The following is a 72,089-nucleotide window of genomic DNA, read 5'->3' as shown; positions in this document are numbered from 1 at the left end:
TTATTCTTTATTTTTTGTTTTATTTATTGATTTATTTATTGATTTATTTAAACGTGTTCCTTTATTTTTTATTTATTTTTTAAATATTTTGCATTTTTATTTTATTTTTGGTTAAAGTTTTAGTCATTTTGTGTTTTGACATCTTTGTTTTGTCTATGTAATTTTTTATTAATTTTAGGTTTAGATATTTGAATGCATAGTTAATGTTGATGTAAATGGCAACTAACTGAAATTAAATATTTTCTATATTTTGAATTTTATTTCTGTTAATATTTATTTTCATTCAAGTAATGTAATAAACCTGGCCTACTTGTCCAACAATAACCACAAGGGGGCGTCTGTGGCTCTCTCTTTCTATGCAGGCACACGTGTTTACTGCCAAGCAATGGCTGAACGGAAGGAATACATCATTACCAGACTCCTTTTGTTTGGATCCCTCACAGTTATTGAGACTGTATTGTTTAATAAAGAGGAACATGTTTGATAACCATTTGGATACAAAGAGGTAGGCCTACTTGTAGGGCAAGCCAAATTTTGACTGTCTGATTGCAGTGACTTATGGGAAATATGTAAAGTTGATCAGAACTAGGCATCTTACAAGGCAGCATAAAGTCACTGCTCACCCTTGAACATTTTTTATTTGACAGAATTGCATTACATTACTTGGGACATGGGATATGTTTCCATTCTGGATTCCTGTAGTGCCAAGGTCATGGGTTTGGTTCCCATGCAGGGAATGCATGAACTGATAAACTGTGTGCCTTCAGTGCAGTGTTGTTTCTTTGGATAAAAGCGTTTGCTAAATGCATAAATGTTTGATGCAATCCAGCCTTGAACCAGGATTCATGCTTAGCAGTGTGCCATGTCTTCAGCTAATGCATTGAAATGGAAAATGATAATGTATTTTAACTTTAAGAAAATATTACAGTGTGATGTTGCTGGCTACCAAACATGCTTTGCAGCTGGGGTCAAATAGATGTTTTCTATTTTTGTATTTTCCATGTTTATTTTAATTTTAGCTAAAGTTTACTAATGTATTTTGTTTATTTTTTAAATTGTCATTTTTTAATTAATTTTGTTTTTAGTTTTTTGTATTACGTTTTGTCATTTTTTTTTCTTTATTTAATTTTTTTAATGGTTTTTGTTTTTATATATTTCAGTTTTTATTTTAGTTATTTTAATACATCAATTTAAACTAAATGATAATGAGGATTTTTTTTTTCTTGGCAGCTTGCTGAAATAAGATAAGTTTCAGGTTTCTGTTACGTTTTTTAAATGACTGATGGTGTGATTTTTAAAAAAAAAATGTTTTATAACAGCAATCAGACCTGACTTTTCCCAGATTGTCTCCATCAGTTATGCAACCTTTCTGGTTCTCTGTGAGCATGTGAAATGCCAAGCGTGTGTTAGCCTCAGCAGTGGTGTGCAAGGTGCAGGTCCCCAATCCTTCACAATGGCTTCAACTCTATCAGACCTCCCCAGACATCAGCTCGTGGATCTCACCTTCCAGTCTGACCCGGGCCTGACATTTTGATGAGGCATTCAGGCAGTGCTAATGAGCCGTCAGCAATGTTTCTCTGCAGATTTGGCATCTCCCTGCCACCCTTCGCTCGGTGCTGTTTTTATCCAAGACATTCCAAGCAGTTCCACTGACCTTTCCAACGCCAAGCCCTTGGAAAGCCATGATTAGCTGTGCTTTTCTTAAAGAAGAATGGTCAGGATAACTGAGATTACATAAGGCAAGTGGCTCAGCCAGAATTTAACTAACTTGCTCTAGATTTTCTTAAAGGGTTACTCCACCCCAAAATGAAAATTTAGACATGAATCACTTACCCCCATGTCGTTCCAAACCCGTAAAAGCTTCGGTCGTCTTCGGAACACAATTTAAGATAATTTAGATGAAAACCGGGAGGCTTGTGACTGTGCCATTGACTGCCAAGTAACTCTCACTGTCAAGGCACAGAAAAGTATGAAAAGCATCGTCAGGATAGTCCATCTGCCATCAGTGGCTTAATCTGAATTTTATGATACGACGAGAATACTTTTTGTACGCAAAGAAAATAAAAATACTGACTTTTTTTTCAACAATTCGTCTCCTCTCTGTCTCTCCGCATCAGCGTAGTGCCATCCTTGTGTTGCGGCTGATACAGAAGAGCGTAGTGCTGAAAAAAGTGGAAGCGGCAAAAGAGGAAGGGATAAGAGCTTGAAGTAAGCAGTTTTATGTTTTAGCACCATGTCGCGCTGATTGCAAATCATATTTTTATTGGCTGGTCAGAAAACGTGGGTCAGCAAACACAATGTGCGATGATCATGCTGAATTTCTGACACTGTCATAAAATGATCGTAGGCTATCTTTGGTCACAAGACCGTGACAACGGCCGTCTTTGAACCTCTCACACTGTACGTCATAGGATCACCAATTAGGAGCCACGATCACAGAAATAGCCACTATTGTTTCATGGTGCCAATCTTTCTTCTGGGACAGCCGAAAATCATGCAGTGTGTTTAGGTCTTAAGTGAAAATAGTTTGACAGTACATCCTACTAGTTAGCAAAATAATCTCTGGTCAATTCGATTCAGTGTATGTAGTTACTAGCATAGATTAGGATAAGGCAATCAGGTAACGATTTCAGTTTGGGGGTGCATAATCTTGCAGGGGTGCAGAATTCGGCACAACACCAGTAACTGTCCGACACTGCCGCAGTCCCTCTGAAATCAGCCTGTCACTAATGTGCACAGCGCGAGAGTACACCATTTCTTAGTGTAATTGCAAACACCCCCAATTATCTCTAGAACTTTTGCTTTTGTTGCAGTCAGAGTTTTTGAAATAGCATCAAACATGAGGTGGATATAAAGGAAAACAATGAAAACGGGAAAAGGAATCACTTCTGACTAAAAATAAATTCGCTACGTGGAGATGCCTAATCCAACATTTCTTCCAGGCTGCATTCTTCCTTGTATTGAGTGGGGTAAAAACAAAGTGAAAGGGAATGAGTCATCACTGCATACCCTCCCTAGTCTGAGTAAAAATACACACACATACACGTTCTCAGGAGCATATGGTCTCTACGCGCCACTGGTATTACCTAACTCCAGGAGTGGGGGTGGCAGTCATCGCCATGTTTAATTCATCAACACTGAAATAAATCAAGCGAAAAACTTTGAAAAACGTTATTACACCTTCTCTTCTCTGCACTTTCGTCTCATTTCTTTGCCAGGTTTTGTCTGCTATACAGGTTCTCAATAAAGAATGAATCATACGTCTCATCAGTTATCAACAAAAGAGAATCAAGTTCGGTGACACTGCGAGCAAACTTTCAAAAATGTATTTATTTCAGCTACAACAGATTTTGCACGGAATTAAATCAGTGGTTCTTGACTGGCTTTACCTCAAGATGCACATCTTATATTGGGCATCAAATGGTGGCCAAAATTTGTTATCTTAAAGTATTAAATTTCAATGGTAGCCAATAAATCATTGGCAAGATACAAATTTGCAACTGTGATAAATTTGCACCAAAATAATGTTGGATTGGATGCACAAGCTGAGACCACAACAACAACAAATTTATGCTAGCATAAATATTGGATTGTAAGGAATGAGTAAATAGGAATTGCTTTGGATGAAAAGCAAGAATAGCTCAAGCTGTTCACTAGGTATTGTACTGTTTTGCTTTAAAGACAGACCTTAGAGACCATTAATGTACATGATGCAAGTATCTAAAACAGGGCTGTAATCTCATGTGACTCATTACACAAGCAGAGCCTTCAGGTTTGTGGGATAAAAACAAACGTTTTCTGCTTACAGCACACAGGAGGCGCCAGAGCACAGACTGGAGATCTAAAAATGTAAGAGTCAGTTCTGTCATAATTCACTCGCTCTCATTTAGTTTCCAACATAAATGCTGTTATTTTAGTTTTATTGAACAAAGGCAATCTTCACAACTTTTTCGAACAACAACAGCTGAATCTCAGAGCGAAGAAAGAAGATTATGAGCGAGCAGCAACTTATATTTGGGTTTGTTTCTCACACAAAACATTCACATGCCTCAAAAAGAAGCACATAATCCATGTGGACTGCTTTTAAAATATAATTGTATGATATTATGTGTTATTTTTTGAAGACTTTTTAAAAATGTTATATGTGGAGAAGGTTCTTTGTGCTCCACAGAAAAACTTGTTCACTTCAGATCAAAACCAAATTACCAAATAAACATAGTTTCAATTTTATGACAATCTGAGATGGTTTCTGTTTTGGAGTTTCAATTTTATGATTATCTGATGACTTTGGTTTCTCTTTCGTATCATGACAAGATGAAGGTTTTATCAATAAATCAAGATATCAGTTTACGAGATGTAACATTCTTCTTTTTGACGTTGTATAGTATGCAGGTAAGATACAAAGAATATATGAACATAACACTTAACACAAATATATAAACATATTTTAAACAATACTGACCCAATTTTACTCAATATGTCATTTCCTTTCTTCTCTCTCCCATTAGCTTTTGAGACTCCAGAATTTTCCTGCTCAGCGGTCCAGCACCCTTATCGATTGGTGTTGTGCTTCCAATGGGGGCGTTTCACAGACAGTTACCCAGAGATGATGCCCTTTCTGCAGGTATGTGGCAGCGCTTTGGTCCCTTGAGCTGAGGAGCTAGAGGAGGATTATTAAACATAGCTGATCTATGATCCCGCAGAAGTCTCCCCCGAGCAACGGGATTCACCCACTAAACCAAGGATGGGTAATGTTCTGTTACCAGGGTTTCGGCACGAATCCAGATCTGTTCGGATGATTTAAGAGAATAAAATTAATATTAGCTAAACTGATTGCTTCATGGGTTGTTTTGAATTGAAGCAATATTAAGGACGTTTTGCTCAAGAGAGACTTGGATTACGTTTAAAGACATGCTGTGGGTTTTATCATCAGCATCAAAGGCATGCTGCCAGTTACCACAGTCAATCATTTCAACTCCTTCTTCAGTCTGCAAAACAAACAAGAATCTCATTTACAGTAATGCAATTGCAATGGAAGTTTACCTTAGAGAAAAACTTTTCACTGGAATAAATGTTCAAAGAGACATAGCGTAACACATTTAACATCATTTTAGTAAATATATGAGCTTACGACTTCTGATTTTTAAACCCGCCAGAATGCATTAGTCCAATGTCTCGATGATTTAAGACTTGTGGATTATTGTGATGTTTTTATCAGCTCTTTTGACTTTCATTCTGACGGCACCCATTCACTGCAGATGATCTATTGGTGAGCAAGTGATGTAATGTTAAATTACTCAAAATCTATTCCTATGACAAAACAAACTTATCTACACCTGAGGGTGTGTACATTTTCAGCAAATTGTCTTTTAAGCGCATTACTGTAAACATGCTTTTGCATGTTTTTACAAACTTAGGCCACAGATGCTGTCCACAGAGTTCAACTTGTTTTGGAACAATTCATTTGATTGTGGCTGGAATTTTGCAAGCCACAAACCTGAATCAAACTGAAATGTGGAGTGATTTGATTTATATTAATTTGGGAGTGACTGGAAAAGCTCAGGCTGATATTTTCCTCACTCTCTGAGTTATCTGTACAGGTCTTTATTTAGCATGTTCCGTTGGGACATCACCTCAACCAACAATCTTCCTGCTGGTTCTTCTGGAAAATTTGACGGTGTTCTGTATTTGGTAAGGACAAGATTGTTTAAATGTTGTATCTGAATTGTCTTAAAATGGACATATGAAAAAGTCATGGCCATGATTTGGAACCATAAAGAAACGTTTTTTTTTTTTTAAACTTAAGTTTTCTTCTAATGCCGTTCTAGTCACTTACAGGAAAGGAATATCTTTTTTTTGTCCTTAGATTCATTTGGTGAGATTTTTTTGCCAGGACATTTAGGCTAAATATGTTTCATCCTGCCATGCTGGATGGACATTTCCATTGGTATCCATAGGAACGCAGATCCTAAGTACTTCAACAGTGACAACAGATTTAGTCCATTTTGTGTTTAAACTTTAAATCATATTAAATTGCTCTTCCACTCCACTTCCACTTCCAACTCTAGAACAACTTTTATTACCTTTACAGAAATAATGATTAGGTCTTAATGGGCAGAAGATGAATTCATGAAGTTTTTTGGACATTGTTCCTTGACCTAAGTTTTTTTTTTCTCAATATGTTAAGCATTTACATATATTCCATCTATCTGTTAGTATAGAGGGTACGTTTTGTTCGTTTTAAACTCGATCAAGTATTATAGCTTTAATTTCCAACCTGCCACAATAGGTGAACGAACCAATGGTGGCATACTTGTTGTACTATATTCCTCATTTTGTAAGTCACTTTGGGTAAAGGTGTCTGCTAAATAGAAAAATATAAATGTAATAAATGAGTTACCGTAATAAAATGCGGCCACAGTCACATTCATCTGATTTGGAGATCATGAAGTCACTTATAGCGTCACTCTGGGTTGCCAAGTCTGTGGTTTTTCCTGTGGAATTGAGCTACTTTTAAACTGCTTCTGTGGGTTGATTTTTTTCCTTGCTGGTTAAAGGTTTGATATATTGCACAAATTGTATTTGACTGAAATGCTTGTACTGAAATATTTTACCCATTTCATATTGGAAGCAGTGACAAAACTGTGCTAGTTGATAAGTTTTGTGACAGAGGGGCACCGGGAGGATTTGAGCTCCTTTATGAAGACAGAATATGTTTTACGTCATTTTATGATTTCAAACATATTTGTCAAAATACTAGTGTTTTTAAGGCCTTTATTTTAAAGCCAAATGTGAGTACATTTTAAATACTTTCTCATCACAAACATACAGGAAATATATGTAGGCCTGTATTTTATATATCTCCAACCTGAAGACTTATGAACTGCAAACATCTCATACCAGTGGGCCATGAGTCATTGCCTGAATCATATCGGCAGAGCCACCTGTGGGCTTCCTCTGCAAACACTATAAAACAAGTCCGCTCAAAAGACATGAAAAACCACGGAACGATTTCCGTAAAGGTGAAGCGAGAGGAATCAAGGCCATTTAAAAAAAAAAGGTAAAGAAATAAATCAAGAGAGGCAGATTAAATGGAACTTAATTGATTGAGTCCATATGGGAAGCAGCATGCATCAGGAACACCTGCACTGATGTCCGGAGTGAAATCACACATAATGCAACAGTCTACCAGATGGCTGGAACAGAGGTCAAATGCCAGATGAATGAAGTACGGAGGAAATACTGCTGTCTGAAAAAGCACTTAGCACTGTTGCTTTAGGTCAGATCACAGAACGAAGACAGATGAGGAAGGCCCCAGAGAGGACAAGACAGAAAAGTGAAGGGAACTGGAAAGTAAATGACCTTGGTGCAGTAATAATGAGCATCACACAGCTACGAGCTCGTAAAAATATTCCCAATGTTGCTATTGATATCACTCGTGTGTGTACCGAGAACGGCTATGCTTTTCTCATTAGGACTGTTTGGGATACTCCGAGGTTTTCCAAAATACAAAAGTGTTGCTTGTTGATCCCACAACCATATTTGCATGATTAAATTTCACGGCACTGAAATGTAAGCAGATTTTAACAGCAGGAATATAATGGCAATATTGTGGTCTTGGTTGCCAATAATTCACTTCAAAAATTGCTATTAAATTTACCAAAAAAGTTTCAAAGAAATGGCAAGTAACACTGATTTAAAATCAGTTTTCAAGGAGAAAAACTGAAATTGTGTTTTCATGTAAAATGTACTCCAGTAATCATTGAGAACTTTGAAGAAATATTTTTACAGTGTACAATATCACGGTGTTCAATCACTCTACCATCATGTAAGAAAAACACATTCTAGAAGAACGGATCACCAATATCCAGAGCCTGAAATTGAGTTTAGATGTCTTAGATGCGGGGCAACTGAGTGTCGACCCTTTTGTTTGAATGTGGCGTGGGGCGGAGGGACATTTGAAGCGGGAGGAGGAGGAGCGGGACATGGGAGTCAGGCAGTTGCCGTGGCAACAGCCTCTGTTATGCAACATCATATGGTGGTGTGTAAACAAAGAAGTGAGTGCAGTGATGAGAGGTCTGCAGAGCCCGCCGGACAGTTAAACACTTGACTACAGATTGTGGTCAGTCAGATCAACGCTAACTGACCATTTAAAAATAGTATGCATATGAAAACTGACATAGTTTCAGTGCTGATAACAGAATGATAAATGGTTCAGATGTAACTGATTCTGATTTGATAGGGAAAAGCATCTTCAGATTTGCTTGAGAATTGCTCTTTAAATATATTTTGGCAGTTTAAGAAGGAAAGAATGAGAAGAAAGCAAGGAAAAAGAAAAATGTGAGAATGATCGAAAGAAAATGTGAAGGAATAAAAAGAGTGACACTGAAAAAAGTTTAAAAATGGACAATGACAATGGCAGTCAATGGGACCCGAAACCGTTTGGTTACCAACATTCTTCAAAATGTCTTCTCTTGTCTTCTGCTTGTTTAATTTAGTAGCTTATATGCGCAACATTTCTTGAATGAATACTTTTTGACCATTAGCTGGAACTGGGCAAACCATTTCTATTTCCCAGCATGGGAGTGGATTGGGAGAGTAAATGTTGAAAAAAAGTGTTATTTTATGTTTTCGGAGAAGGTTTAGAAACAAAGAAGAATTGTTAGCGGTCAATGTTCTGGTATTTGGAGGATTTAGATGTGTTTCTGTTATGTTTAGGAGGGCTTGTCCTGTTTTCCAGTACAAATTAGTTACTTTGTGCGCCAGAGTTTCTTCAATTTAGGGTCACTGAACTTTTTTTTAATGTTCAAAAAAGGCACTAGAATGAAGTCTTGCACATGCAAAATAAATACATATTTCAATGATTTGGGAATTGTAAATGGGAATTACATCAGTTTCAGCACCTTGTCCTTAATAGAGGTTTTAACATGTATGAACTACACACAGAATATACAGCAGTGTTAAAAAATGTAGCTCTGCTAGGCTCTTATGCTAACAGCTAATTTGTTTATCTTGAAATAGCCTCTAATTAGAGAGTGAATGTAAAGGAGGTACAAAGCTGACATTCAATAATATGTTCAGTGAGCATTCGAAGGCTTCAACGGCGTGTAAGATGACACTGATTTCTATCTGCACTGGATGAAGTGCTAGCTAGGGTATGCAAATAGCTTATTATTTTTTATGTGGCGCGGCAGAAACACGATTGCTCCCAAAGGACGTCTGTTCAGACTCCAGAATGCACTTAGGATCAGACTGCATGTCAAGAAAGCGGCGGCGCACACGTCTCATGCATCTTTCATGGGATGATGCAACACGCCTCATTCATTGAATGTTGACAAACTATAACTAGAATTACATGCAATTACAGATATCCATATGTTGATGTGACAGGAGGTTGTGTATTACAGTGATTTTGAACGTTACACGCTGCATTTTAGCTGTTTTTAATGAAATGGCAACAGCAACCATGTTTAAAATCACCATTTTTATAATACATGCTTATTCAGCAGATTCAATTTTATGTATCATGAACAAAGGTAGTAAAACAGTTATTTGAAGGGACCCCCAAAATGAAAATTCTTTAAGAATTTACTCCCGTCTCAAACTCAAGACTTTCTTTTTCTGTGGAACACAAAAAAAGATATTTTGAAGAACGTTGGTAATCAAATGATCCCTTTGACTTTCATAGTATGGACACAAATACAATGGAAGTCAATGGGCACCAAAACCCTTTGGTTACCAGCATTCTTCAAAATATATATTTTTGAGTTCCACAGAGGAAATGAAGTCATATGGGTATAAAAAGGATATTTTGGTAACCACTGACTTTGACTTTGTATGGGAGGTACTATGGAAGTCAGTGGGACCTGAAGCCAGAAATGGCTTTCTTCAAAATATTTTTGGTGTTCAATAGAAAAAAGAAAGTCATAGAGGTATTTAAATAAGGATATTTTAAAGAATGTTGTAAACTAATGGTTTCAGGTCCCAGTATAGACAAAATAGAATGGACGTCAGTGGGAACCAAAACCATTTGGTTACCAACATTCTTTAATATTTCGTTTTGTGCTTCCAGAAAAAAAAGTCATGCAGGTTTAGGACGTCATGAAGATGAGTAAATGTTGAAAGAATGTTCAATTTTAAGTAGAATATCCCTTTCATGGCTCGTTTGGTATTGGTTAATATTTATTAGCTTTACATGAAAATTAAAGTTGATTCAGAGGCAGAGCAAGTCATTTCATTGTATTTTGATGAAATATTATGAAGACAAACACTTTTCTCTGGAATAATGTGCACTGATGAAGCATTTACAGTAAAACCAGGAGCATCTATTAAAAATGAAATGAAAACATAAATAGGAATGCCATGTTTGCTTTAATTATTCATGCAAAAGCTATAGACTAAAACAACAAATTCTAACCAGCTCAGCTAACTAATATCACTCGTATAATTGAACAAAAGTCTGTAAACATTTTCAAGCAAACTTAAGAAAGAAACAGCAGAGGCATAAAATGCCGGATGCCATTTTGTAATCGGTGGTGGCTGAAAGCAAGTGAGTCACCGTGTCAGAATATGGAGAGTGTGCAGGCGGCTGGTTGTCACCGAGGCATCTTTGAATGGAACATCATCACCCCCTCAAACTCAGACGGGTGCTCTGCACAGGGACCTCAAGACTACGTGTGATATGACGTGCTCCTGCTCTGCGACAATAGTTTGTGTGTGTGTGTGTGTGTGTGGGAGGGGGGGGGGGTGTTCTATGCACCAACTGAAATTAAAAACATGCAGTTGGGTCCAAAAGTCTGAGAAAATGCAGTTTGTTATTGTTATTTGTTATTATTGGCATGACAATTTATTTGAAAAATTGAATGAAAAATATAAATATGATTTTCAAAATGTTTGAATATTAGACTTGTGTGACAACATGCAGAACAAAACTGCTAACTAAACTCTCCGAATACTGGATACATTAACATGCGACTCAATATGACTTGAGATATTAAGTCTTGTTTTCTGTAAAATGTATCAAAATTAAGTATTTATGCATAAAACAAGTCCCAAAAAAATTATACTAAAAATCTGGGTAAGAAAAAAAATATATAATTTTTGGTAACACTTATAATAACTGCAAGCTATGAATCAGTAGTTAAGCATTAGTAAATTGTCAATTCATCCTTTATAAAGCATTGCCCCAACATTAATAGGTATTAGTAAGCAGTTTATAAATACAGCTGTAAATGCCTTGTTCTCGAGCATATCTATAATGTTTAATAATTGTATTTTCATAACTTGGGACCTACCTAAGGCTTACCTAATGACTCATAGCCTGCAGTTATTATAAAGTGTTACCTATTTTTTTTTCTTTCAGTTATGTTTGTTTTTCTATCCCCACTGGCAGAATTTTTAACTAAAACTCACTTAATTTTGATAATTTTCTCTGAAACAAGACTTAATATCCCATATTGCTTGTATCTTGATTTAATAAAGTTTAGATATTTGGACTGGAAAACAAGTCAATTTTTTTCAGTATAAAATAAGCTTCCATGTGTTAATATTAGTTAACTATTATATTACTTTATATAACATATAATAATATAACATTAATATTAGCTAATTACATTATCATGAACTAACAATGAAATATTTTAACGGCTAAAAACATTATTCAATGGACCCGTGTTAGCACTGACCAAAAATGAACATTAACAAAGATTATCATTAACAATCATTAACAAAGATTAATAAATACTTTAACAAATGCATTGCTTATTGTTAGTTAATGTAAGTTATTGCATTAACAGATGTGAACTAATTGTATTCAAACAAAAGTGGATAATCAAGATCTCCAAGATCAATATCTTGAACTTAAATGGAAGCTGGAAAATCTGGAGTCCCTTGAGCAATGTCTGATTAGTGAATTAGAAATAGTGCAGAATCCTAAAACCTTTTAGATGAAAAGATCCCAGATTTTCAGTGTGCCAGTGATCCCACTGTATGTGTGTGCTTGTTTGGGCATTTAAATATAGCACATGAAGAGGGGGAGAACACACATATATCTAGCGTGATGCTGTTCGCCCCCTATTCTTCGTCACCAGCACACGTATGTATGAGTCCCTGTGGGCTTGTTGCTGGAGGAAGGATAGAACGGATAGTCACCTCTTCCACCTTCATTAAAGAGCTATTTATATTCTCAAGGCTGAAATACTCTGACCTTTCTCATTAAGCGATGTGTCATTTGTGAACACAAACACCCGTGGACATATTGTGAGACGCTTTGGATGTGGGTTAAAAATAGCCGAGCTGCATTATTTGTGCTATCTGGTGATGTCTCAGGATGGCTTAGCATGGTTTTTTGGCGGATATGTGGTGTCCTGTGGTTCTGCACACACGTCTGATTCTTGAGGTCAGCATTCAGTGAATCGCTTACACTGCAGCATGAGGCAATTGTTTACATATTCAAAGAAAATAATGACATCATTATTGTGAGAACAAGCAAAGCATCCATCAATAAATCAGTTTTAGGTTTTAAGCACCGTCACTGTGGGTCTGGTTTTAGAAATGTTTTGGAATGTATTGATTAGTTGATTTGCCATGGACTGTGATTGTCACTCACTCTGAACAAGGGTCATTGCCGACAACCAGATAGTTATGACAGACTGAACTGCAAATATAAATGACAAAGCAAACATTTCTTCTTGCATTTGGGTCTATCTTCTAAAATGCAGTTGTTTCTTTGAAATGCGATTCTTATGTTAAGATATCACCACTGTAGGTCATCAGGCATTCTGTAAAGCTGCTTTGCAATTATCTTTATTGTGAAAAAGGCTATATATTCATCAAAATCTAGTAGATTTTCTTTGAAAGCATAAACCATCATGATTATAACATTACATTAGTTTTATGAGATGTTTCATTTTATCACCTTGATTTGTCATTGGCGTTGTATAAACTGTAGATGACCTACAATTTGTAGTTTGTTACTAATTACAGATTACATGACGAAAATTGTAGTTACGTAATCTAGGTTTCTCGTTTTGGGTAATGTATTCTGACTGCTTTGTAGATTACTTTTAGGTTGCTTATTACCTAACTTGTTTTAATTTACCATTAAATGTACCACATTAATATAAAAAAAGCTGAAAGAAACTATATTTCATTCTTTGAAATGCATTAAACATTACATAACTCCATGGTTTTCCAAAAACGCTTCTCTTACACCGATTGTTAAAACAGTCCAAATAAAGTTGATTTCCTCCTAAGCTCCTCCTTTCTCTGTACCTTCGCATACAGCAACAAACCGCAACGAACTATTAAAGGAATAATAGAAAACCTAAAAGTGCATAACTCTATTTATGTTCATTTTAAATGCACATAAATTCAAAAACTTAACGCTGGCTGTAACATAAGTGCATCTTTTTCTTTGAAACATCAGTCCTAAAACGAGCATACTCAGTGCTTTCAGTTTTGCATGACTGTAAAACATTACAGTTGAAGCGTTTACATTTCCGTTATGATTTTGCGTATAATTACAGCACAATCACACTCTGTGCTGCATTCTCCATTGTTTGCCTGGATCTGTGCGGGAAAGCCCAGCGCTGGTTGAGGGGTACAACGTGACCTAACAAACAAGGAACCTCCGGGAACACCGTCAGTCCTGAACTATGCGCACATGGGGCCTATCTGAGGGGCACCGCGAGAAACGACGCTTTACAAATGACTCTTAAAATGCGCTTTTGCAAATGCGGCTCTGTAAAGCGCATTCATTTCGCGTCCATACTATGTTTATGAGGAAAGTTTTCAATAGTAGTCACTCAGATTGTGCTTAACGCGTTTTTTTCCCGTTCTCCATCGGCCGTCAGGACACTCCCTGAGCGCGTTTGCTTCGCTTGGGAGGCGGAGACGGGACCCCCGTTGACGTCAGTGGGCCTGTCGGTTTCCTGCAATAGAAAGTGAGAGAAGATAGAGCGAGAGAGGGGAAAAAACAGACCTCTGACCGTTGAAACCCTTGACAACAGTTCAGACTGCACCTGTAAGTACCGAAAGTTAAGAAATACACGCGACTTAATAAGCGTTTGGACGCATGGTCCAGTGCGTAGCGAACGCATGCGGTGCGTAAACGCACCTCCAAGAGCTGTTGTTTTGGAACACAATGTTTCCAAAAAGACTGTATGGGTTGTTTAAACTTGTGAGCATGTTTGTGTGAGTTTTACTCTGATTTTGCCTGGTGTCGGTCGGTCTGTACCGAGCCGGCCCGTGTTTTGTATCTCGCCAAGAGCGCACGTCTCCAGAATCCTAATACGCGGGGTGTAAATGTTTATCAAGCCCGCAACGCTGCTGGAGAGAGTCTCCGAAGCAGCGACCGCAGGTAAGCGCCAAAACACCTTCCCTTGACCATGGGATGCAAATGAAAGCGTTTCGAATGCGCTTTGCACGTCTTCGGCTGGTTCAAAGGGCATTTTGTTGTCGAATTAGGGAAGTGTTTCTTGTTCATGTCCTGTTGCAGAGGGGTTTTCCCCGGCTCCGCCCTCTTCATGTGTTTCTTGAAGGCAGTAATGCGCCATTCATCCAGTGCGCACCTGGATTTGGCACTGAACTGTGGCATGTAAGCGTAGTGGCTTTTATTGAAAAACCTGGTGGTTTTGTGTCAGGCTTGGACACATGGTGACTCATCGCATGCGGGTCTTATAGGCTGTGAGCATGTCAGTTTGTCACTGGCACGGTTTGCCTTACAGGAGCAACCTCTGTTTAAGTGCCATCTTTTTTTGCCATTGCATGCATGCCAAGTAGGCTATGTATGTGTCCCATGTGCAGCAGTTTCTGTTGGCTCTGTTAAGACAGGTTTCAGGGTGTTTCCTAATAGCTCGATTGATAAATTCTTTTAACATTTTGCATTCATGCATTTAGCAGATGCATGGTGAATTTTATTAGTATGTGTTTTCTTTGGGAATCAAACCCCCTGACCTTGGCGTTGCTAGTCCAGTTACATTAATTCTGAAATAGCATAGTAAATTCTGCAGTAATATTGAAACATTCTAATTGTGAAGTAAGCAATATTAAAATTATGCTATAACATTCCAAGTCTGCAATCATTTCTTATTCAAATTCTGCAGTAACATTGTAAAATTTCAGTTCTGCAATGTCCTGTTCAAATTCTGCAGCAACATTTCGAAGCGACAAAATATTTCAGTTCTCCAGTAACATTGTAACATTCCAATTCCAAAATGATATAATATTCAAATTCTTCGGTAACATTGCACAATTCCAATTTTGAAATTATGAATGTTGGAATGTTACATTGTTAGTGAAGAATTTAAATATTAATTATTTACTAACATTGTAACATTACAATTCTTAAATGATGTAATATTCAAATTATTCAGTAACACTGGGACATTCCAGTTCTGAAATAATATCATATTCGAATTCTGCAGTAACACTGTAACATTCCAACTCTGAAATGAAGTCAATTCAAATTCTACAGTAACATTGTAACATTTTAGCTCTGAAATAACAAAATAACAAAAAGCAGTTCTGCAGGGTCATGTTCAAATTCTGTAGTAGCATTCCAATTCTGAAATAGCGAAATATTTCCATTCTGTAGTAACATTGTAACATTTCAGTTTTGCAGCGTCGTATTCAAATTCTGCAGTAACGTTGTATTAAAGTGTGTGCATAAATGTATCTTTCCAATTCTGCTATGGGTATTTGAGATTAAATACTTTTGAAAAGTAGACATGCAACGTAACATGCATAAGCATAATTTTGTTGATTGTTACTTATTATAATTCAGTATACATGCTAAATTTCTACTTTTAAATTACAGTCGTCACATTACAGAAAGTTTAAAATAAGTGTGGGAAAAAAATATGTTAAAAAGACAACCAGTTACAAGACCAAAGGTACAAGTTTACACTTTAACAATATATATTCTTATATAAGTATTTGTTGATTAAAGGAAAAGAAAAAACTCGGCAGGCACATTATGCATCAATTTATATGGGGGGATTTTATTTTAACATACACTGATTGTCCTATGACAGTATTTCTCAATCCTGGTCCTGAAAAAAAAAAAAGACTCTCTAATCAAACGCACCTAACTCCATGTCCTGAGATGGACACTTCAAATAATCCAAAATGTGCAGTGCAGGAGGGCTTCTTGGACCAGGAGTGAGAAACACTATAGAGTGTGTGTGTGTGTGTGTGTGTGTGTGTGTTTATGTGGTTTATGAGGACACAAATTTGTATAATGACATGGGTATGACAGAGGTATTACAATATGAAGGTGGTTTATGAGGACACTGCCTATGTCCCCGTAATTCAAAAGGCTTAAAAAATATACTAAATGGTGTTTTTTTGAAAATCTAAAAATGCACAAAGTCTCCTGTGAGGGCTAAGTTTAGGTGTAGGGTTGGTGTAGGGCAATAGCACACACAGTTTGTTCAGTATAAAAACCATTACGCCTATGGAGAGTCCCCATAAACCACAAAAACCAGCATGTGTGTGTGTGAGAGAGAGAGTGAAACCTGGTGCATGCGCTGTGTGTGTGTGCTCAAATCCTCTGGGAGGTGATGTCATTGCCGTAGAACTGCACACGGAGAGAAATCATACACACTCGTAGTAAGCGTTATGTAATGTGGTGAGACGGAACATTCGCGTGGAATCTGGCACACACCGTGACGGGATGCATGCGGGAATGCATGGGTGAGGCATGTCAGATGTTTGCGTCATGCTACAATGGAGCTGAGGAACATATAGAAACAAAAACCTCCTAAACATTGAAACAAAGAGGATCTTGTGTAGAAAGTGGGGCGTATTTGCATCTATTCCTGCAGAGCCAAAACAATGCCTTTGCCATTTTGAGAGCTGCAGTTTTAAAATGTTTTGAAGACTGGTGATTTTCATCATAAACAACCTGTCAGCATTATTGTAGAAGATATATAACAACCAGGCTGATTAATTGTCTGTAATGCACATTTTCAATGTATATAGTTGAATTATCTTCTATCTTCTATATATATATATATATATATATATATATAATTGTTTTGAAGACTGTTATATATATATATATCAGTTGACAACAAATTGATGTCCTCATTTATGGTTTTTAATGCTTTTTTATGGTGTTTGGGAGCATTTTGTTTTATACAAATTCATTCGAACTGTGTGTTTTCATGTTTAGGTGATGTTTGATTTCTATTTAAATTAATAAAATATATTTTTTAATACTAAATATCGTTGTATCTTCTATTTAGCAAATGAAATGTATTTTTCATAGTGATTTAAAACATTTTGTGGGCCTTTTTTATTGTGCAGTTTGGCTATATATGATTAATGGCTGTAAATCGACCTGACAGTGTTTTAATACTTATATCTAATAATGAAATTACTGTGAAATTTTGCTTGCGATGGAGACCTGAATAGCACTTTTAAAATTCCCCGGAGAGTTTGCAGCACGGCAGAGATGACAGTGTTATTTCTCTGTATTTGATGTCAGATAGAAGTAGGTGTGTGTAGAAGTGCAGTTAGTCAATGCATCGAGGGCAACAGAAATCTGATTACTGCTCACACTTCTATATCTGTGTCAGTCCAGCTAAAACATCAGTTCTTACTGAAAACACTAGTGTTCTGTCACAGTAGCTGGAGATAGAGAAAGAGGAAGCCATGCTAGAGTTGTTTCCAGCTGCAAGAGTGTGTGTTTGTGGCCTGTTTTGTTTTTGCTTCAGTTGACTTGTCTCTCATTTGTCCCAGATGTGCAGAGGGTGTCTTTCTTGTACGGAATAGGGGCTTGTCTTTCCTCCCTGTGACCGGCCGCATTCCATCCAGCATCTTTCCATACGATGTGTCACTGAGCCAGCGGAAAAACCCTGAAAATGCCACGTACAAAGCAAAACAACCCCAAAAACCTGAAAGGTAAGTGTTGTTTTCCATTTGACCAGATTTCTGGTTGCTTAGGTTGTTTTTGTTGGGTCGTGCCTTTTACTTTCACAGGTGTAAGGAGGTCTCTATGCGGTTAAAATGTCTGTGAAGATTTTTCATAGAAGGGAAATATTTGGCTAGTTAATAGAAAAGCGTAGGTTTCCCAGTCAAACTAGTACTTTTATTTACGTGGCTTGGGCTATTTTTGTATATTTTTGTTCTGTGTTTAATGGCATGTTTATTTACCACAAATTAGTTAGTCATTAGGAGACTTGTGTGAGTGAAAACTGTATGGTTTCAGTTCTATGTGTTTCAAAAAGTGTATCTAATAATCCTATTTTGATGATTCTGTGAAGTCAATTGACTGGCACAGTTTTTTTTTCTGTGTTGATGTATTTCCTCTTAAAACAGGAAGTAGTTGCTGGCAGGTGGTGTTTGAGGGAGGCACGTCCTTTTTCTATAAATTGTTTTTGTGGATCAATATTTATTGACATATTCCGGAAGAGAGATATCTTCTTACTGTGATTTGTAGTCAATGTTTAAGAGTACACTAGTATGTAGACAGCATCTGTTTGTTTAATTACAGTTAGCGGTATTTTATATTAGAATTCATCTGTTTGTTTTAATGAATGTCATTTTCATAGAATTAAAGATATACCCGCTGTAGCAGAGTGTGTAGCAACCCAGATTTTGGAGTGTTTAGATAGTTATTGCTTTGAGCTTGGCCAAACAACATGAATAATTTAGTTTGATTACTGAACAGCATCCACCAGAGACGGCTGTGACTTTTCCCAATGTTAGTATTATTAAGTGAAGAGAGGAACCAAAAAAAAAAAAGAAAACCCCACAAACGTCCTTTTTTTGCTTTTATAATAAAGACCACAGAAATGACCATGGTGATTGTTTCTTGATTAAAAGCAAGTTTATGATTTTAGAAGGTTATGAAGGTGTCATTACATATTAACGTTAAAGCTCTAGATTTTATTAACACTTTGGTCTTGTAAAAAATTATTGATTTTTAAAATCCTAAATGATAAACAGATTTTAAATAGTGCCCAGGGTCATACACACAATGAGAACCATCAGGGAAACACACATGAAACTAATCCAGTAAACATTACCTAAATAACATAAAATGTAACATAAAACACCCTAATGTAATTACTGATAACAAAACTGAGAAAAAAACAACAAAATTCTTTATATTAAATATAATTGTTTTGGATGTCACACAGAAACGTTCACTGTAAATGATTCAATAATTCATATTTTTTACTTGCAAAAACCATACATTTGACACTATTTTATTTTATATGTTAAGGCAGCTTACACACTGAAAAACATGGAATAATAGAAGCAATTTTCCCACAGAAATTGCTAGTGAATTTCACAAATAGTTACAAAGTAGTGACGTGACAAGTAACACATTGAATTAAGCATAAAATTATAAAAACTGCAGTATTTTTTAAAAGTAGTATTTTATTGTTAAATGGACTCAAATCTGTTTTGCTACAGGGAATTTATCTAGTTACTTTAGCATTTTTTTCTGTAAAAATTAGATTTTCTTTTACAGTGCGTTAATAACAGGTACCAAGCAGTTTAGGAGACAGTCAAATACTTTATTAACTTTAATCTTCTCCAGAACAAATAAGATTTGGTTACATATTTCTCAAAGCCAAGGTTGCTTTAAATGTTTCTGTGATGGCAGCAAGGAAATGCACCAAGCATGTCGGGACACGCTGAAATTGTGCTTCCATGCATGACGTTTCTGTGGAATCCCAGACATTTCCTTTTTACCAAGAAATCCCCCACCTCAAAGTCTAGCCACAATTCATGCCATTTCATGTTCAAAAGCGAAGTTCCTTGTTGTTTATGATATCCAAACTCAATATTTTGTATAGAATCCAAGTGCAATTAGAATGTTGAAATGCAATAAAAGTTACATTTAAACATATAGTTTATTTTGGACTCAGTAATAGTATTGAATAGTGTGGCATCGGGCGTGCGAATGAAAACGGCTGTGCAGCAATGTTTTGAAAGAACATGAAGTATGAAAGAGAAAAATAGAGTGTTATTGGTGTCATGGATACAGAGGTGACCTCTGTCTATCAGCAGAACACACCCATTCTAAAGCGTGTCATAATCAAAACAGATGATCAAAGCTTAAAAGCATAAAGCTTTCATTGTTCTTTGAGGTTGCTGTGCTTTACTGTTAGGTAGCATATTGAAATCTTAGCTAGGCGCAGACTTGGCCAACATGTCAGTCTGTGTTTTGTGCGTCTCGTGACTTCAGAGCAGAGCAGGAATGCTTCAGTGACGCAGTTTGTGGGTAAACTGTCAGGAAGTAAGGAACCTCTTCCCCTCCATTGGACTCAGTGTGTTTACTTTTCTGAAACAGCTGGTCTCCAAGCACACAGGCGCTCGTGCTGCCGCTCACATTATGTCGTTGTCAACCCTAAAGTCACCTGTTTTTTTATTTACTAAATTCTAAAACATTGAGGGACAGTGTTTAAACTTTTTTAACAGTATTTTACCCTGAAGGAATAGTTCACTTATTTGTTGACTCACCCTCAAGTTGTTCCAAACCCATATGACTTTCTTTCTGCAGTCGAACAAAACAAAGGACTTTTTAAATAACACTTCACGTTAACCAACGTTTTTAGCTCCAAAACAGGCTTTTTTTGACTCACTATTAGTGAATTATTTCCTCACTGAAAGCTATCTTACTGCAGAAGACTTGAATTGTGCCATAGTAGTCATTTAGACTGCTTTATTGTGTTTATTTGAAGCTTATCAGGTGTAGCTGTTGTTATGTAGTGAAAAGCTATGTGAAGATTCTTCAAAAATTCCCTTTTGTGTCTCATGGGGAAAAAAATTACAATGTGCAGGTTTGGATTGGCATGAGGGTGAATAAATAATCACTCAGTTTTCATTCTTGGGTGAACGATTGCTTTAAAAAGTGAATTTATAAATGTTAAAAGCAGCCTTCTTTTTGTTAGAATGTTGTTCCTTTTTATGAGTGTTTTGTTAAAAATAATAGAAGGGTCAGAGCTCTTGAAAAATCCGTGCAGTAGTGAGTTTTCCACTAGTAAACGTACCGTGAAAGGAGCACAAGGTGTTGAAAAGCTGGAAAAAGCATTTCTGGTGGAAAGTCTTGAAGTCATGAAATTCCAAAGGCAGTTTATTGTTAATTTAGCATGACTGAGTGCATGACTTTATATACATGTACTGTTTAAAATGCTGGGGACATAAATACAGTAAAAGCAGTAATAATGTTCAATTTTATTGCAATTTAAAATAACCGTTTTCTATATTTAAAAAAAACTAAATTCCTCATGCAAAGCTGAATTTTTAGCGTCATTACTCCAGTCTTCAGTGTCACATGGTCCTTCACAAACCATTCTAATTTGCTGATGTCCTATTATTAATAATGCTGAAAACTTGATATTTTAGTGGAATAAAGCACATTTGTTTGAAATACAAGTCTGCTGAATATTATGAATTTACTGTCCTTACTGTTTACCGTCCTTGCTTTTTTTAACAGTTCGTAGAAGTCCAATTTGTATGTGTGCAAATCATGTTGTTGGAATTGCCTAGGAAAAAACTAAATTGTGGTTACCAAAACAATGCAAATAGTCACGTCCTGGTGTCTGCTTTCTTTAAACATGTTATGTTTTTCTGCAGAATACATCAGTTGTTTATTTGCATGCAAAAAGACCGTAAAGTACGCGCTTTAGAAATGTGGGAGTATGTTGAATGTTGGCTTTAACCTTTCCATAACATTTTAGATTTAGTGGTATTGTTGGCACAGTGACTGTAGGTGGGAAAATTGCGGCATGCCAATGCATGAAGTTTCTCCAGCGGGCCTTCCTTTACTTCCCATTACTAAAGCGCCCATTTAAACACGTTCTCTGTCTTAGACATTGAATCAACCTGCTCTCGGTCTAACACACTTCGCCCACACACAGGTGGTGCGGCTCGCAGACTGTTGCAGCTTGTGTTGGTGGTAGATGACCGCAGAACGCTGAAATGGAAAAGCCCTATTTAGTGCAGCACACGCTCAGTTGTAGTACGAGACAGACAATGCTGTTGTAATGTGGAACGTCCCTTTGAAGCTGCAGGGGTAAATGTTTATTCTCAGAATGCCCGTCTTGACTGTGTGACCCAGCAAACCTGTTAATAATCGACTCTCGGGTTAGTTCGCTGACCTGTGTGGAGTCCAGGCGTGCGTGGGGTGTGATTGTGTATCCTGGACCGGCGCTCATAATCTCACATGTCACGTGCATTGGGCTTCTCACGGGCGTGATGGATAGGTCCACAGATTCAGAGTTGTCACTTTAAATTGTTTTTGTGGCAGATGCCACTATTTCAGTCTCAATTCAGTCTGACTTCTCTGTTGGCGCAGGATGAGACTAACCTCCTTTAGGAATAACGCGGAGGAGAGACACGCATAGTAGCGCTGTCGAGTGTTTCTCATGGTTTATGAGGTGGGGGAGGTTGATTCCATGTCCCCCTGCATGGCTGAGCCAAGTTTGACGACAAAAAAAAACTCTCTGTAGGAGTCTATAGGTGCACAGTATATGATTTTGGGTTTAACATTTCAGGTGGGCTCAAAAGAAAACTTTTTATTCCCTCCTAGATCCACCTACACAGGCTGCTTTTGTTGACGCATTTAAACACCCTCTTTACATATGTAATGATTAACAGCAATTTGTTACACTCGTGTACGGTTTGCTGGTTTGCTGTCAGGTTTATTGTAATCGTGTATTTGGCAAAATTAAATTGTGGTTGTTCTTTATTATTAATTATTTGTTCTAGGATCAAATTTGCCAATAAATGATCATTCCCATTGTACTCAGAGGAAGAAAATACACCCTTTGCAGAAAATTGGCAACAAAATCGCCATTGTGGGATTTAAGATGTAATGTTAGTTGATGATATTACTCTCATCGGATAAGATTTTCTTCTCTGGGAAAATTAAGCCACATGACTTGTTGAGGCATGCATCTAGGAAAATCTGATTACGTGGTAATTTGTGTATGCCTTTTTACCAAATTAAAAATGTCAAGTTATTGGATAAATATTTTGAATTGGAGATTTTTTTAAATATTTTATACATATCTCAAAAAATGCTTAAACACACTCCTGTTAAAAAATTAAGGGTCATTAAGATTTTACCATGTTTTTGATAGAAGTATCTTATGATCACCAGGGCTGCATTTATTTGATAAAAAGTACAGTAAAAACAGTAATATTGAGAACATTTTATCATTTCAAATAACTGCATTCTGTTTAAAATGTAATTTATTCCTGCAAAGCTGAATTTCCATTCTAATATTCTGATATTCAGAAACATTTCTTGTGATCAATGTTGTAAACAGTTGTTGCTTAATATTATTTTTTTGAGTAAACCATGATACATTTGATTTTCAGGATTCTTTGATGAATTGAAAGATCAAAAGATCAGTTTTTATTTGAAATGGAAATATTTTGTGAGATTATAGATGTCGTTACTGTCTTCAGTCAGTTCAGTGCATCCTTACTGAAAAGAAGTGTTAAGTCTTACTGACCTCAAACGTTGAGCGCTGATTTGCAGTTTTCAATTTGGGAGTACATTTCTGAAAGTTTAATAGTACAATGAACTGTTTTATTTCAAAAGGTCAAAAACATAAATTCTCATATTGCGACCTGTTGAATGAGCCTCAGTATGATGAATATTTATCCTGTAATTCACATTAGTTGTACATTTCGGTTTAGATGAGGAGATGAAGCGATAGAGAGGCATTCTGAATGCTGAGTGTTGTTTTTCTCATGCATTACCCCAGGGCACACATTTGTTTCAGTGCTGTAGCCGTCTGACCCTTCTTTCTCCCCCTAAGCATCAGAGGTCAAGAGGTCAGGCTTGGGGTTAAGAAGGGGTCTTGAACTCAATGTAGGGCCTGAATTCTAGTCTGTCTAATCCCAGAGATAGACCCCATGAATATCCCGGAGTTGTTTCTGTCTAAAGTTGAATGGTTCTGGCATCTCTGTTCTTTTTATAGCATTTCAAACATAAAGCTGCAGCGGCAGCTGATGTGAAATCAGCATAGTTAGACTGTCCTTTCACAGTGATATATAAATCAGTCAGTTATTTCATGAGAATAAGGGTCTTGTTTTTCATGTCATGTTTGAAGGTCTGATCTCAAACAAAGAAAGTGAATATTTCTGAGCAAAACGTGATGTCGAAATCAAAGCAGAGCATTCCTAAAGATGTTCACACCAACATTTATTAGATAACAGAACAAGGGGTTTCCCTTTTTTCTTCTGCTTCCTCCTTGTTGTTTTCAGTTGTTTTGCTAACCACTGGTCACACTTTAGAATAGGTAACACTTGTTAACTATTAACTACGACTTTTCCATCAATAAATTCTTAATTTGCTGCTTATTAATAGTTGGTTGGTAAGTTTAGGTATTGGGTAGGATTAGGGATGTAGAATAAGGCATTAATATGTGCTTAATTAGCACTAATACATGGCTAGTATTCTAGTAATGCATGTTAATAAGCAAATAATAGATGTAACTGTAAAATAAAGTGTTACCTATGCATTTAAATATTTATTTTAATGATTTTTATTACTGTACTACATTCATTTTAGGGTTGAATGTGATTTTATGAACGAAACCTTTACATGAGAGATTCATGAGTAGACTCAGACCCTGATGATGTAGATGAACTCTGGTAACCGTTTGAGATAATCTCAATAGAGATGCTGTGATGGAGTTTTGCCGCGGCTTCAGATGGCTGGATTTTTACCTGTTGTGTCATGCTTATGAGGGCAAACCTGTATTTCTGCACTTTACTGTACGGTTTGAGTAAGTGAAACCCATGCTGTTCTCTCTCTTTTTCTCGCGCTCCTTGTTCCCTGCGGCTGGGATCACCCTCCGTTTTAGCAACAGTAACTAAAACAGATGCGCAGCAACAGGTTTGGCCATGTCTGTTTGGCTCCCTGCAAACCTTACAGAGAAATTTAAGAGTGTGTGAGAGAACAAAAACTGAATGTGAGAGACTGTTTTTCATAGTGACATATGGATAAATTGTGCATGTGTGTGTTATCAAAACCAGTTTTCCTCTGGTCAGCAAAGATTTTTAAACAGCTTCAGAACGTGTACGTATAATGAGGGGAAAAGATATAATTCTGCTTTTTATTTCTTCAAGGAATAATTATTTTTCCCCTATCCACAGAAACACTGACTCTTTCCAGTAATTAAGCTATAAATTTAACAGCTTAGCCTTTAAAAAGTATATTTTTACTGCTCGAAAAGAAACTGGGTCCAGCACGTTTTGGTTTTGCAGTCATACACCATGTTTCTTTGTTTGCTCATCATGGGCTTTTCCTGGTATCAGGGGAGAAATGCAGGCCATTACTTTAGGGTCATAGCTCAGAAACCTTGCAGGAGTTACACTTGTCTACTATAGTGAGAAAATAAATGGTTTCCATTCCAATCAGTGAGATGTTGCACACTTGCAGTGAAAAAAAAAAAAAAAAAGAAAGAAAAAAGACACTTAGTTGCATATTAAAAGTACGTATTTCACAGTTGATGTGGACATTATACTTTGGCATAGTATTTTTAACACACTATGGGTCTCACTCATGAATAATGTGCAGGAATTTATGTTTAAATAGTTTGTATTAGTGCATTGTTTTTGAAAGAAATCGCTTATGCTTACCAAGGGTATATTTATATTAATCAAAAACACAATAAAACAAATTTAAATTATTACAATGTAAAATAACTGTTTTCTATTTGAGTATGCTATAAAATGTAATTTATTCCTGTGATGCAATGCTGATTTTTCAGTAGCCATTAGTTTTCAGTGTCACATGGTCCTTCAGAAATCATTCTAATTTGCTGATTTGCTGTTTTATGAAACGTTTCTTATTATTATCAGTGTTGAAAACAGTTATGCTGCTTAATATTTTTTTTCTGAAAACTGAGAACAATTTTCCCAGGCTTCTTTGATGGATAGAAAGTTCTAAAGAACAGCATTTATTTAAAATAGAATTGTTTTGTAACATTTTAAATGTCTTAGATGCCACTTTTGGTCAATTTAATGTTTTTATGAACAATTTATATGAAATTTAATATACTTTTTGAACCGTTCACAGAAGAATTGTTCATACTTTGTAAACTGTTCATAAAAAGGATTGTTAATGATTTTACAATTTACACATAAAATCATTCTGCTTTATGAGTGAGACTATGATTTGTATGCACTAGTTCTGATTCTCACATATTATTTAGAGGGACAGTGTGTTAATCGGGATGCTGTCTTTCTGCTATGTGATGTTCGTTTGGTCATAAAAAGTATTTTAAATACATGACAATGCACATGACAAACTGGTTCAAATCTGTTACAAAAGCAAGGTGTCATGTTTCAGTTTGTGATTTGCTTTTGTGTAACAAGCGAAGTCTGTTGCCAAGGTAGTGTCTAAATATATTTACACCGTTCTTTGAATTGTTCCTGTTATAAAAGATACCCTTACAAAAAATATACCATGGTAACAGTAGTTCTTGCTAAAAGCTACAACAAAAAAGACTGCGGTAACTCGATATCAGCCTCCGTTGTCTTCGCTTTTGGCTTTTACAGTAGCAACAGTAACTGTAGTATCAGTGTTTTGGTGGAAACTATGGTTACCATGGTAAAAAATTACCCTCGCTCTTAAGTATTTGTCCTCTTCTGTGAGGCTTTTAGATGTCCTGCAATCCCTCAAATTGCTTCCTCTTAGGGTTTACAATACAGCTAGAGTAAAATTGCAGCTCACTGCTTCCCTCTTACTGCACACAAGGTCTTTTTTGGCTATTGTTCGTTCTTGAATTTTTTTTTTTTCGTTCATTCCACCCCCTCACCGTGCCTGAACACCATTCAGACTTTCATTCTGAATGTCTGTCAAGCTCTGACTGTGTATCGGACCGAAGTGACTAATGCTGGACCGACGCCACCCACCTGCTATAAACTGAAAAGGTTGTGCGAGTGTGTGTTCTCTCACACTCCAGGCCTGTGTGTTGCCTTATTTTCTCCTCAGAGCTGATTCACAGAGGTATTTCTGTGTGAGCGCTGCATGTCGGTTTAATGTTTAGAAGAGATTGTGTATTTACATGCACATTTTCAGGGGATATGCCCACATACGCCTGTATACAGGAGTTTAGGCCTTCGGGTTTTGTGTTTAAAACAGCTCTGTTTGGCATGACAGATTAAGATGTGTTTTTGTTTTCACGCAGTCAGTGCACCACATGCTCATTGCCGCCGTGTCTGTCAGCATGCTGTAATGCTCTTTTTGTGTCTCTGTTTAAACGCATTGCAGTTCAAACACTACGTCACACTAGTGGACAGAATATACCAGTGTGCCACAAAAACCACTGCTTGTGAATGAAAAAAGCCAAACTTGTTAAATTTTACTATGTAGCTTTCAAGTTCGTAGAACGGCACGGATTAATTAAATCCCACAAGTAAATCCCAGAAATGTATCCCAGATCCAGTGAACATTCTTGCAGGTCTTATTTGTGTAACCCTGCAGCGTTTACACAAACAGAGTCTTGCGGGCTTCTGTTCTAAAAGTCATAAAACGGCATTTGTGACCCATTTTGCTTTTCACAATATGATTTTATTTCTAAGTGAAACAATGTTCAACAAGAAAAAAAAAATGAAGGCAAAATTGATTCATCATGTAAAGTGTGTTTCATAAAAGAATAAAATCAGATCTGAATGTGAGCTTGCTGTGCACTCAACAGTGTTATATTAGTTTTATTTAGGCTATATTCTTTTATATTATCTTTTGATCAGTTTTGAAGCATTTTAATTTTTAGTTTTTTTATTGTATTTTAAATTTGTATTTAACTTTATTTTATTTTAATTGTAGCCTTAGTATACTTTCTAAAGAAAATAAATAAACCTTTTGAAATATACAGTAAAAAAGACAGCTGTGCCACTTTTTTCCAATATTGAAACAATATTTTAGTGTCATGCACATAAATACAAAACACACTTGACAGTAAAATAATGCAATAAACATGAATTATTATAATAATTGAATATAATAATAATTCAACTAATATGAAACAAAATGATTTAAACAACATCTAATGTCTTATGCAGAGGATTGTAGGAGTGCCAGTTTACAGTTTTTCACTGTAAATAATTTGCTTTTACTTTGAAAGTCTGTACATTTTACAGTATTTTTCTGTAAAATTATTCAAAAAGTTACCTTTTCATTGTATAAGGAAACGTGCCCATTGACCATTTAACATGTTTTTACAACACTTTTACAGCAACTTACAGTTAATATTACAAACATATTTTACTGTGTATTTTTGTACTTCAGTTTATTTTATTTATTTGCCAAGGCAACATTTCTAATTTCCGTTTAAGTTTCTATTTATATATTAAATATTTAGAATATATTTTATTTTCATTTCAGCTTTTAGGTAATGAAAACGGTTTTAATAGGTTTAGATTTAAAAACATAACCAGCAAACACTGTTGTGGGCAGAACGTGGAGGCTGAAGGTCAAGTTCACCTTCCATCTCCACGTATCCCAATGGTAATGCTTCTTTTTTAAATTTATTGTTATTAATTTATTGCCATAACGTTTACTGCATTAATGTTAAATGACATTAAATTATTGGGATTAACTGTTTAACTGTTTTAGAAAGGCTGCATTACTTACAACAGTAGCCTAAAACATTATTCAAGCGTTGCATTTCCTAACAGGTGACATCAGTCAAAATGGAAAGTTATTTTTCAAGCTGATAACATATAGCAAACTTTGAGTGTCATGCATTGATGGATTGTGCACAATAAGTCTAAAGCAAATAGGCACAATTTTGATTTCATTTCGATTTTAAAGCGAAGACGTCATCTAAAGTTGCTCACTTCATTTTTTTTGAATGGGGCTTTGTTTGAAAGCAGAATTGCTCTAAAGATATCAAACCCTGACTGCAGACCACCGGAAACCCTTATAAGGGTGTTGTGTGGGGCTTGCCTGTGTGTGTGTGTGTGCGTGAGTGCGAGACAACACTGGCAAAGCCTAACGGTTTACACAAGCGAAGCTCGATCTAGCTGTTGCTAGGGCAACAGGAGCAGCATGAGTGTGTGTGTGCAGGTGCCGTTCCTGCGTCTGACTGCGGGAGGAAGCAGAGAGAGAAAGAGAGTTTTTTTTTTTTTAAGGAAGGAGGATTGACTGGGTGAACGATTGATTATCTGTGGAAGAGACCCCAACGGGAATGGGAGGATGACGAAAGAGGAGAAGAAAGGATTGAGAGAGAAAGATATGTAGTTTTATAGAGAGGCAATCCTGAACGGGAGCCCAAGGACCCAACGGGAGTCCGGTAACCCGAGTGACTTTCATACAGAGGAAAGGAAGGAAAAAAAAAGATGTAATAATGCAGTAAATTCAGACATATCAACTAATAGATTGATGCTGTCGAGCTCCAAAAGTAAAAAAAAAACACCATGAAAGACTTACATGCTTTATTTCGGGTCCATTCACGGTTTTTGGGAGGTTTTTATATTTTGGGTGAACTATTCCTTTAAGGACTTATTTATGTGTGTGTGTGTACTTAGATCTCACAGCCAGAAAAATCTGCTGCCTGCAATGCGCTCTCTCTTGTGTGTGTTGTTTGTGCGTTTTTAGAGGCGCACAAAAGCAGATTTCCCCAGCACACAATGCCAGATTCACCCGGTCCGTTCTGGAAATTCCTCCAGTTCTGACGGGGAATCTGGGCTTCTCCAGCAGCTGTGCCGAACGCTTTCCTCCTCCATTCACACATCTCCAATCCCTCGTGTCTTTTCTGAGGTCACAGTCATAACAGACAGTACAGAGACTCTGTATCATGAGACTGAAAACAATGCGAGCAAGTGTTTGTGGTAGATATCATAGAGTTGGTTGAAGATGAGGTTTTTAAGCCCAGCTGATGCAGGATCAATGATAGCAATGATAGTAAAAATGAGATGTAAATAATTTTAGCAATTTTTTGTGCATTTATTTAAAAAGAATCCTGAATAAAATGCATTACAGTCTCCACAAAATTATTTAGCAGCACAACTGTTTTTAACATTGATAATAAATTATCATAATTTTAAATTAATTATAAATAATATAATACAAAAAAGTTTCTTCCTCACCACATCCACAAATCTGTTATCAAAGGTATTACATTTTGAAATATATTAAATAAAAAAAATAAAAAATGGTAATAATTCTTCAAAAATGTACTCTTTTACTGTAGGTCTATATTTGATCAAGTAAAAAAATGCCATGGTGAGCATAAGACACTTCTTTCAAATACATTAAACTAATTTTACCAATCCCAAGCTTTTGAAAGGTAGATACTGTCTAAATAATAAAATGTAGCAATGTAGAAATAAGGCAGATAATCTAATAATTATGAAATAAAAATATTGTTGCGGTGTGTCTCAAACATGCAGGTGAAATCACTCCATCATGTGGCCAAAACCTGAGAAAATGTAAGATTCTTTTGCAGTGCATTCTAAACAGTCATGTTTTCATTAACCAATGAGAATTTCACACAAGTAACCAGCTTTTGAAAATTCAATTTACAATATTCCTGCTTGATTTGGACACTTTTAAAATAGATATTGTGCATTCCCATCTGCCAAACGTTTTGAAAAATCTCTAAGATGGTCAGGAACGGTTTCAGAGATTACCTACTGTTCATCACAAGTGTTGTCGTCACACCCTTTCTCTTGCCCTTTGACCTTATGTTGCAGTTTGTCCCTTAAAGGAAATGTTTGTGTGTTTGTACAAGTGTAAGTGTGTAAAATACGACTGTTCCCCTTTAAAACTGATTCATACCCTCAGTGGAAGAGAGCCAGAGTGAGTTTTGACCCTCGCCACAATCTGTCCACCAGCAGGACAGCTTCTCTCTCTCTCTCTGCTTTCAACCTTGGCTTTGTCCTTGTCCTTCAAGTGAATTTTGTTATTTTCAGCTCAGATTGTCTTCGAAAAGTCACAAAATATCACATACAAATAACTGATTCAGAAACATCCAGCGCTCTCCAGCTTTAATATTAAGTGCCATCGAATGGTGTTGCCATTCCTTTGTAATTAATTGACATTTTCTAGCAATTTCTGAGTTAAATTAGTTTCTACACCTATTGCAGTTTTAGATGTTAAAATGTATTATTTGTCATTAATGAATGAATTTTACATGACAAGCTAGTACATGGTAATATCAATTTTCTCTCACACTTGCATTTTTTTTTTTTTTGTTGTAGTATTATTGCAGTTTGATTCCAAAATATCTCTTGCAGCATATTAACACCTGATTTCAGGTCAGTGCGATCACTTTAGATCCACCTGATGGTTTAGGCAGGAGAAATCACAGAACAGTTAGAGTTAGAGCTCGGAAAGGCAAATAACCATACGAGCAAGTGCTGAATGAACCATTGCGTTTGTGAAGTGCTTTTCAGACAAGTGAAGTGTTTTACATGCAAATGAGATATAGCAGATTATTATGAAAGTGAAGCACCTTGTGGATGAAGTGAGGCTGCCAGCCAGATCTTGTCCAATCAAATGGCGTCAGCGGAGACGATGGATGTCGGTCCACTGATGGTGTGTTCACTGCAGGGTCAGGAGTTTAAGGGGGTGATGCTAGTATTGATTGTGTAGGCAGATATACTGTTATGTTTTATTTATTTTTCTCCATTTATTTTCAGTTAGGGCTGTGCGATATGACGATATATATTGTATGGACGAAATAAAAAGTCTGTCGTTTCATATTATGCTCTATCGTTTATTTCGTGGTGTCGCAAAATACATTGTTTACTGTAATACTTGAAGGGGAGACAGAACCAGGTGGAGAACGACCAGCCAGGACAAAATGAGGAGCTCGCTCCTAAACGAGGGACTACATCTGTAGCACGGACACGTGCTTTTAAGCACTGCAGTTTTAAAACAACCGATTTTAAGCTGTTGAAACAAACAACAGAGCTGTATGCATGCGCCGTCTCTGTTTCTGCGTGAGAGGAGCGCACATTTTTTGGCCGCTTTACTGGCTTTGAACCATGAACGATTACATAAACACACTTCTATGCGTCAGAATTCCCTTCTTTGCAAGTATCCTCATAAACACAGTGATTTAGGTCATAAGAGAGAGTAAATAGCTGTAAAACAAAACGCATATGTAACAGTAGGCTATATTGGATCCGGACTTCAGTCTTAAAGGGGAAGCTGTCCAATGTTCGTCCTGTCTGCCAATCATATTAATCAAACAATAGTGAGAGAAAATCTCTCACTGCTCTTGACTAAACCACTTTTGTAACTTTAATAAGAAGAAATTAAAAAATGATGATAATGATATATTTATATATATGTATAGACAGTGTTGGGGAGTAGTTAACTACAAGTAGCGACGCTACTAACTTAACTACATTTTTCAGTAGCTTGGCAGTAGCTCAGTTGCTTTTTAAACAGTGTAGCTTTTCCAGTAGCTAACTACTTTTTGCAGCAAGTAGCGGTGTAGCGCGAGCAAAAGCTACATTGCGTTTTGTCGAGCCTGCGCGAATCAGCGCGATGCAAGGATATTCTTCTTGTTTGATTACAAACTCATTTTTTGCCATTACCGCCACCTGTTGTTTAATCACGCATCTTGCGGCTAACAGTTCACTGACGTACAGAAGTGGGTTGACACACCCATATTATCCATGATGGAGCAAGACGTGGCGGCAGATTTGGAGGATGGAGAAACAACTAACATTAATTACCCATGGCCTTATTTGTCCAAGTTCATGTCTCTCAAAGAAACGACAAGTAAAGGTTACACTTTTTGTAACAGTCTGAGATATTTGAGTGTTGTGTGTAATAAAACAATACTCTTTGAAATCATAATTGTATTGCATTGTTTTAAACACTAAATATTTTACTTAAACCATTCCTCAGACACTTATTCAGTTATTTATAATATACGTTGTTCAAAAAAATCTAAAGTAGTTTCAATGTAGCTAGCTACTTTTTGATAGTAACTTGTAGTGTAGCTAACTACTTTTCCAAAAGGGTAGCTTGACTGTAGTTTAACTACTTTAACTTACGAGTAGCTTGTAGCTTGTCAAACTACAGTTTCAGAGTAGCTTCCCCAACACTGTGTATAGAATCTATACATAATATACATGTTAATTCTATCTAAGATAGATATAATTAACACAGTGAAGACTAATTAATTTACACAATGTATGTAGCGTTTCTTGTTTATTGTAGTTTGTTGTCCTATTGCTTGCAATTAGTTTCTTCAGTGAGCTTGTGGTGTTCATTTTTGTCTCTGTTTAGGCTTGTATTAATTTGATATTGACATTGGTGACAAGGATTATGGAAATTCTATGGTATCAAATATTTAATTTATAAAAAAAAATATCTTTTTTAAAAGAATAAATATTTTCCCTTCATAAAAAAACCCCTTCATTTAAAAACTGCATGTTGTGTTTACTTGTGTTATCTTTGATTAATATTTAAATTTGTTTGATGATCTGAAACATTAAAGTGTGACAAACATGCAATAAAATAAAAAATCAGGAAGGGGGCCAAGACTTTTTCACACCACTGTATGTTCGTTAGTGCATCCCAAAACACACTTGAAAAGCCTCCTTGGCGCTGACATTGTGAATCTCCAGCAGCTACATCAAGTAATCAGTAATGGCGGAGGCAGACCACAGCTTCTCACTCAGGGCTGTCTCTATGCTTATAGGGCAGCGTCACAAATGGGCGGGTGACTTTTTCCCCTCTGTGACGTGAACAGAGGGAGAATCTGAAACAGCTCGACCTGAGAGACTGTTTATGATTTTTTTTTAGATTATAAAAAATTGAGTTGGTGGATTTTTACCATTATAAGCTGTAGGGGTGGGAGAAAAAAATCGATCCATCGATGCATCGCGATTCTCTCTCCAACGATTCTGGATCGATTCGGAGAATTTCTGAATGATTCTGAGCTTAGTTTTCAACCAGATGTGCGATGATGCTGAGTTTGCTTTAGAAACACCCGTATTCTTCTTGCTTCCAATTCCTCACACACATACACCACTCGAACTTTCCGTAAAATAATCTTTCTTAAAGTTCGGAAAGGTTGAAGCGAATTACAACGACATTCACAGGCTTCATTGCACAGCTTCATTGCTTTGTTTGATGATACACTTGAAGTGTGCGGTCTCGCCCGTCGGTATTGTCCTTACAAATGCTCTACGAAGTCTTCATTTATGTGGTTTGTAATGCAGTGGACTTATATATTTAAAATATGAACCTCACTAACAGAAGGCTGCGTTCAATTTCAAATGTTGTCTCCGTGGTTTAATGTACTTGAGTCTCAAAATGGTTTTATGACGCAAAATTAATGTAAACACAGACAGTTAGGCCTATGTCTTAAGGGATTAAACGAACAGGACAAACCACATTACTCATTATATTTCAAAAGAGATCCGTGTGTCAATGCAGCTTAATAGATGTCCCGCTGTCTATGATGTCATAGTAAAAAAACAACAGTAAAGATGAAGAAAAATCACTCACAGTTCTTGAATGGAAAACGTTCAGATAATCTTAAATACTGAAAACACTCTTTGTTTGTTGTTTGTCATATGTTTATATGCTCCTCTTTATTATTTGCTACTTGCTTGTATGTTTTGAAGTTATATTAGTTTAAAAATGTTAACATATACAACTGTTTTAATATTTTTTTAAAATTCATAATTATTTTAAAAAGTACTTAATTACTTATGTAAGGATATGTAAATGTAAGGATTTAAAAATTCTCAAGTCGGTAAACGAATTAATTAATAAGGAAAAGTAGATCAAGAATCGTTCTGGAATTAGATTGTGACTCCGAGAATCGGATCGGATCGGATCATGAGGTGACTAAAGATTCCCACCCCTAATAGGCTGGTTGTTTTCACACACCTGTGTTCAAACACCTTATAAAAGGGATTTTTGCATAATAGGTCCCCTTTAATTTTTTATATAATATATATATACATACATATGTATGTATGTAATATCTTCATGCCCTAGTCACATTTAACAATTTGATATGTTATTTCAGCTTAATTTTACTTTAAAAGTGTATTTTTAATTTTAGTTTCTTCATGATAATAATAACAACTCTGCATTTAAAGTCAATGCAAATCCCAACTAATTGACTTATTTCAGATATACAGAGGAAATGACTGTAGGGTTTTTTATTATTATCCATAAAATGTGTTGTTCAAAAGGTGTAGGAACTCTGATGTTCCTTTTAACCCAGAATAGAGAGGAAAATCCACTGAAAGCCTGAAGAAGAGTAGGCTATGTGATGACATCATAATTATATTTCTGGTTTATAATGATAAAGGGAGTGAACTAAATGATTTGAGAGGCTCAGATGATTTAAATCGAAGAGGTTGTGAAATATAATAATGCTCAGTATTGATTTCTGCAGAGAAATGACTGTCAGGGCGTGCTTGGGAATAAGTTGCGCTCACAGAAAGAGCCGAGATTGATTGCTGAATGAGAGCTAAAGAGGCACGTGAAAATATGAATGCAAAAACCAGATGAATGGGGAGAGATTATGAGCTGGAAAGGGTTAAACCATTCTGCCGTGAACATACGGAGAGAGCGAGCTGGGATGAATGGATGTATGAAAAAAACGAAAGTCAGACGAAGGAAATGATTGGCAGAGAGGGATGAATGGGGAAGAGGTGGATTGATGTGAAGTAGGAGATGGTTGTGGTTCATGCGTGCTCTCATTTGCCCTCTGGCAGAGCTCATCTTGTTGCATAACGGGGGCGTTCCTTCAGCAGCTGTCGCCATGGGAATTCTGCAAATGGGGGGGTTCGAGCATTCCTGTGAATCTCCTCTGAGTCTTCCCTCTTCTTTCCCTTTCATAGATCCACAAATTAGAAACAAATTATTTGGAAACCATGCATTTCCTGTTGGGAGAACAAACGGGCGGCACCCAGACAGATCTGTGAGCGACTGACAGAATGAAATAAAGATTTTGGCTGTTTGCAATGGAATACTAGAGTATCGTGCAATTTATGTTGTACGCTTTTTACGTACCGCCATTCAAAAATTTGGGCTTGGTCAGAATTCTGAAAGAAATGTTTCACGCTTTGCTCAAAAATGTTAAGCAGCACAGCTGTGTTCAACATTGATAATAATAAGAACTTTCTCTTGAGCAGCAAATCAGCATATTAGAATGATTTCTGAAGGATCTCACGTCACTGAAGTCTGGAGTAATGATGCTGAAAATTCAACAGGAACGAATTACATTTTAAAATATATTCAGATTGAAACCCGTTACTCTAAATCTTAAAATATTTCACAATATGCCTGTTTTTACTGTATTTTTTTTTATTAAATATAGCCTTGTTGAGCATAAAGGCTTCCTTTGAAACTAGAAATTTGAATGAAGCGTTATGCAAAGATAAAATTTTAAACCTACTGTAAGTCACATGACCTCTTTATTTGCATGTTTAATTTAGCCCTTCTGTTATCATCTAACAAATAAACAATGTTGTGTAAAAATGTCTGGTCACATGAGTAAAAATTGTTTAATATTGTTTACAGTTAATTGACGGTCAGGTCTAGTGCATTGCATTGTGGGTTTAGTGGATATGCTGTTCTGCACAAAATGTATTGTGATTTGCATAATGCATACTTGCATACTACAAAAACCAGACAAGCAGTGTGATGGGTGCTATTCACAGTCTAGCCTTTGTTTTTATTTGTAGCTTTCAGTCAGCATTTTAGGGTTTTTAGTATTTATGAGTCTGTTTGTGAATGTATGAGGGCTTGTTTATAGGATATAGGTTGTGAAAGTGTGTGTGCTCTGAGCGTGAGAACTGCTGGGCTCTGACTAAACTGCCTGAGGTGTGTAAGTGTGTTTAAGTCTAGGTGTATGATGATTAACTCTATGTCCATGTGTGTGTCTGTATGAGTGTGAGAATAGAGCTCATCCACCCATAACATGCAGATCTAGCAGGTGTTAACCAGAGATTCACAGACAGCTGTGTAGGTAAGCATGAGTTTGTGTGTGTTTGCACGCTTTCCGGTGTGTTAGTATCTAGTACACAGGTGTGGGACCGCGGTCCTCTATTTCTATATGTGTGTGTGGGTGTAGATTACCGCAGCAGATGACAGGAACATATCATGATTATGACCGGACATGTTTTTTAATTTTTTATTTTGCATAGCCTTTATAGAGGCATTTGTGTGTTGTGATACTTAAGAGTTGTGGTTAACAATATGAGTTTCTCATTGCCCAACACTGGTATATAACTCACATTTTTCATATAACAGCATCACTATCAGTTTATGGTAAAGTGTGATAATCTAATTATATGGTTATTGGCTGATGTTGATGAGCTAAAAAGATAATGTTATATAAATATGATTGTTAATTGGAAAATTATTCATCAAACAGCTTATGCTGATCATAAAAAAAAATTATAGCAAATATGTCAGTAATCTGAGAATATTGTTCGATTAATTGGTTATCAACCTGTAACATTTTAATATTGCAAGTTGCAACTCAATATTGTAGTGTAACCTTAATCAGTATACATTTTACAATATCGGCTGATTTTGCGGTAATTGGCCAGTGTTGATAATCTTAAGGCATTGCAACATTATATACATTTTGTTGTCCAAAATATTGACATTTTAATTTCGTAATGAAGCATAAATCTTGATACAGTTCTCAGAAAACTGTCCGACTTTTTGGTAATCCACCAGTGTTGACAATCTAAAATTGTACTATTATATGAATGTTAATGCACATTTCAAAATATTTGCAAATTTTTGCTGATAATATCGAAATGTTGTATTGATCTATATACTGGCATCAAATGACAACTGGATAATCAGCCTCCAAATAATATCCAAATGTTGTAATTGTACATTACGATTCGTAATATTACAATTTAGTTGTGAAAATCTTGACTGTAAATCTCAAAATACTGGCTAATTGCTGTAATTGGCCTGGCAGATTCAAATGTTTTTATGTGTGCATCTGTGCACGTCTCTGAGCATGTTTATGTTTTATGTTTTGTTTTTTTTTGTTTTTGAGTGGGCGGCCATGCCGTGTGGAGTGTGTGGGCCCGAGTCGTGTATTAATAGGAGTGTGTGGCGGTAACGTGGGCGGCGACTCTCCGCAAGTGGGTTAGAAGCTAATCTGATGTTGACAAACTCTCAGCTTCAACCGTTGTGTACGTGGCTCGAAGCGTTCAGCCGAAGGAATTAGGCAGCCAGCTTTTTGTAGACCTTCCGTTCTGCTTTGTGTCTCTCTCTCCCTTTCTCTCTTTCTTATTCACTGAGAGAAGAAGTCAGCGTGGTGGTAGTCAGGGCATTCCCTGATTTAGCGTAGGGATTAAAAACAGTGAAAAAAATAGTTGGCAAAAAAAGAGCGCAGGAGGAGGAGACACAGATACAGGGAAGGAGGGAACAAGGGAGGGTTGGAAAACGGTAGCTAGTGAGTGAGTGAGTGAGCTATCAACACCCAGCCGGCTTTTCAGACGAAAGCGAAAGATACAGAAAGAGAGAGTTTCTAGGCGAGGTCTGTCCGCTGTGTTGTGGTTGGAGGTGGTTATGCGGCGTGTGTGTGTGTGTGTTTAAGAGAGAGGACACACTCTGAGGGGAGGTCCAGGTGTTCCCCAGTGGCGTTCCGCTGCGATTCAGGGAAATCCAGCTTGTCCTGATACAGACACACTTTCACTGGGAGACAAGAAACTGAAGCAGCCCTGCCATCAGTATATCAGCACTGCTCAGGTACTCGATGTGGAGGTGTGCAATCATATGTTGACTTCTTCTTTTTCTAGTCTTGTTGACTAGTTGTGTTTTAAATGTTGCATGATTGGCTGTATATCTGTCTTGCATGATTGGCCACATTTGCATTAGTTTTTCTGAAAGTCTTTCACAATTGACCAGCTTAATGCTTGCATTTTTTTTTTTGTTTGTCTTTGTTTTTTTAATATTGCATGATTTGTCCACTTTATAGCCTATTTGCATTTTCTGAAAGGGTTGGGTAGTTGGTCAGCTTTACATTTGTATTAATTTTTTGTTTGTTTAAAATTTAGCTTGATAGGTCAGTTTAAAATTAGTATTTTCTAATTGTTGCTGAATTGTTTCTAATTGTTAATTTTTGTAAAAGCTTTATTTGAGTGTTTTTTTTATTAATTAATTTAATCATTTATTTTAATAATATTTTGGTCAGCTTTGTGGTTGTAATGTTGAAAGTGTGCAATCTGCCAGGTGTTTTTTGTTTGTGTGTTTGTTTTTAAATAACTGTTTCAAGATTTGCCAGCTTTTTTAGAGTGTTGCATGATTGGTCAGCTTTGAATATATATATATATATATATATATATATATATATATATATATATATATATATATATATATATATATATATATTCATGATATATATACATGATCAGTGCCCTCCAAAAGTATTGGAACAGTAAAGACAAAATTGCTCTGTTGCCTGCAGAGTCAAGACATTTGCAAATTAAAAGATGAATTAAAGATGAATATGAGACAAGACTACAGAATGTCACATTTTATTATTAGCTGTTTCAACATATGTTTTACCAAATAAAAAGAACAGCACTTTTAGAGTTCATCCCACTCATTGATGTGAGCATAAGTATTGGGACAGTTGAACATAAGGCAGATATAAAAGATGAAAAGCTATTATTTAGTTGCAGATCCCTTGCACACAATCACAGCAGTGAGTCTGTGACCCATAGACATCACCAGACTCTTGGTCTCATCCTTTGAAATACTTTTCTCAGCCTTTAATGCAGCCAATTCCAATTGTTCCTTGTTTTGGGGAGTTTCTGCCTTTACTCTCCTCTCCAGCTGGTGAAATTCATCTTCAATCAGATTTAAATTTGGAGATTGACTTGGGCAATCTAAGACTTTCCATTTCTTTGCCCTTATAAATTCCTTGACTGAACTGGCAGGGTGTTTTGGGTCATTGTCCTGATGCAATATGAAGCACTTCCCAATGAATCTGGTGGCATTTTCTTGAATATTGGTAGGCAAGATGGTTTTGTACCCTTCCAAATTCATTCTGAGAGGGCCACAACAACACCTCCACCATGCTTTACAGATGAGGCTGTATGCTTGCGATCATTTGCAGTTCCCTTTTTCTTCTCCACATTTTTGTTTTCCCATCACTTAGATAAATGTTCATCTTTGTCTCATTGGTCCATAAACACAGTTCCAAAACTTTTCTGGCTCATCTTTGTGCTTTGTTGCAAACTCTAATCTTGCCTTTCTATTTTTGGTGCTGGTCAGAGGTTTGCATCTTGCTGTGTAGCATCTGTAATTCTGTGTCAAAGTCTCCTGAGGACAGTAGATTGTCAGAGCATCACCCCAGCTTTCTGGAAGCTTTTATGATTTGTCTATCATCAACTACTGTTGTTTTCTCAGCCGATCAGCCGTTGGTTTCTGGTGTCGCTGGTGGTTTCCAAACTCTTCATTTCTCCATGCCCTTTGTTTTTGCTAGAGCTCTAATTGACTTCCTCTTTTCTTTTAGCATCCGAATTGCTTGCTTTTCTCTCAAAGTCAGCTCCCTCATCTTCATCCTGGTTTGTGTGTGTCATCATCGAATGCTAGATTCAGAATACAGAAGTAATGGATATAACTGATACGACACATTCCCTGCTTTTAATACCTTAAGAATTAATGCAACAGGACACAGCTGATCACTTAGAAAGACTTGTGAGGCAACTGTTCCAATACTTATGCTCACATCAGATAGAGGGATGAAACTCTAAAAGTGCTGAACTTCGTAGCTGGTAAAACATCTATGAGTTGAATCACCCAATAATAAAATGTGACATTCTGTAGTTTTGTCTCATATCCATCTTTTAATCATAATTGTAAATGTCTCTATATTGACTCCACAACCAACAGAGCAATTTTGTCTTTACTGTTCCAATACTTTTGGAGGGCACTGTATATATATATATATATATATATATATACTGCAACATGTTGCAGTTTTAAGTGTGAAAATTGGCCAGATTTGTGTCCATCCATTTTTTATAAACTGCTGCATGATTGGCCAGTCTAACGCTTGTGATGTTGGAGTGTTGCATGATTGGTCAGCCTAATATTTGTATCTTATGAGCATGTTGTACATTTGATCAGCCTTGCAGTTGTTCTATTAATTTATTTGTTGTTTCATAGGTCAACTTACATTTGTATTTTTGTATTTATACCCAATTTGACAGAAATGCAATAGTATTTATTTGACTGTTGCTTGATATTTATTTGTTTGTTTGCTCTTTGTTTGTTATTTAAATGTTTTCCTTATTTTTCAACTTTCACTTGTTTGTCTAATAGTTCCATTTTTTTGGTCTCTTTTGAAATTTTAAGTGCTTTTAAGAGTTTGATTTGACCTGTTTTATTTTTATATTTGTTTTTTTTATTATTTGTTTGTTTTTTGTCATGTTTCCTTTTATGATAATTTTATTATTATTATTATTATTTTGTACCTTTTTTTTCTTGTAAATGTCAGTTGGCATGTCAAGATTACTGTAGGTCAGGGGTTCCCAACCCTGTTCCTGGCGATCGACTGTCCTGCAAAGTTTAGCTCCAACTCTAATCAAGCACAACTGAAGCAACTAATTAAGGTCTTCAGGATCTCGTGAAAATGAAAAGGTGTGTTTGATTAGAGTTGGAGCTAAACTTTGCAGGACAGTCGATCGCCAGGAACAGGGTTGGGCACCCCTGCTGTAGGTAATCTTATGGTCGATTAGTGCAGCAAGGTCATGAAACTCTCCTGTCTGGTCCTAGGGTTAATAGTATTAAAAAGGCGGTCTAACACTTTAACACTGACCATTGCCAGAACAACATTATACATGCTCTTCATTTAATTTTTTTTTGCGGGACTTTTTAAAAAAAATATTTTATCAGAGATTCCTGCTAACCTTTAGGAGTCGCGATTGAGTGATTGGGTGGAGAGGATGAGCCCAGAATGGATGAGCCCACAGCGGTTACGCAACTCAGTCAGAGATAGACGTAGTGCTATAAACACACAGTACAGACCTGGCTCGAGAGTTCTGGTTTACATTAACACCAGTAAGACAAATGACCCCATTAGCAGGCAAGAGTACTGTTAACACAGTCACAGGATGTTTCATGCAACCACGTGTGTGTTTGTTTGAGGAAGAGAGTTTGTTTATGGACTGCGAGTTTGAAGTTGGCATTTGATGGGCCACAGCTGAAGCTGTGAGATCTTCATCATATGCATGAATCAGACAGAGAGAAAGACAGGGAGCTGTGAGCATGAATCAAGTTAGCAAAGTAAGGTTTGATTAAGCAGGGCTCAACAGTAAGAGTGACCAGCTGTCCCAAGGCTAGTGTAAGACCGTTTCGAGTCAGCTAATGGAAATGTCCCTTTTGGCTTGATGATTGATCTTTTTTATGGCAGTTTTTGAAACAATATTGGCCCTATCGATGGGGTAAGCTGTGCCAGAGCTCATCTAATAGTAGTAAGCTTTCAATTTGAATACAGTAAGAGATATTTTATAATTATAAAATTCATTATAATTAAATTTATATAATATAAAATGTATTTGATAATTTTTTCATATTTTTGAAATAATTGTATATTGTATTTTGTGTTAATTGCAAATTGTTAATTATATATAAATAAATATATTCTAAATATAAAATTAGTTAAAAATGTTGTGCGTTATAATTCATATAAAAAGATGAGAACGTGAGAGTGAGCATGCCATAAGAGGTAAAGATGAAGGGAGGGATGGATAATTGTTATTCTCTGTTTCGCTCGTCTCACCGTGTTAGATTACATAATTCTGCCTCCAGCTAGGCTCTAATCGGAGTGGGAAAACACAGAAAACAACTCGCAAACATACACACACACACGGACGGCTGTTCTGACGGTCTGTAACTCGTCATGTTGCTCTGGCTGACACTCTGAAGCGCCAGGCAGCCTGACATATACACACACACACACACACACACACACACACACATGCTGCTCCAAAAGAGCCAACAGAAATCAAATCATATTCTCACAATATTTCCTGTAATCTAGTGCCACAGATTTTGTGTATTGACTGCATCCTAATTCAAATAGATCCTGAGTAGATAGGATTAGTGCAATGTTTTCAGTGGATTTAAAAAAATATGCACTAGTGCATGATGTTCCAGGCTTATATTACCCACATTCCCTTGCAATTTGAAGAAGGAGTTTCTGACCGTTCTCTATAACCACAGTCTAAAATTTACACTTGCTAAGTGTCATATAAGAGTACAAATGGGATTTGTTTAGTGAAGTGTGTAAAATGTTAGTTTATTGGTGACTTCATTAGGAGTTTCAGCAATAGATTGGTTTCAGATTGAATTGTACAAAATGCAGTCTCTCTTTGATGATGCAAGTGACAAGATGATCTCATTTTACCCTAAGAAAGAAAAAAACTTTTTCTAATTTACAGTTTGCAATTCACTTCAGTGGAAAGGTTGTCATCATAGGTCTTTTTGTTCTCCAGAATTCCATGTTGGAACTTACAGAATCTTCCTTGTAAGAACAAAATCAAAATTGCTGCATGCACACTGCAAAGTGACAACCAAATTAAAATTAGAGTGAACCTCATAAGTTATCCATTTGTGTGTGTAGGGAACAGAACTTGCTCTCGAAATTGCGCTGACTGACACAATTATATACCAAAATAATATTACAGTGACCAAAGACTCGTTATGTTTAGCAAATGTAACTACAATACCATTGACAGAGCCTGCTTCACAGAGCACATTATTGAAGTGTTGCCATGTCCACTTATTTTAAGCGATGTGTCTTTGGGCTTGGCTCATAAAGCGATCCAATTTATGGAGTTAATAAAGTAAGCAGGTGCAGTTTGTGATATTGTATGTGGCTTATTTCCAAGATAAAGCATTTGCATTTGAGTTTATTATGGGGTTGTTCTTATTTGCTGTTTTTTAATTGTACAATCTGGCAACACTGAGTCAAGATGTACCTCGTTCTTGCACTGTGCATAAAATAGAGAGACACACAACTCTTATATGCATTTAAATGCGTCATTATCAAGTATGGAACAGGATGAATTGACAACCAAATTGAACTGCCGAGTGTATATGGTCAGTGTGTCATGTGGTTTACAACACGGTCCAATCACAAAACGTTCATATTTCAGAATCAAAATGATTGTGACTGAAGAGAACAGCTGTTGGTGTGTTTTTATCAGGTGAGTGAGCACTACAGGATGCAGATCCCAGGCCAGGTATGAAGGTGTCGAAGGCTTGGGATTTTCTGGCATGTGCCGTTCTCAGTCAGCCAGTCTGTATGAAGACAGGAAGTTCAGATGAATCAGCCAGAGGGACTCTCAGTTATTCCCAAAAAGACAGAAAGAGCCCAGAGGGGCAGAGAAACACCTGTCACCTGTCTCCTGAGACTCTGTCTCACACACACATATGCAGGAAGTCAGATGATTAGTGTGCTGTACTATTGACACCATAACATTACTAGTTCTATTACTCATCCTTGGGTTTAATAAACTTTGCTATGTAGCTCTGCTGCCTTTGTGCTCCGGACATGAATGTTTCTCAAAGCATGTGTCTTTTTGGGGAGAGGTGTGAGGTTACGTTACTAAGCAAATGAATGTGCATATTTCACCTGGTATACGATAAAACCAAAACATCCCAATAGACTAACAGGAACCTGAGTCATGTCTAGAGACTACAATATCAATATCACTGAGATTTCAACCAACCAGAACATCTTAGCAACAGCACAGCGATGTCATAAAAACTACTCCTCATGCTACAACATGTTAGTTATTTCATCATGTTTCATCATGTGACACTGAAGACTGGAGTAATGGCTGCTGAAAATTCAGCTTTGCATCATGGGAATAAATTATATTTTAAAATACAAATAGAAAACTCTTATTTTGATATAATAATACTTCACAATATTACTGTTGTAATGTAGTCTTCCGCCTTGGTGAGCATAAGAAAACTCCTTCAAAAACCTAAAAGCAAAATTTATTTATTTACAAGTTTTATGGTCTTATCTGGTTTAAGGTTTTAGTTGGTTTAAGCTCCTTTTGAATTTTTTTTTTTTTTTTTTTTTAGGAAATGTGAATCTAGTTTGAAAAGCAGCCTACAATTTGATGCTAGCTATACTGATGTAACCAGCAAAATGGTCACCACTTTTCCATGGTTAACATGATGCATGTTTACAAAAAGTGTAGCCTTTTCTGCGTAACAATTGAATTCCTTTCGTTCTGTTTCTTACACAGTGACACTTTTTGGAATTTCGTAACATATATATATAATCCAGGTTACCCAGCAGCACGAAGTCAGTGAGAGAATTCCATGAATGAATGCTAAACATCCCTGTCCTAATGAGCTCGGAGAGATTAGCATGTTCCCTCTAAACATGACCCATGAGAATCTCCTCGGCTGCCCCGTAACACGCAGCGTTTCCTGCCGTTTTAGCACTCGTCATAATTCCACCGCTGTTGACTTGGCTAAATCCATTTAGCGGGGGAACTCACAAATTCTCTTTCACATTAGCAGTAGCTAGTGCGGGCTGTAATTGTCGGCGGGCGCTGCGTAGAGAGATTAATGTTTCGAGAGGGAGGAGGTGGAGAGTGACATGAGAGGTTCTGCTAATTTAATGCGTTTGCATAAGGCCAGAGAAATCCTGCCCTCGATTCTATCAAAGGAAAGCTTGTGAATTTATTTATTTATTTTTCAAATGGCCTTGTTAAAGTAATGATGTCATGTGACAACAAAAGTGAGTGCATTATGTAGTATTATTTTTAATATAAAAGAATATACAATTTTTAAATGTTTTTGAGAGTGTCTTGTGCCTGACCAAGGCTGCATTTGTTTGTTATATTATTTGTAATATTATTACACTTTAAAATACCTTTTCTATTTTTAAATATTTTAAAATGTAATTTATTTCTGTGATGCAAAGATACATTTTCAGCAGCGGTCTTCAGTGTCACATGATTCTTCAGAAATCATTCTAATATGCTAAATTGGTACTAAGAAACTTTTTTTTTAATTATTATTATTAAGTTGTTCTGTTTAATATTTTTATGGAAACCCTGATGTTTTTCTTCCAATTCTTTAATGAATAGAAAATTCAAAAGAACAGCATTTACTTGGAATAGAAATCCTAAATGACTTTGCGGTCACTTTTAAACAATTTAATGCATAATTGCTGCATAAAATTATGATTTTTTTTATTTTGGAGTCTGAATCCTTTGTGAAAAATATTGCAGATCTGTGGTGCTTATGTGGGCATATCTGCTGTTTTCGCCGATACAAAGTAGCAAAATCCTAGAAAATAAATAAAAATATGATCTGAAAAGGATTCTCGAGTGAAAGCCAGTCTTTACTGCGTTAAACAGTCCATCTACAACACGTTGTGTAATTACCGTAAATGGCACGCCAGCTTTCAAAAGAATGCGTTGCCCTTTTCTTCTTTTCATACGGTAATATTAATTTTTGATGAGAGCTGGATTCTTTTGCTTCGCTGGAAGTAGGGATGAAAAACTTCAGCGGCATAAAGGATGGGAGTGAATGTGCTTTTGTGTTGATGCGATACAGTCGCGATGACAGCTGCATTCGACACAAACTCCGCAATTCTCTCACAGAGCGCCTCTGAAAGGAAACGGTGATGGAAGAGAGTTTTCTGCCTCTACTGTGAGGCCTTTTCTCTTTCTTATTATTCAAACTGTCCTTTTGTCACATTCAGATCAGTTTCAGATTCATATGCAAAGAGACTCATTGCAAAGCTGGACTCAGTCTGAGGGAGTGAGCGAGAGAGTGATTTCCTTTTCAAAATGTGTGTAAAACAGGTGGGTTAAAGCACAGGTATGTTCATTTCTAGCCTCGTTAGGGACATTGCTAGTTTGCTACTACTTTTCTAAGCTGGATATATGATTTTCAGTAGATAATAAAACTGGCAAATAATTCCACAGACTCTCATTTTGAAGGAAGGATCTATAGACTCTTGCTCTGTACATCTTTAAACATACTACTTAATATACTGCCCTCATCAAAGGTTTGCTTTAGTGACATTTAAGGTGTTGGTTTACCGTGTCTGGAACAGTCCCCGCTATGACCGTTTAACAGTATTTTTAACTAACCAATGAGGGGCTTTGGCTAACCTGCCAAAATTCCCCCAAGTACTAACATCTTATAAAAGTAGAATATGGGGATTTCCTACATGTTTGTTTGTTTGTTTGTTTTCGCACTTACATTGACATTTTATTCATATGCAGCCTAAACGAGAACGTGTTTATGTGATTGTGAGCCGATAAGGTTTGAGTGTGTGTGTAATACGTGTGTGAACTCTGAAAAATAACAGGTTGCTTGGTTGCCTATATGGTTTGTAGATTAAAAGTTCTTGCTTTATAGGTTCTTCAGATCAGAGTTTGGAATTCTGGGTTCTTTAAATCACCAGAACTTTTGATGGAGTTATAGAACAAAACATATTTTGTGCAAGATTCTAGCGGCTGTTTTTTGTGCTGATTGGAAACCATTTTTTTAGGGCGTTCACACAAATGCTCACACAGAAATGTTTCCAGAACAATCAGGGCTGAGAGCTTCTTTTTTCCAAAAACAAATTACAAACTGCAATCTCGTTATACTGACTATTTAGATTAGTCGGATTAGGCCGTGTCCGTTTCCAAACCGAGCGCTGATTGGAAGTGACACTAATTTCCTTTGCCAAACGTCATGGAGTTTTTGCTGTTCTGTCCAGTGCAGAATATCGTCAGGAAGCGGTCAGGAAGGACTTTGTGAAGACGAGAGGTGGTGTCGACCAAAGTGGTTTCCCTTTTTTTAAATCAAACCTGTGAATCTCATGAAACCTGTCCAGAACATGTCTGTTTAGTTAATATTAGATAACTACATTAATATGAACCAACCGTTCTTCTAAAGCATTTATTAGTCCTAGTTAATGTTAAGTTCAACATTTTATTACAATATTTTTTTTCTGTTAACATTATTTAATGGACCTCAGCTGACTTGAACTATTTGAGCAGTTTATTTTATTAACCAACATTAACAAAGATTGATGAATACTGTTACAAATATGTTGCTCTAACTAATGCTCAATTGTCATAAAATAAAAAATACAACAATTTTTGGTAACAGTTTATTTTACAGTATGTGTAATTATACATTATTATGCTTGCTATAATTGTGCATAATTTTATGCAAATAACCATAAACCAAGCCCTAATCTTAACCCTAAACATGTAGTTTTTATTAAATTATTTGTTGCTTAATTTTTAATGCAAAACATTTATTTTATTGTATTGTTTTTATTTCGATTTTGGGTTGAAATGTGACCTGGACTTTTTGTGAGATTCACTCTTTAAGTTTATCCTGTGGAATCATGTTTATTGTAATGTCCACAGTGGGATCAGCCCAGTGCTTAGAGGGTTAAACCTGCCCGAGAGAAAGAGAAAGCAAAAGAGGAGTCCAAGAGAGAGTCTCGCTCATAAAGGAGGGATTGTGTGAGGCAGGATAGAACAGGATCGCCCATGCTGAGCTCCAGCTAATGATGACATCATCTGTTTGTTTGGTCAGGAACGGCTTGGCCTGCCCTGACAGGGATTCCCCATCCACTCCACAGGGAAACCGCGTGACTCCGCTTGTGTGTGTGTGGTTGAATGCCTGCGGTGCACAGTCACATTTACACAAGTGCCTCCTATTTTGTGTGGTTGCTTTAACTGGGCAAGCAGGACTCTTCTTTGAGGAAGAAGACACACACACACACACACACACACAATTTTGTTTCATGCTTTCACAAGCCAGTTGGATGGCTCCCAGAAAATCTGACGGGAATATGTCTAGGTCATATTTCAACCCAGAATAGTTTTTTGTTTTTTTTGCATTAAAAAACAAAAACAAAAAAACATTTTATTTTAGCAACTTTTTTCCCCCCTCATGACAAACAGGCTCATCTCCCTTTCAAATTTGACTTGATGTAAAAATTATGATTTATTAAAATGACATGCCTTATAGTAATTTTGTCGGAAGATTGATGCCTATTTTTACGATTCTTATATTTACAAAAATGTAAAAAAACTCAGTCAGGAGCAGTTATGTTAGTCTCATTGAGATACTATTACAGTTTTGATCAACTTTTGTGTATGTTTTCATTTTTCATTTTCTTTTTTCATTTTAGTTAAAGTTGAAATTTGTTATTTTGAGTAACAAAAATCTTTTAGTTTTATACTATATAATAACCCTGGTCAGAAGAGTCAGAAAGAGTGAGTACTGTGTCCTTATGTCTGTGTGTGTGTGTGTGTGTGTGTGTGCGCGTGCGTGCGTGTGTGTGTTTGCATGCGCTGTCCACTGTTAAGTGCCAAAGTGCAATAAGAGAAACTGATGTTATGGGAGGTGACAGGGGGCAGCTATTCTGCTGTCAGTCAGACAGACGGCTGTAAACGGACAGCCACCCACACACACATACTGCTGCACTCCGTTCCAGATCACTCTGGATGTGATTTATTATCCCGACACAATGAGGAAATGAAAACTCACTTCAGAGAAGTGTCACAGATTCAAACATGTCAGCTGTGGCCAAAGAAAACAGGTTTGCCAATCTTTAATTTTTAATTCTGAAAATATACTGATTCTGTAATTATAGGGTTCTGTTTCAATTGTTATTGCTATTAAAAACCATTTTTCTTTGTGGGGTCCGTTTTGTTTCTCGGATCTCTTATTTCTCTTGAATACTGTTAAAAGTGTGAAAAGGTAAATGTTATTAATTTTCGTAATTCTGAACTTAAGTTGGTTTTACTTTTGGTGTGTTTGGGTGAATGTCATATTTTACAACTGATTATCCAATTAGTTTACAATTTGATTAATATAATGAAGAAATTTATGTAATTAAAAATAACACCTAATTAAAATATAAACACTGGAATCTGAAAATATTGAAAATATTTGTGAAATATTATAGGTGAAATATTGACCTGATGGTAAATGAGCTAATTTTTGAGTCAGGGAAGCTTTGTGTTATTGTCAGTTCAAACTCGTGTTTCCCTGTTTTAAGCAGAATCTTGAGCTTTAACTTCCACATCTGAAATGTGAAAAAAGTAGTATGTTTCTAATTAATTAGCAGCCTTTTAAAAGTAAATTCTTAAATTCTCTTTCTTAGACACAGTAATTTCAGTATGTAAGTTTGCATCAATAACTTTGATGTCATATGGCGCTGTTTTATGTAAATATGAAACGCTTTTGCAATATGAAACTTCTGTCAGTGTTGCTTTTTTAATTTTGGTTTTTGGTTAAATCATGAAATATTTTCAGTCAAATTAGAAAACTAACCACACTATAATAATTAAAATTCATTCAATCCATTTTAATATTTCTAATTTTCAGATATGCTTGTTGGTAATGTTTGAATTCAACAAATGGATTGTATTATGGAGTGGCCAATACTGTTTTTGACTATTTTTTTTTTTTTTCTCCCATTTCATTTCTTGAAGTTCATTGTTGTTTTTCTACTCTTTGTTTTAATACAATGCTCTGGCTGGGAGCTGTGGTGTCAGACTGTAATGCACTGGGTTTTGTTTCATTTCCTCTTTATGGGAGGTAAAAAAGAGGAGCATGCTATTTTGCGCAAAGGCTCATATTCGACCGCCGAACCTTCCTGTTTCAAGTGGCGTGATGCCTTTAGCAAGAACAGCCATGAACATTACAGGATCAATATGAGGCATGCAGCACATTTTTGTTTATCCTCCTTTCGCTCTTGAGCGAATCCACAGCGCAACAGAGCGAGTTTAATCATTGGCACGTGTGTGTGTGTGTGTGTAAAGATGCGCAATGCGTAAAAGTGACTCCCACTTCCGAGTGACGGGAAACACATCTACCGTGTGGATTCTCTTCGTTAGTCTGTTTAGCATTAGTTTTCATTAATTATTTAACACAACAAGTGGTAGTCTCAGGTAGATCAGCCATTGATGAATAATTAAAGCTGTGAATGAGGTGTGTGTGTGTGTGTGTGTGTGAGAGAGAGAGAGAGAGAGAGAGAGACAGCGCAGAAGAATCACCCACCCAGCTGGATCCAGCGGGAACCTTCACTGAGAGACGCACGGTAATTTATGTTGGTGTGAAAAATCTCAGCATGAACCGCAGGAGTAACTCGACTGTCCTTTTAACAAAATAGAGATTTATCCATTATTAACCATCCAGAGAACACCGCATAGCAATGCCCTGACAACCACCTAGAACACCCTAGATATAAAATCACCCTGACAACTATTCAGAACACCTGAGCAACTGCATAGTAACACCCTGAAAACTATGTATAACAATCTAGCTATCACGTAGCAACACGTTGACAACCTTCCAGAGCACCCCAGCAATTGCATTGCAACACCCTGACAACCATCTCAAACACACTAGATATAAAATCACTCTAACAACAATCCAGAACAACCTAGCCTCACATAGCAACTCCATGACAACTACCCTGAACACCATAGCAACACCCTGACAATCATCCAGAACAACCTATATATAAATTACCCTGACAACAATCCAGAACATCTGAGCAGCCACATAGCAACGCTAACAACCTAGCCATCACATAGTTATTCCATGACACATAGCAATGCCCTGACAACCATCCCGAACAACCTAGACATAAAGCCACCCTGACAACAATACAGCACACCTGAGCAACGTATAGCAACACCCTGACAACCATCCCAAACACCCGATATAAAACCACTATGACAACCTTCCAGAACCCCTTAGCAACCGTATAGCAACGCCCTGACAACCATCCTGAAAGACCAAGCAATGACGTAGCAATGCCCTGACAACCTTCCAGATCACACCAGCAACCGCATAGCAACGCCCTGACAAACCTCCAGAACAACCTAGCAATCACATAGCAACTCCATGTCAACCAACCTGAACACCCTCACAAGTGCATAGCAACCATACAGGAGCTAACTAACAATTTTTTTCCAAAAGCAAGAAAGAAAATGTAAAGAATATGATAATGTAGTTGAATATGATGCGCTCAGTCGTCTCACGCTCTCTCTGCGTGTTTGCATTATGGGATATAAATATAACTAGTCTAGGAGGTGTATGTTTGTACTGAAGATCTGCACTGGATCAATTTTTCACCACCGTGCCCACGCAGACTTCACTATCAGCTCCGTCTACTGCTGCATCCACCCACCACTTCCTGCGGGGGCAGTCTCGCCGCACACGTGTGTGTGTGTGTGTGTGTTTGAGAGGAGCTGACAACAAATTGTACTGATTTGTAAGCATTCTCGGTGGGTAAGACGTGTGATTTAATGCCCACTGAGATGTTAGTGCACAGGATATCATTGACAGATGCGTGTGGCATGTGTGGGTGGGACGTGGAGGTCATGATCTAGGAGTGTGGTGTGAAATCTCAGGAAAGCAGATTAATCTTATTTTGCATCTGCAGCAGTGCCGTCAACATTGCAAACAGTGGTTCTTATTTCTGACCTCTATTTAAAGCTAAAAGCAATTTAAACTCTGCAGCATCTTTGACAAAATGTAGATTATCAAAAATAATTTTGTTGTTGTAAATTTGTTGAAAATTGCGTTTGCAGTAATGCACTTATAATTGAAGTCCATGTGCATTGCACTGAAATAAACTTTAAGATTCACTTAAATATTAAATGTAATATATCTATCTATATATATATATATATATATATATATATATATATATATATATATATATATATATATATATATATATATATATATATATATATATATTATTATTATTTTTTTTTTAATTATGTGATGCAAAGCCGATTTTTAAGCATCATTACTCCAGTCTTCAGTGTCACATGATCCTTCAGAAATCAGTCTAATATGATGATTTTCTGCTCAAGAAACATTTATTATTATCAGTGTTATAACAATTGCTGCTAATTTCTGTGGAATCCGTGATATATATTTTTTGTCAGGATTCTTTGATTAATGAAAAGTTCAAAAGAACAGCATTTATTTGAAATAGAAATCTTTTGTAACATTATAAATGTCTCTGCTGATCAATTTTCTGTGGTAAACTCAACTTCTATTCAGCTTTGTCCAGCTCCACCACTTGTGAATCTTTATTGATTTATATTGTTATTTTTTTAGTACCTACTGAGAAAAATGTAGGAAGCTCAAGTACGGCTCTACATTTGAAAGTGTTTCTCTTCACGTCGCTCTCATTCTTTGTGATTCCAGCCGTCTCTTTATTGTCATGCATTATTAAGAGTGGCCGCGGGCTCACAGTAGTGCGCCTTATCAGTAATGCGCCGTTCTCTGCCGCTGACTCTAGAAACATCTAACACAAACTCTTCAGACGTTCCTAAAAGTGCTGCTGTTCTCAGACGAGAAACACCTAGAAATACAGATCCTGAAGGGGGTTATAGGAGCCATCTCAGAACACTTCCAGTTTTCAGGATCTTTGCTTGTGTCGTTTGAGGATTTTGTGTAGATTAAACTATTGGGAGCACTGCAGAACCTGATGTTGCATGTCTTGCGCTCATGCTCATCTTATTTCAACTCTCAACAGGGGAGTCAGGGAATTAGAGGAAGAGAGATTACTCATTTCAGGAGAAAGATAAGAGGAAGTTTGGACAGCAAGTGATAATGCAGCTAATGAAGACACAGTGTTGTGTAATGCAGTCTGGGATGCTGTAGTCCTGCAGTGAAGTGTGTGTGTGTGTGTGTGTATATTTGTTTGTGTTGGGGTGTGTGTGGGCTATGACAGTAATGAGGAGGGGAAGGTTACTGACTCTGCTTCTGGTAAGCAGCTCCCTCTTTTGTCTCCTGCGTGCTGATTGGTAGCCTCAGGCTCATCCGAGCTTCCTGTAAAGAAACCTTGGGAACCCTGTGAACTCTCGAAGATGGTCTTTTCTCGAGCAGAGGATGGTCTATACACCATTTTCCACTGAACAGTGTTGTGGATCGTCTTCCAGGGTTCCTTGTGCTCTCTGGTCATAGGGCTGCAACTAAACTTTGCATTGTTTCAACTTCAGGTCGTGATTTAACAGGGTCACAATATAATAAATCACATTTTCTTTTCTTTAAGTTTTTAATTAATTTTTTTTTTTTTTGGTAAATATCAGAGTTTGATCTACAATCAAAACTTTTAGAACACAAAACAGTCCAAAAATTGATTGAACATCAATGGATGGTAACTTGGCAGATCCAGTTGTTAAAATAATACAGATGATTTAAAGAAAAAGTTAAAAGTAAAATGTCAGAACTTTTAATGAAAAAAAAATTGTCTAACATTTATATATTACAATTCAAAAATCTGTGGTCAGTAAGATTTTTTTAACATCTTTGAAAGCACTCTTTGCACAGCAGAGCTACATTTATTTGAATAAAAATACAGTAAAACAGTATTATAGTTAATTATTATATATATATATGTGTAATATATCCTTGCTGAAAGAAAATGCGATATGAATGTTTTAAATGTTTTTAAAACTTTTAAATGTTGCAAGAGGTCACTGTACATGTAATCAAAAGGCTTTCCCAAGTGCAAATTTGACATGACAAATAACTCATAAATGCTCTAGGCAGATATTATTTCAGTCCTGCTGCATAATTCAAGGGTTTAAATCTCAGAACTGATCCAGTGTGGTTTTGTGTGGAAATCCTTGAACAATCAACTGAGGTTTTTGGCTCCATTTCTCCCAGCAGAACAGTGTGGGATTGCTGGATTCGGGGGAATCCTGGAGTGAATTCCATGGAAGTGTGTGTGTTGAGTACTTGCATGCTCAGATGTTAGTTTCTAAAGAAGAAGTATTATTTATGTGTGCGCAAAGAGGCAAGATAAAAGACATGCAAAGGAAGTGCTAAGTTCACTACATTCTTGCAGATATTTCCTCCTGAACGGCATGGTTCTTTTGTTCTTTCTGTGTTTTAGTGGATGTGGTGGTGTGTTACTGCATGCATGACAGGAGACATAGGTTGCATAAGATGCTTTAGTCATGTGATTCCCACAGATTGACATAAAAGCAGAGATGCTGTCTGCTTTAATCAGATCTGGGATGGAAGTACGAATGCTCTGTTGAGTGTTTGGACATTTCACCCTAAATTAGATTCCCTAGTATTAGATTGTATGCTGTTTTTTTCTTTAGTGTGTGTTTGTGTGTGTGAAAGACAGGCTGATTTACGGGCACTCAACCTCTGTATGCCATAACAAGTCCTACGCTATCAGGCAAATTACTTTAACCTTTTGACACCTACTCTGTTATTTGTCAAAATACGTGGCGTGGAAAACTAACAGCAGTGTTACATTGCGACACTGCGGCCTCTGATGATTTACATGCTTCATACTGAAGAGCAGGATGTTGTAAATTGAACTGTTGAGTCTGATTTGTCACTGTAGATTAGATAAAACATTTTTTTTTATAGATATATAAACTTGTGTATACCGTTTGTTACAAATTTATAGCCTATATATACATTTTAAAAATTAGTATTAAACAAAAGGTTTCTTCTTACTCTTTCTTTCTCTTTTATGTACATGTGTTATTAATTTAAATTAAATTCAAATTGTGTATTGCAATAGTGGATTTTGACAGCTCTTGCCATTTCTGTTGCATTATTACACATCAGAAGGCCAATGAACAGTCTGAAGCTGAGACTATTTTCTAATGACCCTGCTCTTTAGGACAGGTACACGCAGTCCAGCACCAATTTAAATTTGTTTATGTGAGTAAGCACTACCCACTCATGTACTGATATTTATACCCACATGCTGCTCGTGCTGCCATGGCCATTAAAACCAGAGCTCTGATCACATTAAATTTCCATTAGCCTCTATGTCGTTAGCGCACATACGCTAACATCTAATGAAGTCTCCCGGACCAATCGAGATGACCAATGCTTATTCCTTCAAGGAAGAAAGCCGTTTCAGAATTCCTTGTTGTCATGGCAGCATTAACCAGGGGAAATTTCAGCCTGTTTTATTGTCCTCATTTGCCAACCCTGTGCAGCATCTCTGTTTTCCAACTCTCCTCGCTAAGTGTTCCACTGAATCTGAGGTTTGGATTTGGTGTGGTCGCTGGTTTGGAAGGAAAATCTTGTGTGTTGGGGAAAGAAGGTGGGTGGGAGAGAATGATGGATGAAGAGAACAAGATGTGGAGAAGAACTGAAAGTGGACCAACTGCTGCCATCTACTGCCATTCAATAGTAGTTGGTCATCATTTCATTTGATTGGGAGCAATTGGTCTACAGTCCAGGGGGTTCCTCACAAAACACTACAGTAGATTCACCACATCTACAGATCTGCTATGATTTGAGAACACTCTCAGAGTTGAAAAGAGGAAGGGAAAATCTCTAGAGGAGATTCTTTGCATTGGGTTCATGACTAGCAACTTTTCTGTTCTAGTTTCTGTTCTTCTTTCACTCTTAATTTTGTCATGAGGTTCCTTTCCTGCCAGGTCATCAGACTGCAATGTGTTTGACATTATTTTCATTATTTGGTATCAATTTTGGTATTGTGTTGAGTAGCCTTGCCCACAGTGGAATCTCATTGGTCCAAAATCTCACTCCACTTTGCTTTAGGCCTATATTAAACACCACAACTGTTCTTATTGGCTGTGATTGTGATGTGTCATGCAGCATTTGCTTTTTTTAGTGTGAACAGACAAATTACTTGTCACTGGAAGGTTTTCCTGGTTTGAACATCGTGCTAATCACATGTAGAAGTTGAAACCAAGCGTAATTATCTTTGGTAATGATTTTCCTACCGTATGCAAAGACGTTCAACAATGCGCTTGTGTTTGAAGCCAATTTGAATTCACTTAGTCCACGTTTTAGGAAGCAACACTCTCAACCACTCTCTTTTGCTTCAACCAGAATATTTTGATTTCTGATTCACAGACTTTGAGTTCTTCCATCTCTGGTGGAGTTTTCGACCAGTAAATCTGGATGTGTAGTTAAACCAAGCATCTGTGGTGATTCAGCATCCAGAAATCCCCCAGATGATGGTGCAGAATGTGATGCTGTTATAATTGGTGGTGAATGAGATGCAGTGATGCTTGAGGCAGTTAAGTAGTAAGCAAACAAGTAAGGAGTGATGTGATGCAATGGAAGAGACTAGAGTGGGAATGAGGGTTTAGATGAGCCCTCCAGAGATATGGATGAAGTTCAGGCTCTTACGGACACACCAGTTGTGCTGACCTTGGAAATGTTTTTGCATGTTCACATACAGTAACTGTTAACTGTTGTGCATTGCATGGACAGAAGTCAATTTGTTTTCACCAGGGCTTGTGTGGTGAGTGATGCTGGATGTGGGTTGAAGGGAAAGATTTGCTAAGATTGGGTTATGTATATAAATACATTGGGTTATATAACAAATTGAGTTTGCTGAGAGAAAGACAGGGGTGGGGGAGTTAATCAAGGGTGTGCCTTGAGGTCACTCATCATGACAAAACATGCCGTGACCTCGGTCACTGGGCACCCCCTCGTCACTCCACCCTGTTTTGCTTGCAGTGAAGAGAGTCTTTCCCGTTACAGTGTCCGGGAGTCTCTTAGTGGCCACGGCATTTTTCCAAACAGCAAGTGAGGATTTTTTCCAAAACTGATTTGGTTCTTGCTTCACAGTGAGGCGTTGTTTTCAAAGCAAACTAGTGTTTGCTCATGCCTTGTAATGGGGTTTTGTGGTTGAAACACACCACACCAATCTCTTCTGTTTTTCAATGCTTTTTTGTATTTGGGCATGCAGTGGGTGGGTGTGTATGTGTGTGACTTAAGGTAGTGAAAGGAGATGATTACTTCTCATTCCTCACATCTTAGAGCACATGTACATGCATACAGTAGATACAAACACACACACACACACACTCCTGACTGCTCTTATATAATAATCAGTAATTGCAGGTATATTCTTAGTGTGTATATCCCGACTCACACATACAGAGCAGATTATATGAAATTTGAAATGTCTCCTGTACATGTGAAATATGGGGAAGAACGTTCAAGTGTCTTTTGCAGGCCATTACTATAATTATATTATATTACAGTTTTGCTGTTCTAAAATTAAGCCTTGAAATATTGGTAGATATGGTAACCAATATTTCTAGTATTGATAATATTGTGTACAATATATATTAAAAGACAAATTTCTTCTTCCATATTTGACACACTTTGATGTTCTGTTTTAAAAGCTGTATTTTGAAATGCCACACCATTGTGCCATTATTATTCACTATTGGATTTGGCTAAAATTAAACTCTTTATTTTTCAGATAAAATAGAGGAGGCACAGAAGGAGCTCAAAGACCCCAAAGTTGCACACAAAGGTATGATTCATCATATAAAACAACATTCCTTTCAAAAGCAACATCAACAGAAAGCTTCTCTCTTCTCTTCCTTAATATCATAGATGTACGAGTTCATCTGTGGGTTTAAAGGGGAATAGCTGGGTTTCTTTGTGTGGCAGTTGAATTGCTCTGTTCATTACAGCAATCATGTTCCAAGGCAGAAGCTTTTCTGTGTTGAATCCAGGGCAAATTCCGGAATATTGTTTCAAACATACCTTCGTTCGGCTTCCCAAAACAAACACCATTTGCTTGTACTGGATTGCGTCTGTGACTAGGTTCTCTGGTCTGCCAGCGTGCTGCTTTCGAAGGTGTATTGGATGTCCTGGGGGTTTCCAGAAGTTCCAGGACCTCTGTTGGTCACCACATTTAGCTCTGCTGCACTTGCACTCTGTGAATGAACTTACCACACTGTACATCCTTAGCTTGATCAAGAGCAGGAGCAGCTATTTAAAAGCCACGTTTCACCAGCATACATGGAAAAACAGCATAGGTGTTGCATAATAGGCTGGAATAGGAACGTGTTATAGATTATGTAAAAGCAAAATGAGAACTCTGAAGAGAATACGCTGTTACAGTCTTTGTGTACATGAGAACATGGCACTATGAAGCAGCACCTTGCACAATGTAAATAAATGTAATCCTTTGTTATTATAATACAATAATATGACCATACTCATCTACAATGGTAGATTCATTTTGCATAATTATGTTGTTTACTCTGGCCCTATTTTTCTTAGTGGTCATGTTGGGACAAGTTACATCAGAATGCCACTGGTTTAAGAATGTGTAAACCACTTCGCAAAATACAGCAGGCAGTGATGTCACCAGTCATCTCCACGTTAATCCTGAATCCGTTAAAGGCAGTTAATTAGTTCAGAGCTCACGGATGTCCTCACATCCTCTTTCTACATTCTCTAATAAGGAAGTTTGTCTGTTGATCACTGCAAAACTAAGGTTACAAACAAAATAAAGTTAGATTGATGTATTGGTGAAATCCTAACAGGCCTTTTGAATTTCTGGGGAATTCCTGAGGCATCCAGGAAATGATGACTTTGTAGTTCTAACACCTAACCACTTCTCTCCACCAACCATGCCAAGCAAAGTAAAGAAGGGAAACCCTAATAAGTGCAGGGTTGCCACAGATGTTCAGGCTTGGTTACGTGTTTTGTAACTACTTGGCATCAGGCATACAAAGAGCCCTCAGTATAACTTTAAGTCCACAGGGAGTCCAAACACGGCAAATGCGGTAAACTCTGCCCATCAATGAGTAATTGTGGACAATATTCAGTTGTGTATGCGCTTCACCAAGTTTCCTTTTCCAAATTAAGAGATTTGTTTTCTGCCAGATGTTGACTTAGGTGCTCGGGTCTTACTGCCCATAGTATCTGGATCATGTTCAATCCAGGGACAGATTTAATTAATTCACACAAGCTTTTTCATCCACATAAACACCTACATGCACCTTATTTTGTATGGTCTTTCTGTGCCAACTGAGAGAAAAGAAATACTAGAACAATGTAAGGCTCATCCTAACTAACACAATTGCAGTATTCAATGAGATGTAGGAGAGCAAGTTAGGGAGGGTTGGGAGAGCGAGAGCGAGAGAGGGATGGTGACAGAGGGTTGAGAAACGGAGAGTGGGTTTTGTACATAATGATGCGTGGGCCTCAGTAGCAGCTCAGGAGATCTTCTAGATTCTTGTCTATGTGCTAGCTGTCAGAGGCACTGGTGCAGCTTATAGAGAACTGGGTTTGCTAAGAAAAGGATTATTTTATTTAATTGTAAACGGAAGTGCTTCGTCCTCCCTACAATTCATCAAAACTCATTGCTTAGGTATGTTTTGGTTTGTCTGATATTAGCAAGATTTTTGCTGTAGTTGACTTGTCTGTATATCTTTTTGGGTAATTTGTACTGTAAAGTTTATGTTGACGTTTAGGTGTTGTAGAAAGTCCAGTCTATGGTTTGATTTTGTTTTGCTTACGAACTTTGCATGATGAAAGGTATTTTGCTAGACGACGAGGAAATGAAAGCAGAAAATAACAGACTTGTTTGTTTTGAAGATTGTTAGGGAAATGCATGGGCAGTTTGTGTGTTTAAAGATGACAAATGTTGACTACAATGTGTATTCAAGCAAACTAACAGAGATTTGTTTAATTTTTAGGTATTTAGGTATTTATTTTCTGTGACTATGTGTAAGATATACATGCTGTGTTATTGTGCACTACACTGAATCGCACTGTCAAAAATAAAACATAATTATTGTAATATGTAAATAATTAATTGGTCAGATGCCAGTGGTTTCAGGTAACATTCATGTTACACTAAAACTTCTAAGAATAATGTAATCAAATGAAATAGCTTATTTTAATTTTGAGAAATTCAAAAACAAAACAAAAATTTAAAAAATAATTGTTTAAGCATTATTCAAAAATGTGTATTATTTAACCTTTACAAATCTTTTTGATGAATTGTGTAAGCCTAATGATTTTTTTCTTAGTTTAAGGCTTAAGGATTTTTTTAAGTAACCTCGTGATTGTTCATAAAAATGTATGTAATTAAATCATTTTTAATTTAATATTTAATTTAAAAAAATTATAAAAAAAAGGGATTGGACGTAATGATGATTTTTTTTTTCTTTTGATTGTTCATTACAAACTTTTTTTTCCTACAGACATAAATGAAAGTACTGGCAGAAACTCTGAAAGCATCAAAGGACTGAAAAGGAAAAAAGTTGTGGCACAAAACCAGCTAAAGAAAATACCCAAATCTCCCATCAAAAAGCAATCACAAACCAAGAAATCCATTTCTCCAATAATTTCTTCTTCATCCAAGGAAGCCACACCTACTTTTTCAAGCAGTTCATCGCATGGATTGCCTGAACCTCAAGATACTGAAGATGCACCACAGGATGCATCTGGATCTAGAGCAGTAAAAGTGGAGCACAAGGAGTTATTAACCTTAGAGCCACAGGCTCTCAGTCACAAAAGTCCTGCAGAGGAACCTTGTGCTGCAGGGCCTGTGCAGGCAGAAAGCTGGTGTGGCAACGGCAGCAACAAAAACGCATCTCCTTCTCACACAAGTGCTCCCCTTGAGGTACTGCTCAAGGCTATGGAGCCAGATTTCAATACACTGACAGAAAGGAAGAACAGCAATCCAATAGGGCATCTTGGAAAATCCATTTCCATTCCTGTCACTTATTCAGACTATGCTATGACTATGCCTGCTGTAAATTTCAATGTCCAGTCACAACCCTCATTTGTGCCACCATTCAATGCAGCCAAACAGTTCTACAGCAGTATGGCATCTACAGGGCAACACACAACACAGCAGTATGTGAACATGTCAGGAAATCGTCAGCAGGACAAACCAGGATTCTATAAAAGCTATAGTGTGGGTCCTTCACTTACCTTGACACACGCACCTGTTCCATCTGGATCAGGTGGCTTCCCTCAGAGCCAGCCTCCTGTTGTTCAAACATGCCAGTCTTTGTCAGCCACAGTACCAAACTCAATTCAAGTCCCTGTCACACCAGGTTTCAACCCTGTTCAGATGACAACTGTGGTCAACTTCAGTGCAAGCCAAGTATCTGATATCTCCGCAAAAGATCAAAAACCAAAAAAACAAGGGAAATATATCTGTGAATACTGTAAAAGAGCTTGTGCCAAGCCAAGTGTACTTCTAAAACACATACGGTCCCACACAGGAGAGAGACCTTACCCATGTGTGACATGTGGTTTTTCATTTAAGACAAAGAGCAACTTGTACAAGCATAAGAAGTCTCATGCACATGCTATTAAACTGGGTCTGGTAAAAGACTCCGGAAGTGGATCCCTCTCTCAAGAGTCAGACAAAGGCCTGACCACACATTCTGATGTGGAGGAAAGCGGGGACAGTGATGAGGAAGGTAGTGCAGCGGACTTAGACCCGGATTCTTCACAAAGCAGCCTGACAGCATTGTCTGAGAGCAGTGTGCAGAGTGCAGGCATGGTACCAGGAAGCCAAGGAGATTCAGAGCCTTCACTGATGTTTGAAGCTCTGAAACCACTGGTTTCTCAGAAAGGATGTGAGCCAAAGGTCACTGCTGCTCTCCCTAAAGTGGTTGTCCACCCTGTAAATGTTTCGCCTTTGCGTGCAGACAGCCCAAGAGTGACAGATTTGGCACCTGAACATGCCACAGCCCAGAGGCAAAGGGATTTCCAGACAGCAAACATACGGTCCAATGTAATGGTTCTGTCCTCGCTGAAAGAAGTGGATTGCATAAGTCCTCTACAAGATTCAGTTAGTGAAGATGAAGATCAGCATTGTAAATCACCACTAGGAGGCAGCCATGCCCAGCTACAAAGGCAACAAGCAACTGATTACTCACAACAATCACAAGGCAAGTGTCTGCTTAGTCCACGGAGTCTTGGAAGCACTGACTCTGGCTACTTTTCACGTTCTGAGAGTGCAGATCAAGCTATGAGTCCCCCAAGTCCTTTTGTTAAGATAACTCCACCAGCAGAAACTGACATTACAAAAGCCCCACAAATTCCCCCTTCCCCAGTTGTGGCAACTGTCATGCATGTATCACCTGTTGAGAAGTCTCAAGTTCCTTCAGGACAAATGCGTCCCCCATTAGAAACCAAAGCTCTATCTCTTGAGGAGCGTATCTCAAAGCTGATCTCAGACAATGAGGCTGTTGTGGATGACAAACAATTAGACAGTGTCAAACCCAGGAGGACTTCCCTTTCCCGAAGGGGTAGCATTGACTCCCCTAAATCCTACATTTTTAAAGACTCTTTTCAATTTGATCTAAAACCACCAGTAAGAAGATCTAGTTCCAACTCGGACATACCAAAATCTCCATTCACTCCGACAGACAAATCCAAGCCAGTATTTCTTCTTTCTGTACCACCTCAGTATCCAGCTATGGACTGTTTACCAATTACAAGAAGTAATTCGATGCCTACAACACCTGGTCAGTCAGCTCTCTTCCCCAATGTAACACCTCAGCCTCACCCACTAAGGATCTGTCATTCATTTGATGACAAGATTAGTTCACTAAATGATGATGTGTTCTCTTCAGCTCCCTCTACTCCCAATCCTGCTGTACATCCTCGTACACTAGTGAGACAGATAGCAATTGAGGATTTGTCCACAAATGATGGTCATGTTCTTATCTCTGTTCATTCCATGGATGAGAGCCATCATGGACCAAGTATTACACATGAACTGCGAAGTAAGTCTTTTGAGCATGCAACAGAAAGAAACCGAAAACCCCAGCAAAACAAAGGGACAATGTACGAATGTGAGACTTGTCGTAACCGTTACAGAAAACTGGAAAATTTTGAAAATCACAAGAAGTTTTATTGTTCTGAACTGCATGGTCCAAAAAACAAGCCTATGCATGCCAGAGAGATTGAGACAGAAGTTTTTGGGCGAGGAATACAGCAGCCCCTTTTAAACAGAAATGCTGTAATTACCGGCATGGTAGAGCAACCACTCATGGTAAGAAAAAGAAGGAAAATTAAAAGTGTTGGAGATGATGATGACCAGTCTCCAACTGAGACCACTCCTCCATGTTCAAGAAGTTTTGACTCCTGCCAGACCTCTACAGGTTCCATAGGGCGACCTTATTCTCAGCATACCCAGTCCTTAAGTAACACTGCTGTTTTAGGACAAATACAGATCATTGGCAGAGCTGCAGAATCACAGGAGTCGAGACTATCTCCAATAAGAGAGGCTCAGATCAGCACACCAAATAAAGAAAGAGGAGACCTCCAGAGACAAGGAAGTGGAACTTCAGTCATTCGACATACCAACTCCCTCAGCCGACCAAATTCTTTTGAAACATCTGAGTCCATTGACAGGTCATCTCCAGTTGATCCTGTGGAAAAGGAAGTAAAGAGCTCTGTAAAAGGTCATAAAGAGGCTGCAGTGAATTTATCTTCACAAAGTTACCATGACAGAATGTCTACACCAAAATGTGCCAGCCAAGGAATGGAGCCTCATGGTAAGCAAACCTTTGCCATTGATGGCACACCTGTACAGCAATCACGGCTTGTGCGACAGAACAATATCCAGGTCCCTGAAATCTTAGTAACAGAGGAACCAGACAGAGATCATGAAACTCCAGTTGTAGATTCAACAGAGAAACCTGCAGAAACATTCAACTGGCCTCAGAGGAGTGAGAGCTTGTCTAAACTGCCAACAGAAAAACTCCCCCCAAAGAAAAAGCGCATAAGACTTGCCCAAATGGAACACTCTTCTGGTGAATCTAGCTTTGAGTCAAGTCTCTCTCGTAGCCTCAGTAGAGATAGTAGCTTGTCAAGGTGCTCTAGTATTTCAGCCTCTTTTGACAGAGATGATCCACCAAGATCTGACAGCCCATCAAGGGCTGATAGTGTTGGGAAGCCACCAGAAGCTCAAGGGATCCCTGTAGCAAACAACACTCTTGGAGTGCCAGGCATGATGAGACGTGCTACCTCAGAACAAATCAGCTGCACTCAGTCATCACTGGAAATTTCTTGTGACTACCGTAGCAAATCCTTTGATTGCAGCAGCATGTCACCCAGCAGGCCTTTGTCACCAATGCAGACTGCCCTGCCAAAAATGATACATTGTCCTCCAACTACCCAGGTGCCTCTCATTGAAAGAAGAAGGGGTCCTCTGGTACGTCAGATGTCCTTGAAGATTGCACCAGAACCTCAATTGCCAGTGAAACAGACTCCCCCCATCCAAAGAGTCCCCTTCACTAATGAATGCTCTGGGTCCCAACCTAGATCAGTAAATATGAACACATCTACACTTGTTCGGTCTGTTGCTCTACATTCTGGAGAGGCTCCACTACTGAAAAATGAGCAAGTGGTTCAAAGCATCAACCTTGGAAGCCAAACCCAACAACCCCAAGTTCATGGTCTTCCACATCCATGGCATCAGACCTCAAGGGTTGTGGCATGCCATGTGCAACCTCTGGTCCAAATGGTGGCTGGTCAGACAGATGTTCAGAAGAACTCTGATGAAAAAAATAAGAAGAGCTTTGTTCCTAAATACCAAATGAATTGCCCTGTACTAAAAACAGGCCAGACATATTCTTTAGCAGGTGTACATGGCACACAGATCACTTTGCCAGTGATAACTATACCAATTGCTAATGAAATTAAAGTCTCTCAGTCAAATGATGGAATGCAAAATGTCTATGTAGCACAACCAGGTTATCAGGCTGTAATCAATGAGCCCCCAATTGTACTGCCTGCTGGTCCGCAAGTTGATACAGCGTCTCATATAACACCAGTATCTACACCTGTACCACAGATTCTAATCACCCATGAGCACACCCTAGCACCTGCTTCTGTGGTTTCTAAGGTTAACTTCCCTACGGTACATGTTGCGAACAGTGATTCAAAGACTGGACGTGAAATTCAAGCTCACAGGCAACCTGGGTCTGTTGCTATACAGATGAAAAATGATATGAAATCTACTGAACAAAACCAAACCACTGAGCAAAGCATCCTGTCTTTCGGTTCACTGCATTGTACACAAAAACTGGCATCTGCAAATTTATGCCCCCAAGAGTCTACTGCCTCAAGCAAGCGTATGCTCTCTCCTGCCAACAGCCTGGACATTGCTATGGAAAAAACACAGAAACGGGCTAAAGATGAGCACGGAGCTGCATGTCTCACTGATGGTAGATCTCTAAACTACTTGAACTCAAAGATGTCAGAACTTACCAGGCAGAGGAAGTTAATGCTGGTTAGACAAGTCTGCACCACAGAACCAGTGGATAGCCCAATTGAGACTGATTCCCCAGAACAATTGCCAGAGACTTCAGAAGCTGACAAGAACACCCAGACACTAGTATCTCAGACAACAACTGAGGTCAGTGAACAGGAAATGGAGAGCAGAACACCTACCATAACACCTTCTACATGTTCTTCACCCAGAGTTCAAAGCTATACCATGCCAGAGAACTCCACTCTGAAGCCACAAGAAAAACCTGAGCAGCAGCGTTGGTCTCCATCCAAATCTCCTCTGAGGCCTCCAACATTTCAGGGACAAGTGAAGTTAGCTTCTTCTGTGTCTGTTGTCAACACCAGAGACAGTCATCGCTTGTCTTTCCCTAGTCTGAAAACAGCTACAAGCTTCACCTGGTGTTTTCTCATGAAAAGGAAACCCCTCCACATTCAACAGGCAGACCAGAGAATCTCTGCGTACTCTGCATGGGTAGTAAACCCCAACAATCCCAATCCATTGGGGCTTCCCACAAAAGTGGTCATGTCCTTGTTTGACTCCAAACAGACATCCAAGAAAATACACTACACCCAAGCAAAAACAACAACTTTGAAATCTGACATCTTGACCTACTCTGGGAAGCTGAAGGACATCTTGCCAAAAGTAAGAGCATTTTGAACATATAGTTTGCTATTTTACATTTTAATGCATTTGTTATGCATTGGTACAAGCATGATTAACAAATTCTTCTTGTATTTTGTATTGTTTCAGGTTTTGATTCAGCAAAGATCTGTGCCAACTGAGAATAGTGGAAAAACAAAACCAGAGACTCAACCAATTAATCAGACAGAGTCAGACAGAGATTCTTCCAAATCTGAACCCCAACGAGTGAAGATCTTTGATGGAGGGTTTGTAAATCTCATTTATTTTACCCCACTTCATAAATATTTTACAGGAGATTGTGTTCTAAAGTATGCTATCTATGGTATGTTTTCAGTTACAAGTCGAATGAGGAGTATGTGTATGTTAGAGGGCGTGGAAGAGGAAAATACATTTGTGAGGAATGTGGAATCCGCTGCAAGAAACCTAGCATGTTGCGGAAACACATCCGTACTCATTCGGACATCCGTCCGTTTCACTGCACGCACTGCAACTTCTCTTTCAAGACCAAAGGTGGGTTCAGTCCCAAACACTGATTTGAAAGCTGTTATGTTATGCTTAAAGTTTGTTTTCTTCCTCAAATGGTAATTATTAATTATTACAAATAACGAAAAGAACTTATGAACTTAGAACTTAAATTGTTACAAATATTAAACAGGATTAAAAAGATTGTAAAAAAAAAAAATAATAATAATCCAATTTTTTTTATTAAAAAGCACCTCTGGTTCTTGACTTCCATCATAAATGGCCAACTCATACACTTGCATTAGGACAAATCTAAACATGTTAACTTGAAAGATTTCATTTTCTAAATGAAATGTGTCAGGATTTAAGAACAGTTAGGTAATTTAGATAATTCATAGGGATGGCCGGATATTATTTCAGAACAAATTGTTTTTTTCTTACCTGCTTTTTTGAAGACTGTGCCTGTTCTCTTAAAAAAGACAGCATGATTCATCACAGTTGAACTTCCCACGCGGCACTGCAGAACAGCACACAGTGTCAGACCAGCCCACGTTCCTTTAAGAACTTCTTTATCAGTTACTCACCCATTACATAGAGCTAGTGCTTGGGAACATGTCATGCTTATGTAAACCACTCCCATGCCTTGCATCCGCCTCCCACCTGAGTGACCTCTTTGTTCCCTTTAACCACACAGGGAACCTAACCAAGCACATGAAGTCCAAAGCCCACAGCAAGAAGTGCATGGAAATGGGAGTTGCTGTGGGTATTATTGAGGACCAGGACACAGAAGACTCAGGTAGAAGTCTCTTATGTGCTTTTAGAAATAACAGTCTTAACCAGACCATTGAATAGGGGAGTTTATTTGATGACGACCAACGCCTAACCAACCAACTTGAGAAAGCAGAAACTATAGTTTTGTTTACAGCATTACATATTCATTTTTAACAACAGAATCAACCTGACCATTAATAGGCTTACTATTAATAGCACCGTCTGTTAAATGTGGATTGTCCCTGGCTATGTTCTGTTGCAGTGATGATCAATGGCAATGCCATGGTCTAATTAGAGATTCTAAACGCAGTCTTTTTCCTTGTTAACTCTTGGTGCATGTGGGCGGCATACACAGCGTTTACTGCGAGGAAATTGCTGCATCTAATTTTAACAGGAAAGAGAGAGAAGCTGTGAGCTTTCTCTGGTCTCAGTTACTGAGAGCATATTTGTTTTCCTCTCACACAGTTCCACACAAGCTGTCAAGCACAGGCTGCATTTGTGGCCTGAGGTGTTAATGTCTTCCCTATATAATGGGATGGGTATTTCTAGACCTATCATCCCTTTTTTTGCAATGCGGTAGATGTGAAAGCTATAACTCTGGAAAGTGAAAGCTGTTGAAAAACCAAACATTACTTAAAGATTCAGTTTAAATCTGTCATCTTTAGGTCACACTATTTAGGTCACACTAGGATTGTGAAAAGTCCTTGGGAGAATTTTCAAAGTAGAACTTTGCAGAGCTATAAAGTAGCTAATTTATAGATATCTGCTTGGATTAGCTATGCAATATTATACAATTCTTTTTGTTCATTAAATAGTTTTTCTCCCAAAGGTGATCGAGGAAGAGCAGGAAGTGCTGACAGACAGGATTCAGATGGTGATGACTCTGATGGCCCAGACGACGAAGATAACGATGGGGAAGAGGAAGACGAGGAGGACAGTCAGGCAGAGTCTGGCCTCTCTGCAACACCATCTGTTTCTGCAAGCCCACAGCATTTTCCTGCTAATCAGGCTGACATGGCTCCTAGCTCTCTACTGGCGAAGATGTCCATTAGCCCAAATCGAAGCCCAGCTCCCCAAACTCAGCCTACTCAAGCTTCAGACTCCCAGACCTCAGACACAGAGTCTGTGGCTATGACAAGTCCAGTTTTGTTGGTCAGACAGATGTCAATTTCTGCGTCCTGCTCAAGCCCTGGCCCTTGTCCCACCGCTTTCACATCCCACCCTGCCCCTGCCTCAGAATCCCACACCTCTGACACTGACTCCGTACACATGATGAGCCCAGTGTCACCTTGCAGGCAGATGTCCATCGACTACCCTGACTTTGATGTTCCCCCTAGTCCCCCAGTGCCAGGCAAGGGTGGCAAGCTCGGCCAGGTGAGACCCGTGTCCTCGCAGTCATTGTCTTTCCCGTCATGCACCCCTCCCTCTCTACATGTACACTTCACCCCATACCAGTACCCGACCCCATATGCCTTTCAATGTCTTGAGTCTCGCATGCCTGGCACGTCAGCAAAACTGCTTTGAATGCATGAAAAGGTGAATAGAATTTTAATGTGGTCACTGACTGGTATTGTTGTGTTGTTTGGCAGTGTTGATAAAAGCATTCATAACGTTGTTCTTTAACAGGAAGGAGTTTCATGCACCATATCCCAGCCTGCAAGTGGGTGCAATTCCAACGTTGACCGTGGTACTCAGACCTCTTCTGACCCTCTTCAGGGACCCTTGCATTTTCCAAATGCAGATCTAATCCACGAGCCCAGAATGGAAGCCACTACTCATCTCTTCAGCCACCTGCCCTTGCACTCCCAACAGCCCCCTCGTTCCCCATACAGCATGGTACCTGTGGGTGGAATCCAGCTTGTTCCCGCTGGTTTGGCTGCTTACTCCACATTTGTACCCATTCAGGCCGGGCCAGTCCAGCTAACCATCCCTGCACTCAGTGTGATCCACAGGCAGACCGGAAGCCCTCTCCCAGCCCCCAACACCTCGCCCCGGCCAGAGGGTTCCCCTACCCAGCCACTGGTAGTTCAGGAACCAGTCAGCAGTGTACTGCCTTGTTTCCCGCTGGGCCAAGTGGCAGGGCTTCAGACACTAGGTGCTCCCCAAACTGCCCTCCAGCCTGTGGGTTTGGAGACCTTGAGCGTGGTGGGTTTAGCCAACTCCACCCAGCTGGTGCCTCAACAGAGTCTGCCATTAAATGCCACCCTAGGCGTACAAGTGTTGGCAGCTAGCCCTGCCCCTCAGTGCAGCACTGCTTCTCCAGCACAAATCCCTGGCCTGCAGATCCTCAACATTGCCCTGCCAGCCCTTATACCATCCCTCAGCCCCCTCTCAGCTCTCAGCCCACTTCCTGCAGCCCAGGACAAGCCACGTAGCCCTGAGGGTGTAGCATCTGTACCTCCACCAGCACAGGTTGCAGAATCGCCACCAGCACCTACTTCTTCAGCCAGTCCTCCAGCCAATCCAGGAGATGTTCCTACAAATGCAAAGCCATCCAAAGAGCCAAAGCAGGTCTCTCAAAACAGCCCTAGCGCTGGATCGAAGGACACAGGGGGTGCTGAGAAGACTACAGCCATGATGGACAAACCGAAAACACCACCACAACCTCCTTCGCCCTCATCCTTTAATGAGAGAGGCTGCGAGGTTGCACACAAGGCAACAGCAGGTGGGGCTAGTGAAGTGAAACCACAGCGACCTGTCTCTAGACAACCAGTGACTGATGACTACAATGAAGCCTCCAGTGATGATGAGGATAGACTTGTCATAGCTACCTGAGAGTCTCAATAAAAGCTCTTTCTTTTCTGCCTATGAATTTCTCTCTTTCCACCTTTTTCTCCTTTTTTGTAAAACTTTGTCACTTTGTAAAACTGAAACACTTCAGGAGGTTTGCAGCTCTGCAAGCCTTCTCTAAAAGCACATTTTCTGACAGTCATATTGTATGTGCAATCATAAATGATGACCAATTATTTTATTTTATACGTTTTTGTCAGCACCAGACAGTTTTCCTTTTCTTTTTGTACATGTTGTATAGACAATTGTGCCTTTTGGAGTTTCTTGTTTAGAAACCTGTATATAATATCTTATAAATCTAGTAGTTACCTATTTGGAAGTTAAGTTGATATGGAAGTTAAAGAAGAATGGAGGAAATTTGTTTTATTTTTTAAATGTTTTCTTTTTGAAAAGTTTTATGTCTATCGTAAATTGATGGGGAAATTAATGTTGTACTTATATATAAACATTTCTATGGCTTTTGGGGGGCAGTGTTCTTGTGCACAGATGTTGTGGTCAAGTATTTATTATATTCCACCTGGTGCCCATTTTGAACTCCATAAGTCCATAGGTATGAGTAAAATGGTGGCTTTACATTTGCTGTGTCTATACTATCAACAGTATCAGTAAAACCTTGTTTACAAGTGCAGAAATGCCTCTGAAGTCTCCTTTTTTTTAAGTGCTGTAATTAGATATCCGATTTATCTTTTTTCCTCCTTTAATCAACCCTGTAGAAAGGGTTATTTTCGGGGCTCTCCAAGATGCTACAATTATTCAGCAGTTCAAATCACTAATGAGGAACTTGGAGAGGCCAGCAAATGACGTCACCAATCAGTCCCTTCACGAGGTTTTATTGACTACGACACTGTCCTTGTCTCAAGAGGCTTGGAGCAAAAGCTCTCATTACAGCTCCAGAATGACTCATTCAGTTGATAGTATTGCTGCTGCTCCAGTCCACCAAGACTGTGACTCAATAACGCTACCTGCTGGACGGGTCGTGTTATTGCATACAGAGGAGTGCAGGGCACATCATGCAGGAAGGTGGGGTGGGGAGGATGTTGCTTAGTTACCCAGCCCACAGCAGAGCAGGAAACAGCTCTGAACATTGAGTCCATCCATTCCAAACCTGATGAATTTAGCCAAAGTGAGAATAGAACATCATTAAAACTCACTAGTGAACACTAAACTATTCTGCAATGGAAACAACATCCCTAGATTTGACCATAATGTAGATTGTGTATGAATTTCGAACTTTCCATCTCATTCTAAACAAATCCTTTTTCTGTCATTGGCAAATATCAATGCATGTTTGCATCAGTTCTATTTTGTAGAGGAAAAAAAATAAGTTTCATCATTAGGACCTGTATGTACAGGTGAGGCTTAGCCTTGTCTATGAGTACGATGTCAAAATATTTGAAAAATATT

General features: G+C 37.9%; 1 protein-coding gene across 3 annotated transcripts; it reads left to right on the top strand.

Moving 5' to 3' along the window:
- The first annotated feature begins 13,922 nt into the window (after positions 1–13,922).
- LOC306885769 (zinc finger protein 40-like) lies at positions 13,923–71,308 on the top strand. 3 transcript variants are annotated; one of them, XM_079442561.1, is made up of 9 exons: positions 13,923–14,023; positions 17,746–17,907; positions 58,215–58,268; positions 60,961–66,662; positions 66,771–66,907; positions 66,997–67,172; positions 67,819–67,920; positions 68,725–69,269; positions 69,522–71,308. In XM_079442561.1, exons 2-9 carry the CDS (start codon positions 17,868–17,870, stop codon positions 70,668–70,670), a joined length of 7,905 nt encoding a protein of 2,634 aa, XP_079298687.1. In that variant the 5' UTR covers positions 13,923–14,023; positions 17,746–17,867; the 3' UTR covers positions 70,671–71,308. The 3 variants fall into 3 exon arrangements, with proteins under 3 accessions (XP_079298687.1, XP_079298686.1, XP_079298688.1); XM_079442560.1 differs by lacking the exons at positions 13,923–14,023; positions 17,746–17,907 and adding an exon at positions 49,392–49,550; XM_079442562.1 differs by lacking the exons at positions 13,923–14,023; positions 17,746–17,907 and adding an exon at positions 49,392–49,550 and having other exon boundaries at positions 68,725–69,431; positions 69,522–69,653.
- Positions 71,309–72,089: the final 781 nt, after the last annotated feature.

The sequence above is a fragment of the Barbus barbus genome (genome assembly GCF_936440315.1).
Source record: "Barbus barbus genome assembly, chromosome: 19".
Classification (NCBI taxonomy): domain Eukaryota; kingdom Metazoa; phylum Chordata; class Actinopteri; order Cypriniformes; family Cyprinidae; genus Barbus; species Barbus barbus.
The sequence above is the reverse complement of the archived record's forward strand: the minus strand, read 5'-3'. Positions and strand labels throughout refer to the sequence as shown.

Excerpts from the sequence above, each read along its gene's own strand:
- LOC306885769 (XM_079442560.1), top strand. The coding sequence starts at position 49,487 with ATGAAAACTCACTTCAGAGAAGTGTCACAGATTCAAACATGTCAGCTG. Across the intron at positions 66,663-66,770 it reads TGAAGGACATCTTGCCAAAA|GTTTTGATTCAGCAAAGATC; the intron begins GTAAGAGCATTT and ends GTATTGTTTCAG. Across the intron at positions 67,173-67,818 it reads CTTCTCTTTCAAGACCAAAG|GGAACCTAACCAAGCACATG; the intron begins GTGGGTTCAGTC and ends TTAACCACACAG.